At 46.1% G+C, this 50,863-nt stretch overlaps 1 pseudogene; it reads right to left on the bottom strand.

Moving 5' to 3' along the window:
* Nucleotides 1-16,310: 16,310 nt before the first annotated feature.
* On the bottom strand, nt 16,311-43,439 carry LOC149362300 (vitamin D 25-hydroxylase-like; annotated as a pseudogene).
* Nucleotides 43,440-50,863: the final 7,424 nt, after the last annotated feature.

Below are 50,863 nucleotides of genomic sequence, written 5' to 3'. Positions count from 1 at the left end.
CTTGTCGTGCGTTTCGTTTGTCGCGTACCGCACGAGAAAGTACATCTGTCTGCAAAAATTTTTGGGACTGGCAAATTACAAGATATATTTTACTTATTTTAATTTGCTTTATTATCAGAGGAAGCAGTCACAACCTGAATGGTGTGCTTTTCACTCCTCCGCGCATTATGCACAATATACCGCTCAAAAGTCTGCACCGCTTCCAGTCAACAAGTAATACTGACTTTCTTGGTGGTTTCGCCGTTTCAAAAACTGCCATGGACACCTGAAATTTATAATAGGGAGGTACTATTGCGTCCGGACCTGTAAGGGCCGACGAAATACAAAGTAATCCGGGCACTTACCCGACGGCAGGCAATGCATAGCAATGAGTAATTACTCCCTCATTACTTGTCGTCATATAGCACAGGCGAACTATTCTCGCTGTTAATGCGAAAACTTCTCTTGTCTCATGAGTTACGTGTGCAGGACCTGTCAGTGGAGCCTTTCGGCAGTTTGTCATCAGAGCACGTGCGCACGAAAATACAATTCGAAAAAAAAAAAAATTCGCCCACATTGGGGTGCGAGCCCAGGCTCCCCTGTGTGCTAGGCGGGCACGCAACGCATAAGCCCTGAAGGATCGTTGGTTCAAGTGCGTTAGAGGGGAACGAAGTGAACACGTTGTGGCGTACACGACGGTAAAGTGTGTTGGGGATGTGTATTGATGCTAGACAACGATGACTTGCAAAGGAAATCTCCGACTTAATCCATTGGTCACGTGCCAACGATGACTTCACGTCACGTGCCAACGAAAAGTTCCTGATGTTCAAACGCAAATGGTTTGCCAATGCGACTCAGGCTATGAGGGAGGCTGTAGTGAAGGGTTCTGGAAATTTCGACCACCTCGAGCTTGAATTTCGAGCTTTATTGAAGTCGATAACAACACTTGTTGAATCAATTTGGGTTCAAAATTCTCAAGCATTTTGCCTTTAATATTCAGCATGTCATATCCGTGGACTTGTTTTTTTTTTTTTACAGCCGTACTATCAGGGACAGAAGACCCCAGGACATGCGAGCGGCAACCAACGCGAATGGCTTTGTTACCACTCGGTGGTTGCAAGTCACAGTTGTGGAGGCGAAAGTTGCTTTTGAGCTCCCCAATGTGTGCTAGTGAAATCAAAGGAGCATTGGCACACTTCGCACCTATCCGCCAAGATCTGTGGTTGCGTGTCCCGGAGACTTCTTTCCCCAATAGTATAGTTGCTTTAATACAACATCGTGTTTTTCTAAAAAAAAAAACAACTGAGAACTGCACATATACAGGGTGTTTCGCCTAAGGCTTTATACAATTGTTAAAGATAGGTTTTTGGAGTTAGAAGAGAGCTTTTTTCGGCATAGCATTTTCAGTAGTGTAGTGCATCAGAATACAGTTAAGACCCGCAAACTAACCGGCTAGTTAACTAATACTGATTTGTTAACTTTTTAACTATTACTGTTGGGATCCTTCATTATGAAATGCACGTAGCCGACCGTGAGCAATAACTATATCAGCTTTTAGAACTGCACCTTAGTCGTTGTTGCGCAACAAATTTTGGCTATTTCGATAAGTAACGTCCACTAGAGAGGCTGCTTGTCTTGCAAGCTTCCCGAAAGCGCAGGTGTTTTTGCGCGTTGTGGCCGGAATTTGTTGGGCCACAACACCGAGAGTAACTGCGTTTTCGCAATTCTAAATACCGACTGACCGTGTCTGTAATAGTTAAAAAGTTAACTTGAATATTCGTTAAACATCGTGCTAATCAGCACGTCTTATCTGTACTATGATGAACTACACCCCTGACAATGAGTTGTAGGTTGCATATGACAACTGATAGTGAGGTGGCATATGTGGGCGAGTCGCTGACTAATGAAATGAGAGACTGCTTTGATGAGCTGCACTTTCAGGTCATCTGTGCCGCAACCACTACTGTAGTTCAGATTTTGGAGCAGGTCACATATCTCTGTTTCTGTAGTGGGGGCATAAAACTTATGGCTTCTACTTTGCATTATGTGACGTGGCGTCAGAAGCATATATTATAGAAGACGCTGAAGCCTCGACCTTTCAGAATTGTTCATTGAGTTTGTTTGCCAGGGGCTCACCAGAAAAGGGAACGCCCTTGATGGTAAGTTTTTCAATACTCGACTTTACTTGTACTGAAGCAAGCTATGCACCTGTTCGATCTTACTTGAGTTGCCACGTGTTTGTGAGAATTTCCCTTCATAATAAGCACGACGTGCTCTCTTGATAACAGAGCCTAGTTTATTTCTTGTTTTCGTAACTTCGGCTGTCTAGTCTAATTTTTTAGTTTTTATGAATAAGGTGAATAACTTATCAAGCTGTTTTCGTTTTTATTTAGAATATATACGTCTATCCTCGTTTTTTATGTTCCACTAATGGAAACGCATTATCGTAACTTCCTTTCATCATGTCCCCAAATGTTTTATGTGATAACACAGCATAATGGATGAATCAAATGCGGAAGCATTTCGTTTTTAGTTTTAGACTTAAAGCAAATAAAAGTCGGCAAATGATCATTTATTCCGGCCGTGAGCGCGCTTTCATCGGAAGCATTGGTTTCTTGGCTTGCAAAACATAGATCGAGGAAGGTTTCTGGTACATTTGTCACTCGTGTCGGATCTTCGATAACGTTTCGGTAGCCAAACGAAAGGAAGATGTCAAGAAGCTTTAGTTTGGGTTAGTCCATAATAAGTCGATATTAAATCACCAGAAACGATGACCGGTAGCGCAAAATACGAGCAATAATCTTTCAAGAAATTTCAGAAAAGCAGGAGAAATACCAGGAGGTTACGTATACAAAACTAAAAACATTGAATCCACAGACTGTATCACCAAGCAGTCATAGCTGGTGCACAGCAATCAGTATTACGATACGATTCAGATGTCAAGGTGATTTTTAATATAGAACGCCACCTCCTCCTCTCCTGCGTTCTCGCGATACTGAGGCACATTTGTATTCAGTGAAGTCAACACTCGGAGAATCTTCGGAGAACCAGGTTTCAGTGAAGCTTAAGGTGTCGAATTTATGGCCTAGAGATTCAAGAATGATACTCGCAGATTGCTATTTGTTCCTGAGACTGCGTGCATTTAGCTGAAGTTAGGAGAATCGCCTGTATGATTATGCGCCTGAAAAAAACCGAATAGCGGTTGCTGTACAGTGGTGAGCAGCCTTGTCTAGAGCGCTTGAGCTGTGCGCACTTGGTAACAAAAACCGAAATTAGAGAGCAGCCCCTCATTACAGGGCAAAGTTTTCGTGCCTGCTTTGTTTACGAGGCTATCTGGCGCTACTTCCGTGCAAGCGTTGCAGCTGGACCCTAGAGGCTGCTACAAAATCTGGATTTGTTTGCAAGGAAGTGCACCGCCCGAGCGCTCTAGATAAGGCTGCTCACCACTGTACACCTCAAGGCATGATGACATAAATTTGTAATACTTGAAAGCGAAGTGCGAGCAGTTTGATGAGTTTATTGTATTTCCTGTAGGTAGTCTGTCGTGCTTATTTTGATTATTCGGCTACATGGGGTTCGCCGCACGTAGACTTGTCATTCTTGCACCAAGGAAAGTTATATTCCATCTTACGGCGTTCGTCCTTACGTGCCAGAGCAGTTCCTTGTTCTCAGCAGTCAAGTTTTGGTTGAAGTGTATCTTTGACAGCCGCAATGATTTAGTGGTTATGGTGCTCGGCTGCTGACCCGAAAGACGCGGCTTTGATCCCGGCCGTGGCAGTCGCATTTCAATGGAGGTGAAATTCTAGACGCCCGTGTATGTGCGATGTCAGTGCACGTTAAGGAATCCCAGGTAGTCGAAATATCCGGAGCCCTCCACTACGGCGTGCCGCATAGCCCGGGTCACTTTGTGACGTTAAATCCCATGAAACGAATGAAGTGCACCTTTGAATCACATTCCCTCAAGTCGCTTTTTTTTTTTCAAACAATTTGTCTCCAGTTAGGCAGGATATAAAACATACTAAAAGAAGAGCAGACTTATCGGTTGTGTCCGTGTTTTTTCTAGAAGGTAGTTGCTTCAATATCTGATTCAAAAATCTCAGGAAGCTCAAGGTAAGCAGCCAGTTGGTTCAGTTAAGCTAGCAGTTTTTTGGCAGGTCTGTTGGGGCAGTCTATGTATTTCTTGGTTGTGTCGTCTACTGTACTGGCAGAGATCATGAAAATATTGATTGAGCCTACGAATGTTCTTTTTCTTGTGTTTCAGCCCAAGTTTTTCCACCCGCTTCTGGAGGCCAGATATATAAGTGCTTTGCTGCTTCATTCGTGCCAGCCCTTCGTCATACTTCTCCGACATTTCCTTCAAAGATCTTTCGATGCCACCAGAAAGTGGCAACAATACTTAAAAAGGCATCGACTTGAGTCTTTATGTTAGTTCGCGTAGCTCTTGTATTTCTGAAATTTTTTACGCACGAATGTTTTAAGAATTTTGTTTTGTGGTGCTTGGTTTGGTCGCGCTTTCGCAGTTTTTCATGTTGCATATTTCGGGAAGCTTTTAGCGCCCTCAGTTTTCTTTTTGTGTGCACTTTGAGTCACTCCTGAGGATGATCCCACATGCTACTGGTATGTGCACTCTGAGCATTACGGATAAAGTTGATCATCATCAATGGACTCATGACAGGCAAGACGTGCGAACCGCTGTCGGCTCTCAGAAAGAGTGGCAACCGTAGTTTCAACGAAATGTATGAAAGAACCTACATCAACATGCAGTGGTTAAAGGCAGTTTTCAGGAAAGCCAGATTGACGAAATGCAGTGGCGACACCGGAAAGCAAACTTGGAATTGTATGAAATTCGGAAAACAGAAAACGAAGACCTTTTGGCTAAAGAGAGCCCAATCGCAAGAAAAAATTACCACGCCTCAGTGATAAAGGTGTAGATGCAATCCATAGCTGCCAGCAAGACGTGATAAGATTCCTGGCGTAACCTGCCGGTTCGCGAAGAAAAGCGTCACGAAGATGTGAAGGACGATTCTGAAGGAAGTGATCGCTGCTGAAAACGAAGCACATCCTCTCGAAAATTTGACTAAAAGAAAGCAAGAACTTTTGAAAGACGTCAAGGAATGGGCAATGGTGCGTAATCACAAGTATGTGTGGCACGCGAAGGTGAAAATATTGGTGAGGAAGCCAGACTGTATGTCAGCAATTCAAGATCCTAAAACATGACATTCATCAGCTCACTTAGAGCTGTATTTTCACTGCATGACTAGCGCTGAACTTTTGTTTTCTCCCACGTACATCATCCCGGAAGTATCTAAAATTTACATCGGCTCAGCTTTTTTAAAGTGCTTAAAATGGCCTCACTTTAATGCTCAGAGAATCAGAAACATGAAACCACAATTATCTGCATGATCTGCAATTATCTGCATCACGTCAATACAGCAGCGTGTCCTTCTGAGTCGTTGAGATCTCTGAAACGTGGTGGAACAGCGAAACAGACGTTCCTAATTTAGACAGCTACCAAACGTTCTTTTTAAACTGTGTTCTTGGTTGCGGTGGCGGTGTGTGCATTTTGTTCGAAAAGGCATGGCAGTTTGACTTGCTAGTACCGGTGTTCACTACATCTATATAAGTTATGAAATTTTGTCCACTCGTGTCGGCATTGCCATTTTTGTTGTGTGTTATCATCCCCGCAAGGCTGTATTACCAATTTCTTTTTGTTTTTTTAAAATCTGTCTTTCTATGCTAATGTGAACTGTTTGGTGTTTGGTGGTGACAAACATTAATTTGTTAGTCTCAGATACTCATGCTAAAAACATAGACCGTTTTTAGAAAATAAGCGGACTTTATAGTGTAATTCATTCACCAACGTGCATTGCCTCTTTCTGCTCGCCATTACTAGATGTGTTCATGTGAAAGTTCTAACTGACAGTCTTAAAGCGGGCATCATTCTGTCTGGTATCAGTGGCCATTTGCCCATATTCCTCTATCTTAAAAACAGAAGAAATAAAGTTAAGCTTTTAAAAGAAAGTTCTCAGGTTATTAAGAGCGAAAATCGCCTTAAACTTATAAACACCACACAAAAAGTCAATAGGACTAATATGCTCAACGAAACAAACCTGAATAATCCGCTTGTGATTTTGTAGATATCGTTAAACGTATATATAAAGAGAGCTTTCATATAAGGACAGCAAAGCGCAATAGCCGTACGTATAAAGTGAGTATTACACTAGACCTTGTGAGTAAAATTACTGAGAAGCATAAACTGTATAATAAATTTCTCAAAACTAAAGAGATCAGTGGTTTGAGGACTTTGAGAGACATGGGAGAGGCCTTCGACCTTCAGTGGGCTTAGTCAGGCCGATGATGATGGTTATGATTTAAGACACTAAAAAGATACCGGAACCGCCTCAACAAAGAACTTGAGGGAACAAAAAAGGGGTGCTATGCTAGCCAGTTTGCTTTTCCTGAAGGTAGTGCAGAGATAATGTGGAAAAAGTTACTTTTTTCTATTACTAATACTAATACTCGTAAGCTAAGGGTTTTGAGATACGATGACAAGTAGTTAAAAAGTTCAGCGAACTTTTAATTATTCTCTCAAGCTCACCATACGTACATAACGACCTTAGCAATACCCCTGTGAGCAGTGGTACCATATTTCTCGCCCCGTTGAAGAACATAAAGCACTGTGTATGAGTTTAAAAAGCTTAGGAATGCCACAGGTGTAAATAATGACAGAATGCAAGTGCAAAATATTTAGTTTGTCTTTCATATCCTCGTTCAATACGCCACGCATATTTTTAATTTGTGTATGGCCGATGCCATCTTTCCCTATAAAATGCAGATGGCATGTGTATCTGTGATATATAAAAAAGGCGACAAAAATAACCTAGGCAACTATACACCTGCTATTGTGTTCCTGGTAGTTTCTAAACCACTTGAAAAACATGTCTACAAACGCTGTGCAAAGTTTGAGAAGGAATAACATATGTTAACCGGTTCACAGTATGGTTTTAGCAAGCATAGTTCTATAGAACATGCGCTATTTGATCAGAAAGGATATGTAGTAGAACAGCTTGCTAACATAAAATAGTTATCTGAATCTTCATAGATTTTACTAACTTGGGCATCAATTTGTTGCATCATGTACTGATCCAAAAGTTTGATTGTTACAGTTTGTGAAGTCACGCAGGCTATATCGCAGAGTCTTATTTGAGTAATCGCCGACATGCTGTCAGTAATAAAGGGTATATATCAAAAACAGAACCGCTTTGCTTAGTTGTTGTTCAAGGGAGGATACTTGTCGCCTTTCTTTTTAACATTTTCATATCTAGAACCGCCTGAACAAAAGAGGTGCGAGCATAAATAGCAGCCTTGGCTGATTTTTGATCTTGCAAACACGTGAGGTGATCTGGGATGGATGGAGTTGCATGCTAGTAAACCGCGAGGTTCGTGGAAGAGGGATTTTTTCTTGGAGGATTAACGCCTAACCTTGAAGTGAGCCCATGCGAATACGTTCTCGGATCCCTCCAAATTTTTGAGCGAGTCCCCAGCAATTGCACTCAATTACATATGGCTGCAGTTTAGAAGTCATTGTGGCAGTCGTCATGATAAGTGTTCCGCGAGGCTAGCAGCCAGGGCCTGTAGCTGTTGCACGACATAGCGCAGAAGCGATGCCGATTGAGTGGCCAGTTTACAGGCCGACTCATTAGTAGACGGACGCAGTAGCAGACGCCTATTCAGGTGGAGGGCATTTCTGAGTCATTTGCACTGCCTGTGAATGATTTGTTGTGGACGAAGTGCGTGAAACAACTAGGTGGTTGCGGCAAGAAATAAATACGAATAGCTCCACTTCCAGATTGACAATACGGTGATTAATATCTATTTCAATCTGAAGACTCTCCGGGGCCGTTGTTTAAGTCGCACAATGGCGGCTGCGATTAAGATGAGTGTAGTGAGAAAACTGTGACGGGTTCCGCTACCGGTATGCGCCGACACTGCGCTGCGCCTGGAGACCAAGAAGTTGCCCGCTCGCTTGGTGCTGGCTGACGACACCTTTCAAATGCTTCTTGCGAAGAATCCTACCACCGTCAGTGAGGCCATTAAGCTTTGCCAGAGCTACGACGAGCTCCGCAAGCAGCACGCTTCTACGGGGCGCGCCGGTGCCTGCGACGAAGCCCTCTCCACACTGGTCCGGGGCTTTTCTACTCCTGAGGACTCCTCTCTGCTCGACCAAATGAAAGCCTCAGTTCGCGAAGGGATCGCCCGCCACCTGCCCCTCATTTCACATTTCCAAGACACCGCCCGCCATGTTCCTGATTTGGCCGCATCTTTGCCTCCTACCATACTTCGTGTCGTGCAGGACCAAGTAGCTGATCTGCTAACGTCTAACCCAGTGCTCCCGCTTGTGACAGCACCCCTGACGTACGCCCAAGCGGTGGCCAGGCCATGACACCAGGTGGCATCCGATTCCTTCCAGGCCGCCCCTTTTTTCCGTGCTCCGCCGCCGTCTGAGCCCCCGTCTCATGCTCCGTTCCCGAGAGTGCGCCCACATCCTAAGAGCCCTCTGCGTACTGCGGACAACCGGCCGATCGGCTGCACCTGTCGTCTGCCCGGCCATGTCGCGTGGCATTGCTTCCAGCTCCTTCCGTCCTCCCAACCTGATCTGCGCTCTTACCCGTGCGATGCCGAACTATCCTCGCTGAGAAGGCCGTCCGGACCCTCTTTGTGTCACCAGTTTGCCAAATTCACGCTACTCGTCGATCGCCTTCTCCTTGTCGCCGTTCCTCTTCTTCGATGCTGCGACATTCTAATGCTGCCCTTGTGGGAAACTAGCAGTAGCAGTTACGGGGGCAAGGACTGCGTTTGTTTCGAACTCCTCAAGTACTCCTTGTCGTCCCGCTAATGTAATCGTAGGGTTTGTGGAAGGCGCCAAAGTTCCCGCTCTCGTCGACACGGGCGCTGCAGTATCCGTGATCAGTGAAGCTCTCTGCCGTCGACTCCGCAAAGTGACTATCCCGCGTTCTCTCTTTTCGCTTCGACCGCCTCCTCACAGCGCAGTCATCCCTCAGCTGCTTATATGGCCCATGTCCTCATTCAAGACGTTTTGTGCACCATCGAGTTTATTGTACTGTGTCACTGCTCACGCGACATCACCCCGCTATGCGACTTCTTTTCGACTCATCGGGCCGTTATTAAGTGTGTACGAGCGTAAATTGACTTTTCTCCGCTGTGTGACTCCACCTTGTGCGACGTATCTACCCAGTCGGCCAAGCTTCTTGTCGCGACTGATGCCGACATTCCTTCGTTTTCTGCTGTCCTCATGGCACTATCCTGTGTGGGCGTCACACATTCAAATGTTTCCTTCACGCCATCCCAAGCTGCTTCCCGCCACCCCTGCCTCATTTTCCCATTTGCTGCTCTCACGATCAACCATGGACAAAGTGCTATTTACATCTCGAACCCATTTTTGTGCCCGTCAGTCGTGCTACGAGGAGAACGCCTCGGGCGTGTTGAGGAACTTGCATCCTGCCTTCCCTTTCTCGATACCACCGCTTGCTTTGACGACGATGTGCTCAACTCTTTTGATGTTGCGACTGATACGCAACCCCCCCGACTATTTCCAACGGGCATTGACGCTGACCTTTCGCACGCGCTACGTGGTAGACTCGTCGCTCTCCTCCACCGCTTCAGTTATTCCTTCGATCTTCCTCAGTCTGCGTTGGACCGCACGTCTTTCGTTGCGCACACCATCGACACCTGTACACACACCCCTCTGCGCCAGCACCCCTATTGCGTGTCGGCTGCTGAGCGCCGCGTCACTTCTGATCACGTGGAGAACATGCTCCATCGAGGCGTCATACAGCCGTCGCGTAGTCCCTGGGCGTCTCCGGTTGTGTTCGTCAAAAAGAAAGACGGTTCCATTAGGTTCTGTGTTGGTTACCATCGGCTCAACAAAATCACGCGCAAGGAAGTCTGTCCTCGGCCACGCATCGATGACGCCCTGGAATGCTTGCATGGAGCTGAGTATTTCTCCTCGCTGGATTTGCGCTCAGGCTGCTGGCAGTTGCCGATGGTTGACTATAATCAATCGAAAACTGCTTTCATAACACGTGACCGCTCATATGAGTTCAAAGTCATACCGTTTGGCCTTTGCAATGCCCCGGCAGCTTTCGAACGCCTGGTGGACAATATCCTCAAGTAGAAGAGCTCAAGTAGAAGAGGTGGACTCAAGTAGAAGAGCTGCCTTTGCTACCTCGATGGCATCGTCGTCTTTTCTGCGAACTTTCCTCCTCATCTTCTCCGAATGAAGCATGTCTTCACTGGTCTTACTTACGCTGGGCTTCAGATGAATTTGAAGAAGTGCCGGTTAGCTGCCCGACAACACCATTTCAGGACACGCCGTTTATAAAGACGCAGTTCTTCCGGAGCCCGCCAAACTTCGTGCAGTCGCCGATTTTTCGAAGCCAACCTCACTGAAGCAGCTCTCTGGCTTCGTTGGCTTGTGCTCTTACTTTAGCAGCTTAATTTTGAATTTCGCCTCTATCATCGCATCGCCCTTCTGGCTCAGCTACTCACCGGCAGCTCCAACCTCTGCGCTTGAACGCCTGCTTGGAATGCGGCCTTCGACGCTTTGGTGTAGCCTTTTGGTTTCGCCTCCTATCCTGCGCCACTTTGATCCGACTGCGCCAACTGAAATTCAACTGATGCCAGCGGTATTAGACTAGGTGCCGTTCTCACCCAACGCAAAGCTGATTTCCGTGAGTATGTGGTCGTCTACGTCAGTCGCACCTTGAGCAAAGTGGAAGGCAACTATTCTTTTACAGAAAAAAAAATGATTGGACATTATTTTGGCCATTGCAAAATTTCGTCACTATGTCTACGGCCGCCCGGTCTGTATAGTCTCCGAGCACCATGCTCTGTGCTGGCTGGCCGCTCTAAAACACCCGCCAGGCTGCCGAGCTCGCTGGGCTGTGCGATTGCAAGAGTATGATATTCGCGTCCTTTGCCGCACTGGTCACAAGTATAATGACGCTGGCGCTCTTCCCCACTCGCCTCTACCTAGTGCTTCATCGTCTGCATGTGTGTCTGCCTACGACTTGTACACTCTTCCCACTGCCGCAATGTCCACCGAGCAGCGGAAAGACCCTTGGATCGCCCCTCTTTTAGATTTTCTACTCCTCCGTCAAGCCCGTCACCTTTATATCCCGGACTGCCTGCTCGAGATTCGCAATTACCTGTTCGACGGACGCAAATGGCTCCTCGTCATCCCCCGCCGTATGCGCACCGACACTTGCGGTGCTTTCCATGCGGACCCACGGTGTGCACACGGCGGCGTTTTGAAAACCTACACGCGTCTGTGTCTGCGATTTTAGTGGCGTGGCATGGACGGCTATGTTCGCCAATTTGTGCTGTCTTGCTCCTCGTGTCAACGGCGTAAAGCTCCTCCTCACCGCTCGCCTGCTTGAATGCAGCATTTACGCTGTTCTGCCCGCCGGGTTGATCGCGTTGGCATAGATCTCTAGGGCCCCCTCTTTCCCACTCCAACTGGTCACCATTCGATTATCGTGAGCGTAGATAATCTCATCCCTTATACTGAAACGTCTCCATTATCGTCTGCATCCCCCGCGACATTGCTTCCTTTCTTCTACAGAACCTGATTCTTCGCCATTGTGCTCCTCAAGAACTGCCCAGCGACCATGGACGCGTATTCCTGCCTGACGCTCTCTTGAGGCCCTCCTCACTGAATGCCGCATCACTCACCGAACCGCTTCGTCTTACCACACTCACACGAATGGCCTGACAGAGCGTTTCAGCCTAACCTTCACTGACATGCTGGCCATGGACGTCAACGCCAACCACTCAAACTGGGACCAGGTTCTTACCTTTTCCATCTTCGCGTAAATATCGAAACGCAAGCCATCACTGGATTCTGCGTCTCCCTTCATCTGTACGGCTGCAAGCCACCCTGCACGATCGATACTCTTCTTCGCTACCGCCCCGACATGTCCGAGTCTCCGCCACTGAGTTGAGTTGACGCCGCCACGTACGCCGATGAATGCCGTCAGCTTACTCGCTCGTTTACCACTCAGACCCAGTGGCAGCAAAATTATCTGCGGTTTAACTACTGCTGAACCTGGTAGAGAGTGAAAGCTATGGCGTATCGGGCAACTGTATGCGGCTTGGCAGCTGTAACGTTGAGTGCGTTCCGGACACTGGATAGACAGCGCGCCCACCCTGCCACCCTGGCAGGTGGGAGTTAATGGTTGATCGCTAGAGTTTGCTCACTCAGTGAACGGTGTAGCCTATTGCAGCAGTGCCGTGTGTCTGCCACAACGTTAGCGCTAACGAATGCAGCCCACTTCTCTATCTCACCACCCCACGTGCCTCAAACCGCGATTGAGGTGCCCACTGACCCAGGGAGCCAGTTATGCGGACTTCCTTTCCTTAAAATCATCGAAGTCATAACACTTTGTAGCGCCAACGCCAATGAATACAATGAACGTCGACGGCCTATGGAGGAGGAATAAACTTTATTCGGCCTTTTGTCGTCGTTAGCCCACTTTCACCCCAGGTAGCCTCCATGAAGGGGCGACCTCGAGGATCCAATCTGCGATGTTGGATTGTACTTGTTTATCTTCACTGCGTATGATCTCTTCCCAGCTATCAGCGGAGGGATATGGCAGGAGCCATCTGGGGGGTGGATTTCCTTTGCATTCCCGCAGAATATGGTCACCATCTGCGGTAAGGTTTTTGTCACAAATTTGGCAAATAGGATTAACTTCACCTTTAAGGCCAATCGATATGAGCTCATCAGACTTTTTGTCTGAGCTCTTCGAAGAGCCATGACTTTTGCCCTGGTAAGCTCTTGATGTCGGCATGTATAAAGACGTCTGTTTTACCTATATGTGTTTGTAACCTCGCTGTATGTGGTGGGTGGCTTCGCCGGCGGCTCATTCGTGCAGTCGGCTCGGTTGGTTAGCCCTCGGGTATATCCGTCCGCCTTCTCGTTTCCTGAGCAGCCAGAGTGGGACGGCGTCCATACAAAGTTGATGGTGGATGAAGGTGTGTAATTTTTCAGTAGGGACGCGATGAGTTTGCCCACTCTGCCCCTTTGATAGCCGGTGATCGCGTGGTGTTGAGTCACTAATGACTGCTTTCGTGCGGTGAGCCTTAATGGCCAGTGCTATGGCTGCCTCCTCTGCGTCTTTGACGGAGGGGGCAAGAATTCACGCTACGTTGATGATCTTGAAATGAGGCGTAATCACACAGACTGTGTGCCTCTGGCAGGTAGTGATGCAAAACTATCGATAGTACTATCGAAACTATCGACAGTTGAGTCACTATCGAACTATCGATAGTAAAAAAGACTATCGATGGTACTATCGATAGTAGTATCGATAGTACTATCGATGGTACTATCGATAGTTCTATTGATAGTACTGTCGATAGCCATGCCGATACTACTTGTTATATATAATACTATCGATATTACAAAATCAACAACGCGTACCCCCTGCATCCTAAACTTGGTTGCCCGGGTGTGTGGTATGGAGGTGATGGTATAAATAACTGACAGGACTCGCCCGTTTTTGCAGCCTACGCGTCACCGAGCTCGGCAGACGTTCCCTACGTAAAGTTGTTGGATAAAATGTTTGCGCGCGAATAACCTAGTTGCAAATCATGTGTGCGAAAACCATTTCTGCAGCGGTTGCGTCAGCAAACCAGCACAACTTGTATTGTTTGTTCTTTCATCGGCCGCAGTTCCACGTATTTTTCCAAACTGTCCCAGGGCACGCTAAAGAACCCCAGCTAGTCAAAATTTACTTGGAGACCTCCAATAAGGTCTCGTAAATGTTTTGGTTATGTCGCTGGCCAACAAATGCATAATATCAATATTGGTGCTATCAATAGTCTTACCATCGACAGTTTCACTATCGATAGTCTTGTTTTCGATTGCGGTACTATCGGCAGTAGTACTATCGATAGCAACACTATTGATAGTAATACTATCGATTATACTATCGATAGTAGACTATCGATAATACTATCGATACTCTATCGATAGTAGCACTATCGATAGTTTTTTCCACTATCGATAGTTTAAAAAAACTATCGATACTATCAATAGTCAATTTTCCGATAGTTTTGCGTCACTACTGCCAGGGTCTTGCTTGGCCGCGTCCACATACACAGCAGAGAGGTCATTCGCATACTGTTTGTCTATGACCTTCGCCCAGGCAATTCATCTGTCGTCATGTCGCCCCTGTAGCATGTTTTTGGCTAAAGGTTTGGCCTCTAGCTTCAGGCGACTGCCTTCGGGAAGGAGTGTGAGCTCATTTTCCGTGTGAACAGCCCGAAGACCAAGCTCGCCTAGTATGTGCCGCCCTGAGTCTGTAATCGGCAGGCGTTTTCTTTGCGCGGTTTTATGTGCCTCAGTTAGCTCGTCGAGGATATTATGGACCCCAAGTTCTAGTAGCTTGTTAAATCCGAGCTACTCATCATTCGGAACAAACACAGGGAGCCAAGAGTGGGCGAATCGGCCGACACCATAAACTTCACTCTCAACGGCAACAGTATATCGAAGGTCAAGACTATCAGGGTCCTTGGCATGCTGGTTCAAAACAATACGCAGAATACGGAGGCTATTCAGCAGCTGAAAACAGCATCTAAATAGAATGGCGGCCTGATTAAGAGAATCGATATGAGGCACGGGGCATGAAGGAGCCCGACCTCTGTAGGCTCACACAAGCATTTGTCCTAAGCAAGATCGCATACTCATTTCCGTATCATCTTATTCTGCAAAAGGACAGGGAGGCAAATGATAGCGTCATTTGTGGTGCTTACAACGCGGCACTGGGTATACCCAGTTTGGCGGACGGCCTATGGCTTTAGTGCAGCGTTTATACCACAACGTTGTCGATGCCAACGCATGCAGCGCATATCTGTCACTACCGCTACGTAAAGCACGACTGAGGTGTCCACTGTCTTAGGGGGCCAGTTATGCGCCTTTTCTTTGCTTTCACAACTGCCGCGCTCCATCGGTTTCGTAGCTTAAAGCGTGACTATGGTGTCCACTGTCCCAAGGGGCGAGCTATGCACTTTCTTCTCCTTTATTTGAAGTTCGAATGAAGGTGAAAACTGCAAGCGCCGTGAAGAATGCCAGAAGTCCGTAGTGAAGCTTTCACTTCAAAAGATGGCCTCGACCCCGTCGAAGCCTCTACGTCCTATCCTGCGGAATCCCTTAAGCGCCTCCTGGTGCCTCCAACTCCTGGCCTTTTGCGGAAACTGCTTGTTCGATATCATGGTTCCTATCAGGTTCTGAAGCAAACGTCTCCTATTACATCGTTGAGCCCGTTGCACCCTCTGGGGACTTGCGTCGCTGCGGCCGCGAAACCGTGCACGTCAGCCGACTGAAGCCATACTACGACCCCTCTGTTCTTTCTTCCCCATAAGCCACCACGCTGGCTCCTTTTTCACCGGAGGAAACGTGTGCCAAATGTGGCGGGTTCTGCTACCGGCATGCGCCGACACTAAGCTGCGTCTAAAGACGAAGTGGCTCCGCTCTCTTGGTGCTGGCTTCGCCTGCATACGCTGCACGATCCAACACAGCGGCTCGGTGTCTCTGAAGACACATAAATGCACCTCTACGCGAGTAACATCGCTGTAGCTTTGCTCAGGAAGAGCCACCACATTTGATAGTGGCGCCAAGGTTTTACGTTTAAAAAAATGCACCAATTTCAGTTATGCAAACACAAGCGTTGATAACTTTTTGCCAGCGTGGCAGACATTCAGGACAAAACATAGCTGATACAGGATCAATACCGACCCTATTAAATCTAGATAGAAAGGATAAAATGTACGAAAATTGATATCTGGCTGAATGAGATGGTATTTAAATAAGCAACATAAACCTAACTAACAGAATTTCGGTGACACAAATTAGAACTAAAATATGTTGCCGCAGTTCGATACTGAACGGTCCGTACAACTCGGCATATACAAAGAAACAGGCATACGTATTCTAGCAAGTGTCACATCTGCGCTGTTCCTGGCTGCTGTATTCACAATTGAGAACAGAAAGAAAAGAAGGGCAGAAAAAAAGTTCCAGTTTTTTTGAGAGGGCGATAACAGCGAGTGATGTAAAACAACGCTTTTTAAGCATTGCATCTCCAGAAGAACGAAATGGTAAGGAGTTCTATGTCTTTATTCTAGGCAAACCGCCAGTAAAGAATTGTACAATGCTTGTCCCTTTGCACAACGGGAAATGATCGCTGCTTCACGTACGGCTATGCACGAAGGCTCGAGTACAGTAGAAGAAAGAAAGGGAAAAAAACCTGTCAGGCTTCGACCGATGTGCGAGGTAAAAACCGAAACTTGGCTTTGGAGAAGTTCAGAAGTGTAACCTCTGGATCTTGTAAGCTGTGCTCCAGAGGCTGATCCAAAAGCATTCGGTACTTCTGAAGAAGACAAGCGATGAGCAGGAACATCTCCATCGTGGCAAACGCCTCACCGGGACACGATTGTCGGCCTGTAGAGAAAAATACGAAATCTTGCGGGTGCTCTCAATGCCGCGGGAACAATGATACTTATGCAACGAAGGGCATCGAGTCCATAATAAGCAACAACAAAGTCATCAGTATTCTTTGAGTAAAACTGCCAAACTATGGCGGCTTTGTCACGTGTTAGCCTCGTCCGGTGGCCTAGTAAACAGGATATGTGAAAATATGGCTGCAGTTACGGTCACCTGCTTGTGAACGCGGAAAGGTATCGTTTTCACGGATTCTGGCGGCTCAAAAAAAGGCGTTTAGTGCGAGAATCGGCCTAGGTTGGTTGTTTATGATGGTAGCAACGCGCTGAACTTTTTTTCGGGACAAAACGAAAAGCGAAGACACCCCACAGTGAGTGCGTTTAACTGCGATCGCGAGAGGGATTGCGTGTCGCTGAGAAGGCGGAGTCAACATCGTTGGCCGTGAGTGATAAACCCCATCGTTGGAAGCATATCATTAAAATTCAGAAACAAGTCACACAATGTCGGGATTATCTCCAAATTTATCAAGAAGGTTCCTGTAACTAAGGAAAAGTAATTGAGCTGAAAAAAAAACTTGCTAATTTCAGGTTGGGCGGGATTCTGACCCGGCAGCTTCGAATTCCGGGTAGGTCATTTGATTAATAGGCCACGAGGGTATTATTCTCTCGAAACAACAAAAAATAAAAACATAGTTCTTTACAATAATACATCTCTAATAGGAATCTAACAGCTACTGAGATCGATGACGCAGGTCAGTTGCATTATGTCATTCTCAGCGAAAATATTTTTGCGGTGTATTGTTTTTAGCATATGTAAGTAGGTGCCAGCAACGGTACATTTGCTTTTCTACTCAGTTAAGGATAATTGCGTCGATCTTTTTCAGAAGTCATTTTTTCTTGTGCTATCTCAATTACTATCTCTAGCCCACCCCCGTGCTGTAAGGTATCATGACTGTAGGGTACAATTGAAACTAAGAATAAACACATATAAAGTGTAAAGGAAGCGTTGTGGGAGTGACGTCTATGGTATTAAGTCATAAGGCGAGGATGTGGACCCGATAGATAAGTGGTTAAAGGGCAGAAGTTATCACTAATGTTGTGAATTTGTGCCATGTGGCAGTCGTTTCGTAGGAGTGCTTTTCTGCACATCGCATTCGAGCGGGTTATAACAATGCGAAGAAGCGCAAACATATTTACTCGATATAAATTCTCCCTACCGCAGTGTTGTGTCTTTATTATATGCCGAGCCTACAGGAGCTGTGTAACCATCTTACATACCTCTGATTTGGCGACATTCTGATTTGCGTTAGATTTGCATATTTTGAAAGTTTTTCAAGTGGATCACTTGTTTTCATCAAAGATATAAAGAACTCTTCTACGCCAGGTGACAACATTATATGGGGCATGTCGTGCACATTCGGTAGTATATTCGGTGTTCATGTGAAGCCCGCTTGAATTGTTGCACTAAAACACAAGAATCAAAATGTCAAGCGATCTTACCTACTGAGAAGGGAATCAAATGGTGTGGTTTGTTAGGCATTATAGATCCATCGTCGTTGATATATCTATTCGGGTCGAATAGCTGGGGCTCTTTCCAGTATGTGGGATCATTGTGCGCCGCCCAGAGGTTGAAAGCGATTACAGTTCCCTTTGGAATGAAGAAGCTGTCCCCAATCAGGTCCTTACTGGCTCTGTGCAGATAAGGAGAGAAAAGTCGACGAAGTATGAAATTTATTTTATGGATGAAAAAAAAATGTAATGACGCGGAAAGGTTTTTTTCCATGCCCAGTAGTAGCTTGATGGATATCTTATTTGCTTCTCGCAGCTATTGTTCTCTCCTCTGCATTTTTCACAAAATATACTTACGTTATTCCACCTGTGAAATGAGCCAATATCTAATCTGTGCTATCGTTCTGCCCGCGTTTGCAGGGTAGCAAACCGGTTAATTATTTTGGTTAACCTCCCTGCCCTTCATCCTCCTCCTCTGCCCGCGTTTATCACTCCCACAAGTTTCGAATTATTACTTCGAAAGCACTATTCCGACGGGTAAACGAAGATCTTGCGATGTGTGTTGGCTTGCACGAAGTGAAATAAACAATAGAAACAAATCAAATAAATAAGGCCCCTGCGTGGGAGCACTGTGCTACCGCCGCAGCCGAACACGCCTCGTGTTAAACTGCAACACACTCTCACGCTGGGCCCTGCGCGTCTTCTTCCTCAGCAGCTAATACTGCTATCAAAATAATATTGGCGCTTTGAGCCATGCGGTGGCAGTGACAGAGATGTGCTCTGCGTGCGATGGCATTGACAACGTTCAGGCAGAAACAAGGCACTACAGCAATGTGCGCTCGCGTTCACAGCATTGCTACAGACACGCTGCACTGGAGCATAGGCCGCTGGCGTACATTCGGTAAATTGGCATTGACGATGAAAAAGTTGAAGACGCGCATAAGTGGCTGCCTGAGTCACTGGACAGCTTAATCGTGCTTGCAGGTACCTGGAAATGATGTCTATCTGGAGAAAACTGTGCTTTGGCACAATATTTCGTGCTATCTTCAGGCTATTGCGTGCTCAGCAATGATAAACCGGCAAATAAAAATTTTTGTTCTCGTACTGACGGCTATTTCTAAAGGTTTATTCCACGCACATCACAGAACTGGAACCGCCTTCTAGGACTTATCGCCGGCATTGAAGATTATTAACTATTTAAATATTACCTAGCTAACACAGTATAAGTGGGACCCTAAGTCCTTTTTATTTTGGTGCATCTCTTGCTTTTGTTTACTCTCTTGTATAATTAGTCACTATGCCAGTAAGACGAGCTGGCCCTGAGAGTATGAATAAACGAAGTGAAAAGAAAGTTGCATTGACAGTAGAAGATAGTTTCGGGGTTGAGGCCTCTTCACAAGCACAAAAATGATAAGAAAACACTGACAACTTGCTACGATTGCACTCTTCTTTCATGCTACACTGCCGTTCATTGTGTCATAAGAAACGTTATAAGAAACTGAAGAGACTGAGACCTAAGAAACTTAACGAGAACTTTAACGATGTCTTAATAAGGACGTCTACTCACCTCAGAAGACCTGCACTCAACCTTACGTTTTAAAGATGTATGTAATTAACGAAGTTTTTTGGATGAGAAAAGTTGTATGGGTTAGAGCCAATTCTGCGCTTTCAACATAAAGCGGCAATCGCCTGAAATGCAGGTTATAAGATTTCACGCATTGACTTTAGAACGCAAGTAGACATCTGCGTGGGAAAAGATTCAGGCGGAGTAGTTTAACGAGCACATTACTAAGCCTCAAGAGCTATAGGTTTGTCTATTAGACACAGCATGAATGATACCGAGACATCAAATTGCTTCGCGCTGGTTGCAACAGAGATGCCGGAAGGTCATAGCGACATGCTCTCTGAACAGAATATTGCCATCACGCTGACGCAAACATTGCTTCAAATTTTTATGCGGGGTCAGCTGAGCTGCCTAGTTGTATAATTTTAGAAAGCAGGCGTGAACAGATATATTGGAATTGAGTGAATGAGGATGCATTTGCGCACGAAACAAAACCTGTTGGTTGGTTGTGCTTCCTGCACAAAGAAATATCAGTTTGATATCCGTGGAGTGTTAAGAAAATGAAAGCGGATAAAGATTGGTGTCGAGGTAAGGAAAGGCTTAGTAACTGTCGCATTTCTGGGTGTATAGTTCAACCACTACGGGAGGAGAGGAATGAAGAAGAGGCTAAAAGACAGAAAAGGTGAAGAAGTAGCGTGGTGCCTTACTCCGGCTTGTAGAGTTTGAAAGCTTGTAGAATTTGCAAAGCCATCTGAGCTCGACAAATCGTTTAGCCTGCGTTCCAAGAACCTCATTTTGAAAAGCAAATGTTTAGTGTACTGCCCCGTAACTGATCGAGTTCGGCGAAATGAACAGTTGTTTCAACAAACGGCTGCGAAATTTTTCGTGGAACACATCGTCCTGAGGCATGGCACTCCACCACTAATTGTAACGGATAGAAGCCCCCCTTTCACTGCCAAACTCCTGGAATCCCTCATGCGGCTCAGTGGCACTGCTCATAGGAAAACAATCGCCTACCATCCCCAGACAAATGGCCTGACCGAGCGCCTTAACAAAACTCTCGTCGACATCCTGTCCATGTACGTTGACGTTGAGCACCGATCTTGGGACAATATCCTGTCATATATTACTTTCGCGTATAACACGGCTGAACAGGAAACCACGCGGAAGACGCTAAAGCAGTATTATGGCCCCTGCAGAGTTTTCTGTCAGCTAAGCGATGCAACTTATGAAGTTCTTCCAGATGGGGTTTCCCAGACTACTCGCCGTAAGCAGAGACCAGAGATTGTTCATGTCGTGCGAATGAAACCCCTTTTTTTCACGAGACATTCAGTGGCTAAGTGCCGCACATAACTCAGTCGTTAAGTGCCGCGCGTTACTCAGTCGGTCTTTCTTTTTTTCTCCCTATTTTTCTCCTAAAGCATTGGGCCGATGCTCTTTCCGAGAGGGAAGGTAATGCCGCATCCACAATAGCCGCTCGGCTGCTGTTCGGCACGCAGCTTGTGCGCCACGCTGTTCGCTACAGAAGAAGAAGCTGACGTTCCGCCCTGGCCGTCTCGGTGTGCCGAGACTGTCCTTAACTGTTCTTCAGTAGTTCTGCCTTCACCTGATCCTTCGCGTATCACTTCTACCACTTGCATTGTTTTCAAGGCTATCACTACTGCGTCTTTCACTACATTGGTGATGTCGCTTTTCCAGGCGCATTTTGGATAAGCTGCAAAGCTGCAGTGCAAATGGTCATAGAACTGTCGTGATACTTAAACTCTCTTGTCTCAATTGCAAAATGCTCTGACTTCATGCACCTGAATGCACACATTTGAATTCTGCCAGAGGCGAGTCCTTTCCTTGTGGCTTTGAGGCTTGTCTAGGCTTGTGAGGCGCGTTGAGGCTTTCTTTACTGCTTGCTTGGTCCCCTCCATGTTATACCTTTTTATGTCACTTACCTCAAACTTTCTGATCAGCTTTGGTGATTCTGCTCGTTTTATCTCTGGAGTTCAAGTCTTTCATGCTTTGATACTTACTTATAGCAGCCTTTGTGCCATCGGATATATTTCAACCATATTGCCGACTTACACTGCCTCTTGTGTGCAGTAATGTAGCATTGTTAAGAATATACTCGGTCCTGCTTCTATGCAGACGGAACTAAAAATGCGCCCGAGTGCTCTGTGATGTCACTGCGCGTTAAAGGTCCCCAGGTGGTCTTATTTATTCCCGAGTCCTCTACTACGGCACCTCTTTCTCTGTTCCTTCTTTTACTCCCACCTTATTTTCTTCCCTCATTGCGCAGTTGAAGTGTCCACCGAGATGTACACAACAGAGCGGAAAGGTTCAAGGGGCTAGCCTACGTTTCGACCAGAGCACTTGCATTCGTCTGGGCAAAGCATTCATCACTGGCGGGATTTAAATAGGGCCTTCACTTCATGGAGAACCGCTACGTGGGGGGAGGAGGGCGTTAACTGGGAATGGTATTTTTCAGGCTTTTCAGGTCAACCCAGCCATCCATACCATGGCACCTGCCGCAGCTGAACGCACAGCCTTTCAAGCCCTCGTTCGCTATCTCTCCTTGCTCCACACTAACGAATTCCTTTTTCTCAGCTAGCCCATTTCTTTTCACAGCTTCGCAGGTCAACCGGCGAATACTTTTTATCAGCCATCATGCTTGGACAAGATTTACGCTACCCATCCTAACCATCTCCCCACTTCACGCCCTCCTCCCCCTCACAGAGCCTTCTAGGTCGCAGCCCTATTTAAACCTCGCGAATGGGGATCGCTTTGCCCCCAAAAAGACAAGTCCTCTTGTCGAAACGTTGGCAAGCACCCATACGCTTTCCTCTCTCTTGCTCACTTTGCATGTGTCAAGCAACCATGCACCTACCATCTCCCTGCCATGTACACCGAGATGTGCGACAGTCACTGCGACTTTTATTTCCTGGAAAGCGATGCAGCCGAAAAATAACTAAGTCATAACTCGGGAAATATTGGAATGAACATATCTCTGATTTGCTACAGATATCTATATTTTCGTACATGCAAATAAAAAAATACATGAATTTTGAAACTATGTATGTATACCACTGTGACGCCTGCCCAGTACTATGCTACCGCTTAATACCATTAATAGCGAATTATATATCGGTTGAAAACTTTTCTGAAAATTTGGGACCTATCTTTATACTGATACAACTTGAAATACAAGTATCACTCGCTTCCTATGAACTGTAATGCGAATTTTTCAAGGATTCATTTTTTTTGGGCGCCCAAAATTTCATAGCAAAGCGAAATTAATAAACTGGCTAATCGAACGCGGCAGTTCCAAAGGTGCGGTTTGCATTTATATCGCTGCCTACGTCGATCATTCGCCATTATATTAACAAATTGTCGGTTCCGCCTTCTTGTGCATATGCTCTGTAATCTATAAAGTCATCTTGCACAGTCAGCTAAAACTGCGTGGTTGAGAAAACGTACAGAAAAATGAGAAATGCCTTATGAAATTACATTTATGTCTGCGTAAATGAGATTTTGTTCTGTGAACTTGTTCCGAGGTGGTACTCTTGGCCGGGCTTTACAATTCTTTTCTCATTTATCTGAAAATGCAGATGAATTAAGCGTTTATTATGCCTATTGTAATATGCTTTAGGCTGCTATTAAGGTTACACGGCAGCTGGAACCCAGGAAGCCGCTAACAGTTTTTGTCGCGAAAGCAACACTACGCCCACCATTCCACCTCTTCAGCGTGCCCGCACTATCGCCGTGGCGGCGACTCCACGAATATCCTTAAGCCGTCGCCTAGCAACTGCAGCAGCTGCTTCGCCAGACTATGTGGAACAGGGGTCGTTGTAACCGGGGTATATATATCTTCCCAGGCCAGCATCGAAACTGCGCTGGACGTTATGGCTACCGGAGTGCCTAGCCGCTTTGAACGAGAATTGGTAGTCATGACTGGTGACAACAACAAGGATCCAAAGAGAGACTCTGCCTTCACCCAAGTTGTCGAAGACCGTTTTCAACTAGAGCTAAAGCTACAACCAACCACCACCACACATTTTGGAAGCAGTTTGAACTTGGTGGTGCAGAGAACTTTTGGAGAAACAAACTACACCATCAATGCAGTAGAAACCAAGACACACTACTTAACTGACCATCGAAGCGTATTCATTGGTGTAAATAAAGTAACCAATGCTTAACTACGTGTCTTCTTCGTGTATAAACAATAGAGCTTAACCAGGACGCCTAAACGCCTAACCAGAAGCGAATCCTAAGCGTAGCCAGGCAGCCGTTGCTCTCGCAACTCAACCAGGTTTACCCAGAGCTAAACCACTGCTATTTTTTGTTAAGCAGACCATTTTTGCAACAAAATATCATTCTCCCTAAGAAATGAGAACGTCGATTTGGCGCTTCCAGAATTTCTAGTCGCTTTGGATAAAGGTATTCAAGTAGCGAAGGAGTACTGCACCTGTTTATCTATGTTACTACAAGCTTACTGTCGGGCGAGTCCAAACGGAGAGGCTGTCTTCCATCTGTCCATTTCCCAGACGCAGGCCAGCGTGAAAGGCATTCGCTTTCGGTCCTCCCACGTGGGTGTCCTGTGCGGACCGACTGCAGCGTCGATTTCCCGCTGAATTCTGGCCTGCATGGTGTCGGCGTGAGTGGCCAGGTTGAGGAAATGTCACTGCAACCTGGTGGCCGTAGTGAATGAGCCGCCCATGATCAGGTCCTTAGCGATGCCCACAAGGAAGCGGTCTGCAGAACGAACGTGAGTTAACCCGAGGCTGACTCAGCGGGAGTCTCTCCAAGAAAAACGATATTAACACGGGAATAGTTCACTGCTGCAGTCAGTAAGCGAAAACCTCATTTGGTACCCTGTGTTCGTCGTGCCTGTAATCTAAATCGTGCCGTGTCCTTGAAAGGTGGTAGCAGCAATTCGTATGGAAAATACTGAGGACAGAGTAGGGAAACTGCTAGCAACTCACGCTGAAAATGGGGATTTTCATCCTGTTTTCCCTTGTCGATCATGTCGATGTAGGCTTTAATAAAGTAGTTGCCCTGGTCCGTTCTTTGCTTGCAGATCTCGATCTGCTCCCTTGGGAAAAAAACATTTTTAAACTTGACTAGTAGTACCGCGCCACTAGATACCTACATATCTGTACGACAGCTTGCCTTTAGGAATTGAAAGTATTGAATTTCTGTATCGCTGTCAGGCAGATTAGATAGAGAGATATATGACCTTTGTAGAGTTCGTTCACTCGTGTTTGATGACGGGGCCGGAACAGCTATGGAATCTTTACACTAAGCATAAAAAAGGAACGTTCGTTGGCCAAAAATGAAATATAATATTTATCCCTGGTACCTGAATTCTTACACAGATATGCATACCGCTGTCGACGCAAAAGCATTGCCTCAAAGCGCGCTCTTAAGATAGTGAGAAGTCGGTGAATATATATCATGCATCGCGACCAGGCGTCGGACAGCGCTGCAAATGTCATGCTCAGCTTTCAGCGTGCGCTCAACAAATGGCAGCATCACGCCTCTAATGAACAGCTAAGCAGAAACCTTAAAACATTCACTATTCCCCTCTATTCGTACCACAAGAAAAATGCAAAAATGTGTTAACACCAGCCAGAATTTTCTTGCCTGAAACTTTTGAGCACTTGTCCTGGTAATTACGGCCTGTTGCTTTACGAACCAGTGTCGGCGTTATCACATGTAGACACTTGTGATTGTACTTGTTCTTCTCTAGTTCTATTTTTTATTGAACAGAGAACAGTAACGCAGTAATTATGAATAAAGAGTCGTAAGCAATGCATATAATAGTTCTTTGTGTCTCATACTGTAACCTCGCCTCGACCGCACTCGGCAATTGATTCATTTTTAATTTTGAAAGCCTTCCTTGCTAATCCACTAAAGGAATCAAATAAGCAAAAATAGTTTACAAATTTCCAGAAGGAAATTTGGGGCTATTATCGTGAAGAAGAAAAACACTCAAGAGAGATTTGTTTCTCAATGACAATTTCTAAATATATAAAATACAATGTATTCAGAAGTCGCGCTTCTGATTAAGGAATTTATTCTACGGAGCATTGTGAAGTCTTCGGGGTTTGCTTTAGTGGATCTTAAAGGCGGTGAGCATAAAATTTAAATTACACTGAAATTAAACTTTCCTGGGCAGCCAAGCACTTTGCCATGACGGAGTGGACAGCGTTATTCTCTTTAACTATCGGGTGTTTTTGTTCACCTCTGTTCAGTGGTATTGTAGAACTTCCAAAAAGTGTGCTCATTTTAAACCATTAAAATCTGGGATCTTCGTGTCGCGCTGCTCTCCCAAAGGATGAAAAAAACTGCGCCAGACTTCTGGAATCTGCCGAACCTCTCGCTCATTTCTGATTACTATGAAAGTTGGCCTACTGCTGTGAATATTATGATGAACCAAAGAACGCATGTTTTCATTTAAAAAAATGGTGCTGGTAAATGCTAAATTGAGAGTGTAATATTTGATGAGTGGGGAATGATTATTACAAAGTAGGAGAAAAAGAACCACATCACGGCAGTGGGTGCCGAACCTACAATCTCCGAATATCGCGTACGGTGCTCTACCAACTGAGCCATGGCGGCGGATGTCCAGTATTCTACGATAGAGGATATTTTGGTTGCGTGTAGCGTAGCCTTGACAGTTCAACAGCGCCACCCTCGGCCGTATCGGCAAACGTAGTATTGCCTGTATTACAGCGAGTGGCACATGGAGTGTGATCGAATGGTGAGAGCCGAAGCTCTGCGGCGACCCTCTTATTTTAGCATGTCATCAAAACTGCCGGAACAGAGGTCATCGGTAAGCTTCCGAGAAGACAAGGGTAGGGAAACGAGGGGCTCACTAGGACATTGAAAAGGAACGAGGGTGGTAGTAGTGAACATTCTCAAGGTTAGGTTACATTCAACATTATTACCCTAGAATTTAGAAGGCTGCACAGCCACCGCCTTAGCTGAGTTAGTAGAGAATCGGAGTGTTGGGTGCAGATGCAACCGGCAGCATGTGGTTAGCTTTTCTTGTACTTTCTAATCCATTATCTTTCAGTCATAAAATACTTCCCTATAGTTGTCTATTTATCAACGCGACATTAAAAAGAATAGGGATGTTCCACTAAGCTTTCCTCTGTTTAGGTGACTGTTTACTTGGTCCATGGTCGCGTGACGAAACTCCAGCCGCGGAGGGTATTTTTAAGCGGGCGGATGCAAAGGGCTGCAGCGTGTGCACATGTTAAAGGGCCGAGAGCGGATGAAATTCATCTAACTACTGCAACGCGCATTGCAGGTATGCAGCTCTGGCACGTTAAGCAATACATACAACCATCAGGACATACCCTCTATTGTAACCTGTGGCGAACAGTGGAATATGTCTAGTTATGTATGTATGTTGATATCAGGCTACATTTTTTCGCATACACGCTATAATTAGTGCCAGGTAGTGAAAGAAGTCAGTTGACATTAGAACACCACCACCCTAAGGCATATAGGACTGCGTATTATGTGAGTGTTTTCATTACCCGGTCACATTCACACTACTGGCCTCACTGCTACACGACAAATGGTTCCCTCCAGCGCAATTTGAAATATTGACTATTTGACGTTGGAAGCTGTTTTACATAACTGGAAGAGGTGCCGTCTGTTCGACATACTTTCTAAGCTTACCTTACCTCAAAGCTACTCTCTCACTGGTTGCCTTTCAGCCAAAAAATGGCTACGCTACTAATTGCCCATTCATAAACACATACACAGACATAGAAAAGGGCATGATATATATTATTTCCTTTCCTTTCCTTGCTTTCGATGACTGTCTCTTCCTTAATGTCTACTCAAACAGCCAAGAAGCTCGAACCCTTGGTGCCAGCTTCAATAAATCATCATTCCAAAAAGATTCCAGAGTCATTTCATGGAAACGATCTCTTGTCCTTTTAACACACGCAACTCGCCGTTTAAGTTCGGAGCTGTGCCGTTTGTGCTTGTCATTTTGTCTTCTTGAAGACAGTCCTTGCTCAACCCCCCCTAAGAACATCATCTCGCCGTAGCGACAGCCAATCCGTACCTGGCATTACGGAAGCACCTAACCGATGAGTCATTCTATTTTTCCCAATGCTATCACCGTTCCTAGTCGCCTTTTTGGAAACAGAATGACGTGACCTGGCCACTATAAATTTTGTATTAAACTTAGCCGTACCTCGGTACCACATAGACCCATGCGTCGGTACAAAGAATCAGTGTACCAAGACCTGTCGAATCCTTACTGGGGCGTAGTATGATCTGCTCCTTGATTGGAAATATTGAACGCGTGACTTTGTCATTTACTTCTCCTCTACTTTGTACAGTGCTAGCCACCAGCCCATATATGCCTGGCGTTCTACACGTAGAACATAGCTTTTCTGCGCAGTAGATAACTTTAAAGGATCACTGCATAAACGAATGCACCCGCCAGAGTATGTCCAAGAGGCTTCAAACTTTTTCTGTGCAAGCGTTGTGTTGTATCATCTTAGAAAGACCCACCATTCCTGTTTGGAAGCAGTGAGCAGATATTGTCTCAAGCGAAACTGTAATGAAAATCGATGATGATATTTTTTAAATCCAAATAAAGGTGCGATGTCAGTGAACGTTAAGGAACCCCAGGTGCTCGAAATTTCCGGAGCCCTGCACTACGATGTCTCTGATAGCCTGAGTCGCTTTGAGACGTTAAACCCCATAAATGAAAAGAAACGTTTCTTGACGTTTCGGAACTTTCGTAGAATTTGAGGCTATATTGCGAAAACACTTACTGGGCTACAACTGCGAGTTTTGTGTGTGAAAAAGGAAAAAGAACTGAGATGTACTGGGATAAAGATTCAACCCTGAGATCTAAAAATATCGTGCTGGAAGGTCGGGCTGAAAACTGCTTTTTTCGTAGCGCCTGGCATGTAGACCAAAATGCATGATTATTTTAAAACGCCTAGAAATTTGTTAGTTATAATTTTTCAAACAGTACAAGGTGCACACATTTACTGAGGAAAGTCTGAGGTACTACAAAAGTCTATTCCATAAGTAGGAGGGCTCGAAAATTTCGATTTTGTGGAATTGAAAAAGGGACGTTTCTAATCTCGTGTAACATAAGCTTTTTCCATTAATATTACAGCTTTCCTTGGAAAACCAAGGGTCATTCTTCTGTGCTCACATATTTTCCTATCCAATTTAAAAATTGTACTGCAAAAAGAAATGTTGCCGTTCCATCTCGATTGCCGTTCTTCTCTGAAAGCACCCCAGACTCTACTACCGCACTGAGCAGTAATAATTTAGTACTTTATTGCCAGTTATATCTGAAAATTAAGTTGGACCGAATGCATTTGAATGAAATTGGCCTGGAGTAACTCAACGGAGAAACTGTAGGACATAAGAGAGGACCATAAGAAACGGCAGAACGGTGGGTCTAAAAATTAGCACGAATAAAACTAATATGCAACAGCTTTAGATGGGAACAGCAGAATAGATATCAAAGCATGGAAAGTGGCAAATGGATACCACTACGCAGGGCACTATGGAATGCAGTGCTGATACGGACCACGATAGTGAAATAGTTAAATGAACAATAGTAGGGTGAAGTGCATTTGGCATGTACTCTCAGGGCATGGATAGCGGGTTATCACTACAGTTTAAGTACAAAATATATACATTCGCGTCTGGAGCCATCTAGTACGGCGTCTCTCACAGCCTATGTCTCGCTTCGGGATGTTAAACCCCACAGTCCACAACCAATAATAGTTGCATCTTGCAAATTCTCACCTAAACGGTGGAAAAACGAAGACTAACTGAAACGCAACTAATAAATCTAAAAGAGCGCAGGAAGTGGAAGAGCATTTTGGCGAGTTAATGATATGAGTTAATGAGTTTTAACACAAAAAGAAATAATCCTGAAAGCATTTGAGGATAGGAAAATTGCAGCGGGCCTCTACATTGACTTTTCTAAGGCATTCGACAGTCTCAATCACCTAACACTATTAAAGAAATTGGAATTATATGGGATACGGGGGATCTCATTATCATTAATGACATCATATTTGCAAAATCGAAACCAATGTGTAGCAATAGGCAAACATTTATCGACCTATAAAAGAGTTTTGACAGGTGTACCTCAAGGAAGCATCCTAGGACCCTTACTATTTAATTTTTACATTAATGATATCATAAATATCACCTCGGATGCCAAGTTTATCATATATGCAGATGATGCAACCTTGTTGTTTTGTAGTCAAAGTTATGATTGCCTAGAAAGAGACATGAACAGAACTCTCAAGGACTTAAGTTTATGGAGCTCGTTAAATTCATTACAACTAAATGGGAAAAAAACAAAGGCAGTAATTTTCACCCCAAGACAGTCTACATTTACAAAAAGTATCAATTTATCTATTGGTCACACAGCAATAGAACTTGTCGATACTATTAAAACTCTTGGTGTATATTTTCATAAACATATGCTCTGGGATGTGCATGTAAATAACGTCGTTTCTCGAATTTCAAGGACTGTGGGTATACTAGCTAAATTCAAAAATTTCTTACCTCCTGCTGTTAAACTTCATTTGTTTAATGCGTTATTTATGTCTAATGTGAACTACTGTTTTCTTGTTTGGGGTAACACTACATTTACAAACTTAAATCAAATTCAAATTCTACAAAAGAAAGCCGTTCGACTAATCGCAGGTGTGGAGGCAAATACACACACCAGAAGCCTTTTCACGAAATTCAAAATACTTTCCATACATAGCCTTTATTATTTCACCTTGGCCAGAAGATATAAGCAAGATCTTCATAGCGAGGAGGCTCTTATTCCATCCATAGCAAACTTAAAATTAAGAGAAGGCAGGTTGACGTCTCGGTCTCCAGAAATTTGGAAGGTTCCTTTTTTGCGTACAAATTTTAGCCGTCAAATGTTAGAGTATTCCCTTCCATCGTTACTTAACTATCTTCACAGTCATAACATCCATTTAGAAAATATTAGCATGTCAATGTTGAAGACTTTTTTTTCGTCATAATAGAGATGGTACCTTCACTAAGAATTGTATAATGATGATGTATTTTTTTTTCCTACTTTTATATATGTATTGTGCCTATGCTATCTTCCGACATGAAAATGCAATATTCTTATTTTGCTATTTTGCTTCAGTTAGTGCAGTGGCTTTGCACATTCATTTTTTTTTGTGTGTGTTGAGTGTGTTTGGATAATTAATCACTACGTTGCGCAACCGTTGTATGCCTTGTAAAGAGGGGCTTGAACCTCGTCAAGTGAACTATTTTTCACTTTTGTTCAAGCCCCTACCGCTTTGACGGAAATAAATCCTATCATATCATATCCTAGCTGAAGTAAAAAAAAACATGTACATAGGCTTGGCATGTAATGGGAAGGAAATATAACCGATGTTATCTTATACGGTCGAAATGGAGTCGAATTCAAGGAAACCGCAGCAGAGGGCGGCAGAAGGTCAAGGGGGAGGGGAGGAAGTTTAGGAAGTTTGCAGGGGTAAGGAGGGGCAGAGTTAAATAGAGGCCAATGTGGGAGGAGCAGTTTGTTCCGCAGTTGACTGTTTAGGCTGCTGCTGCTAATGGTGATCATAATGACGCCTGAAAAGCCCCAACTATATTGCTTTGAAAATTGAACTGCAGCACAATTCACTCGCCGGATACCACGAGAAATACTGCAGATCCTTGAAGAGTTTTACCATGCACACGTATCGGTGATCATCGCTTGATGGGGGGTGCACCATCCCTGTTTTATGGCTGAAAGAACGTTACTGCGCTACAACAGAGGCAAGAACAGCGTGAGGAACAAAGGACATGCACAGAGTAACAACTAAAATTGTTGGGACAAACAGAAGGAATATATACAGAAAAAATACAACGAAACACAGGAACAAATGCACCTGCGCGAACTGCAAGTCAGTGACACATTAAATTTCACGTGCTTCTAAGATATTAAAATTCAATCCTCCAAGTGAGACAAAAGGCCAGCTGATGTAACTATAACCTCTTTTTTCTGATAAAACAGGCCCCTTCTCGTGTTTATGAACCTGATGGCGGAAAGCTACGTTACTACGTGGAAACAGCGGGTGGCAGCCTTCTTTATCTTTCTTTTTTCCATCTTCGCAATCATGCAATGTACGGCCACGTGCAAATGTGGTTCAATAAGGAAGGCCCCCAAATGTGTGCAGCGTGGCTGGGAGGACTCTGCCGGGTTGGGTAGAACCGTTGCCTCTACGAAACCGGTCATGCTGGACTGCTTTCTTCACCGCGTGCTTTTGTTTTTGTCACGATGATGTCTGAGCCAGGTGACATGGAATTGAAACTGAGCTTTACCAACGTACTGTCCCTGCCATAACTTTGTACTGCAAAGGCATTCTGAAAAATCTGACGGACCACTGTTTCTTCCAGTCTGCACTGGCGCAAGATTCCTTTCTTTTAGGCGCTGGCTACGATTATTCAGGCCAGATTCAACACTGCGAATGTGGCCTTTTATGCAAGTTAGTAAGTGGAGTCGAACTTTTCTTTTGCCATCGAATGAAACTTTTGAAGTCAAGACCGATGTAAAAGATGTTCCACAGTGAATCATACCGCTTCGTGAATTGATTGCGGCCAGAGCATCAGGCTGTTTTGATCAACAGAAAAAGAAACTGTTCATTAAAACAGAAATTACCTTTCCGGGGATAAGCAGTTTAAGGAAGAAGTTTGACAAGTACGTTTGTGATATATGGCAGGCTTAAGAAAGAACTGATGCAATTTTCGTTATGTTAATGGCGAATAAAACAATACTCTCTATTACCTCTGTAATAATGCAGTATTTAGTTCTCAGTACTCCCTATTACCTGCGTAATAATGCAGTAATTAGTTCCTAGCATGCACACAAGAGCAGCTACACGGCTACAAATGGAAGCTAAGCGGTGTCCTCAGAAACTTTATGGGCCAGTAATAATTTTTTCCCATAGAAATTTTCCATAAACTACAGCGTTTTTAAGAAACCAGCATAGCTTTGCGCCGTAATATTATTGCTGCAAATGTTTGGATGGAAGTAAATAATTTGAACAATATTAGGAAGTTGTTCGACTTCAGGCAATTCAACAGAAGTCATAGGCCAAACTACTTCTGTACGAACGGGCAGCAGCAATTACGATGCGACTGGCGGGAATTAAATTGAAACACACGATGCGTGTGTGAGGTAAGGGTTGTCTCCACGTGCTGTGAACTACACGCAGGGTCACTGGGTGGATTTTAGCCTGGGATAGCAAAGCAAGAGCAAAATGAGGGCAGATATGTCGGCACGAGACTCACCTGATGTTTATTCTTAGAAGGTGGTTCACTTATCCTAGACCGCTACGACTAACCATGTATCTAGAAATATGACGCAATTGTTCTGCTCTATTTTCCTTAAGGGCGGACGCGAGGATCGGAGGCAACATTTTTTCTTTTTGATGCACAGGTTTGAAATCTGGCGTAGTTATTAGCAAGTCAATGCTAAAATATAATATTTACTTGCAAGGTATTCAGTGGTTCTGACATTAGAAAATTTTACATGTTACATTGCTTAGTTTAATTTTATACGGTTTAAGGTCCCAAAACGGCCAGGCTGTGGAGGCCTCCGGATGATTTTTACCACCGGAGGCTCCTTAACGGGCACTGACATCGCGCAGTAGACTGGCCTCTAGCAGTAGACTGGCCTCCATCGATATGCAACTGCAGCAGCCGGGATCGAACACGCGCCTTTTGGATTATCAGCCGAGTACCATAACCACAGAGCTACCGCGACGGTTAGCTTAATTGTTATACGGAACTTTGAGAGAGCACGGCATAACAAGAGAACACAGTACGAGGCTGCAGTCAATTTCAACTGTTATCCAAAGGAATCGTTGGTCCTGTGACATAAGGCAAATATTTTTAGCAGTCTGATTTTTTTTGTACACATGTATCCACGCTTGCCTCGTAAACGTCATGTCAAATTAGTGACAGAATAAAAAAATATAAATAGTTCAGAAATATAGCACGGAATTTTATAAAGAGTTTATAAAAAAACGCAATTCAACAAACCGTATAAATATCTCTGAAGGCGTTGCCTTGTTACGCCTTCTGCAAGAAGAGTACGGTGAAAAAAGCACTTTTGAGAAAACTGGCACTTTTTCAGAGATCTCTGCCATGAAAATATTTTTTTTAAAACGAATCCTGCGCTGTTTTGGGGCAAATATCTCGGAATATAAATGAAGAGACCTGGCAAACAACAGTTATGATGTTTTCCAAACTCAATTTTGTTCGAGGTTTTCTGATGTGATCCCCGCGTCTCCCCTTAAACGAGGTCGACACTGGCTGTGAGATCCTTCGTTGCGCGGTCACCTCTGGCTTCGGTGCGCGATCTCCTCAAGGAACATCTATGAGGACACACTGCCTTGACTCGCAAATGACGCAAAATAAGCAAGACAGGGAAACACACGCTAGTGTATAGGTTATTTAGCAGATGAAGTAAAACAGACAATACCAAGGCTGTGACATGCATACAGTCTCAGTTTCCGCCTCTTGGAATGAAACAAAAATGCGATGATATAGCGCATCGTGCATTCATTCAATGCGGCGGCAAACCTGTCGTCTGGCTAAAGAGGCGCCTGTACTATGCGCTGGCTTCTTCTCTGCGGCTTTATGGCATGCTTTTAGCTGCCACTATGACAAAACTCTGGTGATCTTCCTCGAGAAACGAACGGGGAACCTTTCTGATTTATTCACAAATAACGAAAATGGAAGCGAAGCACTGACCACTAAAAAATGCTTTCTACATTATGGCTCGCATGCGAGAGTCTCGATAAAAATGCGACGGTGTGGAGCAGAAACGTCCAAATAATTTCTTCAGTGGGCCGAAAGTCGCCTTCATCTTTATGGTAGTTCGAAAAGAGATAGATTTCAGTCTAAGCCTCGACCTCATTCTTAAGTTTTTCTTTGAAATGGTATGCAGTACAAAATACTCCACCATACCATACCATACCATACCATACCATACCATACCATACCATACCATACCATACCATACCATACCATACCATACCATACCATACCATACCATACCATACCATACCATACCATACCATTCCATACGAGCCGCCGCGGTGGCTCAGTAGCTATGGTGCTCGGCTGCTGACCCAAAAGACGCGGGTTCGATCCCGGCCGCGGCGGCTAGAATTTCTTTGGAGGAGAAATTCTAGAGGCCCGTGTACTGTGCGATGTCAGTGCACGTTAAAGAACCCCAGGGGGTCAAAATTTCCGGAGCCCTTCACTACGGCGTCTCTCATAGCCTTAGTCGCTTTGGGACGTTAAACCCCATAAACCAACCATACCATATACCATACCATACGAGCCGCCGCGGTGGCTCAGTGGCTAATGTGCTCGGCTGCTGACCCAAAAGACGCGGGATCGATCCCGGCCGCGGCGGCTAGAATTTCTTTGGAGGAGAAATTCTAGAGGCCCGTGTACTGTGCGATGTCAGTGCACGTTAATCAACCCCAGGTGGTCGAAATTTCCGGAGCCCTCCACTACGGCGTCTCTCATAGCCTTGGTCGCTTTGGGACGTTAAACCCCATAAACCAACCATACCATACCATACCATACCATACCATACCATACCATACCATACCATACCATACCATACCATACCATACCATACCATACCATACCATACCATACCATACCGTTAAATGCAACCATAGTCCCTAGCGGGTTTTCAAAGGGGCTGGTGCAAACGGAGCAGCTGCAATGCCCACACCTTAGACTCCATGGCCATCGCCGTAACCTCCTGTGCGCTACGCGATAAGTTCCTTAAAGGTACTTTGAAAGGGCTCAAGTAAAGTTCCGGTATGCCTGAGAAGATACAGGACGCCGCTTCATGAATATCGCCTAGCAAGAATTTTTCTGATGCGTTTTGCAGGAGCTGAGCTATGTAGTCAAAACATGAATTTCAGAATTTTCGCGCTTTTCTCTCTCTCGTCAAATTTTGCGCGCTGAAAGGCCGGCGCTTCTCCGCCGGCGTCACCGCCGGGGGCGAAGCTTCCTGGCCCGCCAGATCTGCGGCGCTTTTGTTGGCCGCGGCCATCGTAGCTGCCTGATGTCTGAAATTAACCAATAGCCGTCTCTGAATTGGTATACGCAGGAGCGGGGCGAAGCAGGAAGGTGCGAGCATGAAAAATTCGACACAAAGGGCTCGCTAACTTTCGCGTGTGATTCTGGCTTCTGTGGTGCTTGTTGAAGTGCATTATTTGGCTCAGCTCTTCACGAGGTACCCAAAGCACTGATGGAGCGAGTTGATGGGGTCTTTTTGGAAGGTGTTTCTGAGTCCCTTTAATCACCTGCGCTATGATCTCTTAATTCCAAGCCTTAATTTTTGCCATGCTCCTAAATGTTTGGAGCCAGTGTTACTGGTGCCGTAAACCACAACAAATACTAGGCATGGAAAAGAGAGGAATGAAAATGAGTTTCCGCGGAAAGCGGCTTCAGCACCAGCAGCTGCGGTCAGAGACCTCAAATATGTTTTCATCTGGCACAATGCAATTTTTGCTATGAAAGCCACCAGGGTGGCCACTCGTGCTGCTCAGCTCGAAGGTCGCATGCGGGTCTAGGAGGCGGCACGTCCAATAGCAAAAAGGCCTTGCCGATGTCCACTGAAGGAATCTTAACGCTACAATCATTCGGCTGCCGTGGAATGGCCTACGCTTTTCTTGCAACGCTTTGCGAGCTTATAACTGACGTCCATGGAAAGAGGATATGCAATTTTCTTTAGTTATCTTACCAACATGAGCTCGTCTGTTGACGAGTTCGGAGATTTGACGTGACGCAGTGTGTTCAAACAAAAGTTTCTGTTTGCCTTCCAGACGTCTCCGTCAAGTGTACCTATACCTGTACAAAGCAAAGAGCTGTTTTCATCACACTGTGGTAGAAAGTTACAAAGTAAAGATTTAATAATCTCATATAGGGAATGATGATCGGTCATTGTTGTAAAAGGACGCCCTAAAGCTAAGAGCGGGGCTTGTTGACAAAAAATACAACTGCCAAACATTCCAGTTTAGTTAGAGTGTAGCTGCCCTTGGACTTCGTTAATGTGCGACTGTCATACGCAATAACGTGCTCGGCGCCAGTGGGAATCTGGACTGGCATTAGTGTGGATGTCTGTGGCAGCTGCACGATCAAAAGTGGCGCAAAAGAAGTGCCGAGGTCAGAGAAAATTTCTTCTGGTTGAAAGCGGAATACCATTAAGGGCTCCACGCCAACTGCGAGTTCTTTTCCAGAAGTGAAGTGAGCGGTTGGCAAAACCGGGAATAAATGACGGAAATAGGATGACAGTGCTAAAAAGCTCCGAGGCTTTGTGCTTTTCAAAATTCCAAACTGTTGTAAAACTTCTGCGGCGGATCGGGCCTGATTCCTTCCTTATTCACGAGAAATCCCAGTACGCGAGTCTGCCGCTCTCCAATGTGGCACTTTTTAGAATTTCAGATGAGTCCAGCCTTGCTGATGCAGTAGAGAACGACAAGCGCTCGAACGTCGCAGGCGCATTACGCAAGCCGAAATGCATTACATTCAATTCAAAGAGGCCGTAAGGAGTCACGAAGGCGGTTTTCTTTCGGTCTGATGGACGCATCTATATTTGCCAACACCCAGAGCGGAGATCAAAGGACGAGATGTACGACGCCGAGTTAAGACAGTCAGCAGCGTCATCATTGCGCGGTATTAGGTACACATCCTTTGTGACCACATTCAAGGGTTGATAATCGATGAAAAATTGCCACGAATTGCCTACCTTCCTCATCAGCATTACGGGTGCGACCAAGGGCTAGAAGGCTGCCGAAGGGCTCTTTTCTGCTCGGCCGCAGAGACTCGATGCGGTTTGTGGAGAATGGGATTGGCATTCCCCGTAATAATTTTATGTTCCATGCGAGAGACTGGCAAGATGAAGTAGATCAATTCGGAGTTATGTCGAACACGTGGGCATGAAGAGCGAGATCGTCCTGCAAGCACGCCGCTCGCTAGAGGGGAGCCACTTGTTGATCATCTGCGGCAAGTGAGCAGGATAGTCCGACATCTCGCATGCGGTTCGGGGGCAATCAAAAACCGCCCAGACAGTGTCGGTAACGTAGTAGTCAAATCTCGCAAGTTTAAAGCCAGGCGATAGGCGCACTGGTTGTGCAGAAAGGTTCCGGTCCCACACGTGCCTGCAACTGTCTGCTGCGTCTATGACGGCATGTGCGACCAATACGCTTTTCTTAAACACAATAGGGACGTCCGGTTCAATTATGATCTGGCAAGGTCTCAGTCGGATTCCGGAAGATTTCACAGCGACGAACACTTTTGTCTGAGGTGGCAAGACCACGTCTTCCATGGGGAAAACGAAGCCGACGTGAATCTGGGTAGAATCTCCGGCTAACTTAGGCAGCATGTGTCGCCGCACATAAAATTCGCCGGCTCTAATGTGTAGTGGAGCTCCCACTCGCGCAAAAAGTTAATTCCAGGATTACGTCATGCGTAGCACGTTCTGAATTTTATCCTGAAACTTTCTCCATCTAGTGCTACAGAGGCAGAGCAAAGACCTACAGGGACTAAAGTTTAACCCTCAACCCCGTAAAAAGTGGTGGCTTGGCCAGACGCAAGCATAACTTTCCGCATAAAACGACGCCTAAGCGAAGGTGTCAGCACAGGCACAGCAGCATCAGTGTCTACCGAAGCAACAATTTTACCATTGTTTGCACGCACAGTCACTTTGTTCTTCAGCCTGAGAATGAGAAGAGGTGTAGGTGAAGTTGACTGTCCGTCAACCTGACCTCCATCGGTCGCACCAGCTAGTTTCCCTGTGGCGGTGGACTGGAAAGGCGACGCGGTGAAGGGAAACGGCCGGGTCGCAGTGGAGTCAGAGTGATTCTGCGCTCGAAGACCGGATGCTCACCACGGGCGGGACGGGGAGGTAGGCGGCTGGCGAAGAGAAACAGGTGGCTGCCACGGTGCGTCGTCTCGGAATAAATGACATCACACGGAAGGACGCTGTGTTAGACGGCGCGGACAATAGCGGGAGACCGGCGCCTCCCTGTTGTCGTAGGAGTAAACAGGAGGCCGCGTCGACCGAGAATATCCTGCAGGTGCGAGCTGAGGTGTTTCCAGTGGCGCGACTCGGGTAGATCACCGGGTAGGCATTGGCCAGGTTGTTGTCAGGGTTCGGAAAGGAAAGTACCTCCTGCGACGTAACTGTTGCCCGGCTCGTCATAGGTGAGACGAAGCCAGGTAATGGGCTGCTCTATATGTGGGCGAGGCAGGGAGCACGGGTGGCACCCGTGATCGTAAGTGACGCCTTGCAGCTGAGAGGTCAACTCCTCACGCACAATCCGCTGAACCACTGAGGCGACATCCACATAGCCCGGAAGGTCGTGTCGATGCTTGACGATGATTGGCGCTCTGTGGTGTGTTTTCTACGTTTTGTCCTTGTCAGCCGCTCCGAAGCATTGCTTGAGACACTAGTGGCGTTGGATATCCGACAAAATTTGGGGAAAATCCGCCGCGACTTGAGTGCCTGAAGTGCACGGCAATGCTCCATAACCTCCGCAGTAGAGGCCAAGTTTTTTGGGGGAATGGGAAAGCTCTAAACATCTTCGGCAATCTCTTTTAGAAGGTGGCCCACCTTGTCCTCGTCAGTCATATTCCAGTCGACAAGCCTGCAGAGGTGGAGCACTTCCTCAATATATTTCGTGAGCGTCGCATCCAGGACGGGAGCTCTGCATGGAAGTGTCTGCTGTGCTCGTTTCTTCTTGGCCGTAGCAGTGCCGAAGCACTGGGTAATTTCGTCCACAAACCAGGTCCAAGTGGTCAACGTGTCCACATTGTTCTCAAACCACAGCAGGGTGGTCCCGGCGAAGAATTAGACATTACTCAGCTGAACAATTGGGTCCCAGCGGTTGTACTTGCTCACTCGTTGGTAATGAGTCGCCAGTCTGCAAGGTCGTCTTTAGACTAGGTGGTGAACGTGCGGGGCTCACGCTGCGGCGGACAAACAGTGAGTGGTCCAGGAGATTGGGTCTGAACCTCCTGAGTGGGCATGACGCTGACTTCCGGCAGGAGTGGTGGCAATGCAGCAAAGTGCCTGCTGCGACGACGGCCCAGTGGATCCACGATAGCATACCAAGCGACCTCGGGTTTGGGAGGCACAGGGATCGTATCCCACACCTTCACCAATTACTGTTGGAGATGGAATGGGTTTATTTACAGATGAATGCTCGTCGGACTAAGCGAAATGGAGCAGGCAGCCAAGTGAACGTCCTTCGCACGTTTTCAGCCTCATCCCCTTGTACCTCTGTTCCTCTTCTACTAGGTTTGCTGTGTGGCACTTGAAAATATGTATCTCAAATTAACCGATATCGGTGGGTGGGGTTTTTAGCGCCATCGGGCTAAAACTGCTGTTAATATTTTTAATATTTCATACACTCCGTTTTTGTTTTGCTAGAGCAATCAGAACTAGTCGATGTGGGCGCACCGAGCATATTATGTCTTATTTTGTAGTCCATAGGAAGAGTAAAACATCAGTATCAACATCTCCCCTCACTATCTCACTCCACACTGTAGTTTTCTCTTAATTGGAAATGATAATATTTCCTTTCATTTAGGCGGTGTTCCCTATTGTTTACCGACTGATGGCGTTTATTGGGTATGTAAACTAACGCTGCACGTTTCTGCGCTCTGCCTGTCTAAATATTGCGGCGCACACCTGTCCAAAGCAGTCCTGCAGTTTTTGGCAGTACAATTTTAAATCATCTGGCTGTTCTCAGTTTCTGTAGTCTGCGTGCATTGTACATTCACGGATGTGCTTTGAATGATAGCGCAGTGCCGTTAACTTCGAGTACAACGCCGAGCCACGTTCATTACTGAAAGTACTTGGGCACCACCTTTAAAGTGGCTATAACCACGGTCATTTATTGCACCATACGCTGTAAGCATAAAAGTAGTAATGTGAAATATATATGGTGTTGTAGATTTCCTAACACAACAATTATTGCGAGACTCAGAAAACTGCTGATGCTGCGTGTTAGAGCAAACGCTCACGTACGCCGCTCTACCCTTCACCAACATCCGCAACTCACTTCCACGCTGCAGACGCGCCAACCACCATTCCCTATCATCACCCTCTAAAGGCAACAAGAACAAAGGGGGGGGGGGGGGGGGGAGAGTGAATAGCAAGGTAGGCAAGTACTTGGCGGCCGGTCCTTAAGTGAGTTACGCTAACGCAGCCGGACGCGCTCGGCTTGCTGAGGGACTGCGGTTTAGGCGGCAACGGAAGCGACAGCCTGGAGATCCGGCATTTCAAAGTTACCAACTGGCTAACGATGCGGCGATAAAGTCTAGGAGCCTAAAGGAAGCTAAATTTAAGAAGCGTAAGTGCCAAAGGAAACAGCTTGCGCCTGCCAAATAAAGCGCCTATAAGAACAAGAAGAAATCCATGATCACTGCATAAAATTCACGCAGAGGTGGGACAAAGCTAAAAGTCACTTGTCGCAAACACGCTGTGAGGCCAAAAACCAAGAATAGAAAAAAATCTGATATAGAGCGACAGGCTGCCTTGTGAAGTGCACTCAGTCTTCAATTGAGGTGTTTCCAACTTTTCGAAACAAGGAACAGAAAGGAAACATTGCACAAGTGCATGCAGCGCGAGCGTACATTAAACCTGATAATTGAAGCCAAATGAGAAAAAGGCTTAATTTTTTCACCTTCCAGCCCCGCACCCCATGTTCACAGCTGGAATGCAAAGGTAATGGTTCCTTTTGATATGACAATCATGACACTTAATGGGGCCTTCAGGTTCCATTTCTAGTGTCCATGACTGCAGTACTCACCCGCGTAATAGTCACTGCCCGTGCGAGCACCATCACAGCGATCCAGTACTTCATTTCTGGCGCCGAACTTTCTAATGCTGTCTATAGAGTTAAGCACCACCACATCGGTGAAGTCCACCTTCAGTCTGCAAGTTCATGTTGTTGTAAGAATTAAGATGAGAATTAAGAGTTGGTAGCGAGAAAAGAGACGCGTTGGTCCAGTGTGCGCAGTTGTACGAACGGTTGCCTGATCTGATAGTACTTAGAGGTCTTCTCAACATATAAATATAGGTGCTGAATGAAACGTTAGCGTAACATAATGTTAGCTTGCAAAACTTCATTGTGCAAGAAAGCAATTCACTCAACCCCTCTAGATGATCCATACCAGTACGCTAATGGGCAGAGGCAATGGTATTTTGCTAGCATTTTGCGCACACATATATTGTCACATAGTGTCCACAAATCTAGGAGAAAAGTGCAAACAATACCTGATGCCAATTAGTAGACCTGGCGAGAATTGGGAGATAAAGCAAGAACAGTCTCAGTATAATATCGCAGTTAAGGGTGAATGGAACTGAAGAGTTTATAATTACACACGTTGGGTTTTTACTTAGACGAACTAACATTTAATTTTCCTTCTTTCATAGAATCCCGCACCTTCTTATCAGGAGGCCATCAATCGAAATTCATTACAAGGCTCACTCTCACTAACGTTTGCAGCAGTTCAGTATAATTATACGAAGTGTTCCGGGTGCAATATAGGAAACTAATCAACAGGATCAAAAATATGAACTAAAAGGAACTGAAAAAATGTCCGTATGAGTACAGAAACATCGGCTGCGTATGTGTGTTGGTTGTTGCGCATCAAACTAAGAACCATGAAGAACATGCGCGCACGTATAGTTACAGAGGACGCAACACACAAGTAGAAATGGAGAACCTCCAGTTGCTTGAAAGAAAACAGCTTTTCCACTGAAAACGTCGTCTTTGGATAGCCTAGACGCATGAGCAGCTGACTTCCAAGGCCTAGTTTTGACTTTGACATGCGAAGCTGGCGCTGTGTTTACGGTGTCCAAATTTCATTTCGTTGTTCTTCGCGTAAAAAATAGAGATTCAGATTCATGGAAGGCGTCAAGGTTTTGTAAGACTATGCTCCTGGAAGTCTTGTCTGTGCGGAATTATGCCTCTCTGCGTCACTTCCGAAAGTCGCTTTTTTCAGAGTCCACAGCTTCACTACTCTTTCACTACACGAGTTGAACCGTCACCGTTTAGATTTTTCTCTTGTGCGTTGTGCACACAACTATGTTTTCCTTCTGGGTTTCTTGGCGCTAACGATTGAAGCGCTATGTAATTGTTATTCAAAAAAATAAAATTATTACCACTCCAGGTTAAGGTTAGCGGGCAGTGCACCCACCTCAAAGTTATTCAAATGAAAACGCTTTTAGAAGAAAAATTCCCTGCAAGTAAAGACCCCTGCCACAATGGCATGCAGCATTGCTCTCAAGGCTCCGGCATGTGCCTAGGTACAGAGGCGGACTCATAATGACATACGTGTAGTCTTTCTTTGCCGATCAGAATCTATGCACTATAGCATTTCACCCCAATGCCAAGCAATTTTCGCCTCCTGTAAGGCGCACGATTTAACAGGCCGGTTTCACGCATGTGAAAAACACGCGCAAGCTCTTTGGTGCCAAAATGAAACTAACTCGAAAATGGACATGGAAGAACGCCAGCGCTTTGTCTGCGCAAAGAAATAGCATTGCTTGTGACATATGCTTAAGGAAGTACCTGAAAACGGGACCGTAGAGTTGGCTCCACTCTATAGCCTTCTTCCGGTGGAAGTCTCTTCGATAAAGCTCTACGTGGCCCCGGATAGAATGAGATGGTGGCATGGGTGGAAGCCTCGTTCCGGGCGGTGGGCGTGGATCTCGCATCCAGCCTCGTAGTACGAGCCAGAGTTGAGCGGCGGCGGCGCGCACAGAGGACAGCATGACCCACATCATGGCGTGCATTTTTTCTCCTCCTTGGTAACCGGGTGCTGAGGAGTCAGAGTGAAACAATTTAAAATTTTAACTTGTAAATGCCATGCAATGAATACGCCGGTTAGAAATCAAACACTTTCAGTATTCCGTCGCTTGCGGTCGTTAAATTACAGAAATGTAAAAAAGCAAAGTCGTGTCCACTGAGATGTCAGACAATTAGAGCGCCATTTTCTTTCCTCAAAAACCAATTTTAAAAGTTTCCAATTTTTCGCTTATTTGTCAAAAATATAATTACTGCATCAATTAAATGACGGAATGAGACAAATTTGCGATATGAGAGGATTAAAACGGCGAACATATGCCCACACGTATACCAGCTGCTGCGGTGTCTCACTGATTATGAAACTCAGCTGATAACCCGAAAGATGCGGGTTCGATCCCTGCCCCTACGGTCGACGAGGGCGAAATGCTGGAGGCCCGTGTACTGTGCGATGTCAGAGCACGGTAAATAACCCCAGGTGGTCGAAATTATCAGGAGCCCTCCAATACGGCGTCACTTAGAGCATAAGCCTCATTGCTTATAGCCTAAGCCTCATAAATTAAAATCATAACATTGTTCTGTTTCACTATCTTCAAAGAGTTCCGTGAAACATTAAATTTTATCGCATAAAGCGGAACATAAGTAGAGATTCTTTCTTGAAAAAAAGCAAGCTAAAGTCGCTCCTAGTCTTATATAACGGTCGTTAGCAGCATGTGGCGTGCCTGCTCGAAAACAGCCTAAGCCATATCGATATCCATACGTTCGACGAAGGTAAAATTCTAGAAAATTCTGCGACGTTAGTGCACGTTAAAGAACCCCAGGTGGTCGAAATTTCCGGAGCCCTTCACTGCGGCGTCCATTATAGCCTGAGTCGCATTGGAACGTTAAACCCCCATAAGCCATAAGCCATGCATGATTGCCTGCGTTTTTGTATCGAAAGCTACATTGGCCACGAACTTGCGATTTCGCTGTGGCGGTACTCCGAGGAGGCACAGAGACCGACCTTGAGCCATTGGCTAGCAACCGCCGCAGCTGGCGGGCGCCGCGAGCTCGCCTCGCCATCTGGCATGACGTAACGCCACGCGCCTCGTCGTGGAGCCACCGTCGCCATTTGGTATGACGTCACATCGCTTTCCTTGTCGTTGTGCTGGCCTCCGCTCGCTTCGCCAGCTGTGTCGCGTCGCTGATAACATGTCGGAAGGATTGAAAAGCAGAGCTCGCGTGCGCCGCAACCACAGTTGAGGCGGCCGTATGGACAGCGAGAAGTCTGCTAAGCCGAAGGAGGCCTGGCTAAACGACTGGCTAAACGCCGTGAATATGCCGCCGCGAGACGGGCACCTTTAACGTCCGATGTCTCGAGAGCTAGCAGCAGCGACAGCAGCCGGAGGAGAGGCCTGAGTCCTGCTTTCCCTACTTATACCCTGACATTGCCGAGCTAAGCCACTGCCAATTTTTTGAAGCGAAAGCTCCCTGCGGGACCTAGCGCATCAATCGCGGACCGTGCAAATTTGGCCTTCAGGTGAGTTAGAAGAGAAACCATCAAAAAGAGAAAAATAAATTGAATCAATATTTTCAGCGATTCAAAAGCCAGCATACGCAACTTTGCGAGGGGCCGCGTATCCCCCGTCTCCCTCTACATTATCAGAAGCACACCCGCCCATGGGAGATCGAGCTGTTATGGGCTCCAGCTACCTTGGGCAGCCCGGGGAACGGGGAAGCCCACAATTACGCCCGAGGTTTCGTCGGCCGGTCAGTGAGCTCCTCCGACCCGAGTTTCTCGAGGGATGGCCTGAACTCGTTTCCCGACATAACAGACCACTTTCGCCTCGAAAGACGCACCTTTCCTCCACCGCAGTAATCACTCTGAAAAACCCACAAGACCCCCTGGCGTCGCTGGCAAACCCATTCCCACCCTAACTAGACGGCACTTTCGCTCATGTACCCCGGGCGATACTGCCCCCCAATGTAACAAGAGCGGGCACAGCAATATATTGGTGAGAAGGCGGAGAAGAAGCCGCTCATCCGCCTTCTTGAGGCCTTTACATAGGCGAAGGGTAAAGGCGATGACTGTCTTGATAGTTTCCTGTAATATCTCTGAAGGTATACACCGGACTAAAATCGGGTTCATGATAAGGTGGGGATGAGAAAGCAGCCCGCGGAGAAACCGCGCGGGTGGCGGCGTCTGCTACCTCGTTTTCTGCTAATCCCTGATGAGCGGGGGCCCATATAAGGTAACGGTGTGCGTTGTTTGTATCCCGAATGCAATTTGGATAGATTCGATAGGCTAGGTAGGGAGTCCAGACTTGTTCAACGTTTCTCACATGCCCCTCGCAAGTCGGTAATTATGTTTTTTGAATCGGATCGTGAGGCCGCTGAACAGGGCGCCCGAGCGCTTACCAAACGGGCAGCTTACCCCAGCTCTTCTGGCTCAAATCATGTTAGACAACCGCTTCTGCGCTTCCTCGAAATCCTTAAAGGGCAACTGAAGCGGTTTTAGAATTCCATGATTTTAAGGTTGCCGAATGTCCGAAATGTGCAGGTAAAGCCTGCGAAATTGTTTTGCTCTAGCATATGAAATGGTGGCGTAACAGCCGATTAAAGTCGTCGTCGGCGTTCAGGCTTCTCTGAAGTGCACAGCGACAGGCAGAGGCCCCGATAATGACGTCATGTATGACGCCACTACGTTTCCAGCGAAGAAAGGGTTATTTCATGGAAGAAAACCGACGCCATGGAAGGTGAACCTCACAATGCGTTGTTTGGCGCCATCTGACGACGCACAGCAGCATGCAGGTGTAAGCAGCGGACATCTGAAGTTTCGGCGATAATGACGTCACTGCCGAGTTTCCTCGCACTCCTTCAGCGTAGTGAGGAGAAGCCTGAACATCGTCGCGGTTTTAATTGACGATTATGTCACCATTTTAAATCCTAGTGCAAAAATACATTGCATGGTCTATCTAGAAGCCTGATAGATTTGAATTCTTGAATAACCTCGAATTCTCAAAAAACTGCTTCAGCTTCCCTTTAACGACTACTACGAGCGCTACCGCTTGCTTCCGGATCCCGCAAAGGGGCTGAGTAAGGCTGAGGAGTGTATACTGAGGAGATTGCATATGATTACCCTAGTGTGTCCCGCAACCGCCAAACACTTTGATCCTCAAATCGACGGGTGGTGTCCACACTGTGGTTGCGTTTGCGGCAACTTTCACATGGTGGAGGCGTGTCAGAGGAATCCGTCCGTCCCGCCTTCCCTTTCCTCAAATAGAAACACCTGGGTCTCAGTGCTATCAAACTACTGGGGGCTGGAGCCTCAAAGGGCAATAGTCCAACGGGCACGGCTGGCGGCATCGTCCTGTGGCGTCCCGGGCTAGGAATGGCTCCCATGCAAAATGCCATTTTCGGCTTGGAAACTTTTAAAATTGAATAAAAGTTTTTCACCACCGCAGTCACAACCTGCAAAAAAACTGTGCTATCGCACAATATTTCTTGCTGAGCAATGCTAAACCGCAAACCATTTTTTTTTTCAGTTGCTGAAGAGTTCGTCTTCGCGTGCGCTGTTTGTTTCGATCTCTGCGTAATTCCTCGTCAGCAGTGAAAAGTGGCATGCGGAGGTAGTTTACAGCGGCTCTTTAGCAGAAAGTCCGTGAGCTCGATGAAAAGAACGGCAACATGGCCGCTCAAAGCCAGTTTGGCGTCTCAGAAAGGGCCTGCGATATTGGCGAGCAGAAAAAAAAAATGTAATTGAAAAATGCAATGTTCTTTCGTCGGCGTCGTGCGCTACACCGTAAACTTGAGGACGCAAATGCGGACTTAGTGCGGCAGATTCGTGCGCGCTCGCTACCCGTGACTTCAAAGTTTTGTAGGTTGTGCGTGAAGCAGGAGTGCATCTTGGAGAGTTAGCGCACCGAAGTCGGGTGCGCTGTTTCATGAGGCGCAAGCGATTTTCCCTCTGCTGGCACACATTGATATGCAAGAAGCCGCCGGAGGAGTTCGCTGATAAGCTCGTCAGTTTCCAGCGGTTTGTACTTCACATTTGAGAAGAGCACGACAGCATCATCATCATCAGCCTCTCTACGCCCACTGCAGTACAAAGGGCTTCCCCATACCTATTCAATTAACGCTGACCTGTGCCAGCTGCAGATACCCTATCCCCCCAAACTTCTTAATCTCATCCGCCCACCTAGCCTTCCCTCCCCCCCCCCCCCCTCTACGATGTCTTCTGTTGAAATCCAGTCGGCTATCCCTCACAAACCATCGATTACCTTTCCTTCGCATTACATGCCGTGCCCAAGCACATTTCTTCGGGATTTCTACTACTACGTCATTAACCCTCATTTGTTCTGTGGGAGAAATCGCAAAGCCCGAAGAAACCCCTGCGTGGTTCGGCATGCCTTTGTCTTCCACCGTCATTGAACGTGGCTCCAAACAGGTGAAACTTCATTTTACAGCAACTGAACCCTCGCTCTTGGCTGTCATGCATGCATGTGCAGCTGAGAGCTGTCGCCATTTGTGATTTTCACAACGAAGCTCATGCCAAAGGAAGCTTTCCTGCCCGGTTTTGTTGAGAACGTTATTGGAGGGCGGTACAAGGATGAGCCCATAATGATTCGATGTCGTATTAAACAAGCCCTTTACGAACAGAGGGCTTCAGGAGTACATTGAACCGGTTGCAGCTGAAGACGCCGACATACGGACCGCCTGCAAAGGCTTCCGCTTGCGACCGTTTGTAGCTGGGAATCGTCGCCTTGGCGTTATTTCCCAGATGACGTGGTCCACGGCACATTAAAGAAGAGCTGCGTAAGCAACAACTTAGGACGACGCACTGTGGGAGCGAGTGAGCGACAAAGAGTCGTCTTACGACGACGGTGCTGAACGTACGAAGTGAGATCAGACCTAGGTTTGTTGATGCAAGAACGCAGCCGCACTTGCAAATAAACGCTAAGCTGCCATTTTAGGTTGATTTCTTCTTTAATTTCCTTGTGATTGCTGTGTAAGGGGTAGGCCTATATACCCAATCGACGTTTCATGAAGGTCTTCGCATCTATTCACAGCAAGACGAAACTACAGATGGTGGCACCGCCGCTACACTAGTGCGGATCGGCAGCCGGCGGCGCATGCTGAAACTTACGCGCGGTAGACCGCTTCCAGGCTAATTAATGATTTTCGGCCGAAGAAAACGTGTCCTCTGCAACGCATGAGTGAAAAACTTCTCAAAATGTTCTGATTTTGCACAAAAAAACGTAGAATCGAGAAACGCTACGGTGAAGAAGCGCGATTTGTAGGAATACACGGGACTGGCACGCAACCATTAAAGCCCTGTTTTGTGATTGTGTCAGATTTTGCCGTGCATTTTCCTTGTACCGGGCTCGCAGGCGTGATATATTTACTGCGTCACACGTGCCAAACAGCAGTTTTTTTTCCACCTATTCGCCAATGTGCGGACCACTGCTCGTGCCAAACAAGTGACATATAGTTACATGTGTCTCAAGACAGGAACATTTAGTGTGACTTGCAGCGGGCGCATTTCTCCTCATTAGGTGTCACTGGCGATAAGGTGCGCCTCTTAGAAGAGAAGGGCCATTTGAAACGAACTTCTTCCAGCATGCGCTTTCCCTTCCCTATTTTTCTAAGGCGAAGACGCCGTTCTTGCCTTCCACGACAGGAGCTTATTGGGCAGAGACAGGGCGAACTTAGGGACGGTACATTAGTTGCTGAGCGAGCATTTTCTAAGCCCACGCAGAGGCACATGTACTTTCACCCCTGAGCTGCCTCAAGAAATACACTGTCTCGTTCACTACCGTTCTTCAGTCGAAGATAAAATTGGATTAAATGCAGCGCTGGCAGCGGACTGACCGGCAAGTGTGTCCACAGATGGTGAGCGCACAGATCTGGTCTGGTTAGACGACGCCGGCACTTCTCCGAACCGCTCCCCCAGTGTAAATCACGCCGACATCGTACAAGAATATTCGCCTTACAGTTGAGCTGACTGGTCACGTGTACCTTGTGAAAAGCGTTTCATGTGAATGGAATAAGCTTGCCGAACTTGCTGCGAGGCTATGGTTTTTTCAGCCAATTTTAGGGCAGTTAATCGTGTGATTCTCCGCGAATGACTTTGAACGCGAGTGTCACTGTTAGATAATGACAGTTTAGCCGTATGACAGGAATATTGCAGTCACCAAAATTTAGGAGCTTCAGCATTTAATTCTTAATACGTTGAAGTGCAAGCTACCAATTAGTCGCTGCGAACATATTGCAGATCACTGCGCCTGAGTACGCTTACTCGTGTGCAAGTAGTTTTGAGGGAATGAAGATTTCTTTAGCACTGCAATTATTTGCAGCGCTAGCCGAGTGCAAAACATAAATGGGGGATGTTTAGAAAACAAGTACAGGAAGTTCATTCCAAGTTGATTCGCTATTCCGAAAGAAATTAGTTGTCTTCTTATTCGTACCCGCCGCGGTGGCTCAGTGGTTACGGCACTCGGCTGCTGGCCCGGAAGGCGCATGTTTGATCCTGGCCGCGGCGGCCGAATTTCGACGGAGGCGAAATTCTAGAGGGCCGTGAACTGCGCGATGTCAGTGCACGTTAAAGAACCACAGGTGGTCGAAATTTCCGGAACCCTTCACTACGGCGTCCCTCATAGCTTGAGTAGCTATGGGACGTAAAAGCCAAGTAAACCTAAAAAAATCTTCTTATTCGTGGGACCTTTACGATCTATTACTGCTTGTCAAGTAAACACCGCATCGTATGAAGGGAAATATGCTTAAGTGCGCATGATATTCAGTGCTATTGCATTTGTGTCCTGTACCTTTACCACTATTCATCATCGCTTGCTTTTTTCAGGGGGGTACCACGGTGCCACGGACTGCTCAAGATGAATGTTGCAATCCCTGACGCTTTGCTGAATTCAAAGCATAATAATTTTCAGGCATTGTTTTTGAGGAACAGTGCATAGAACGACATTTCTAGAAATAAAGTTTTTGGAAGCAATCTTGGTTGAATCTTGTTTCTTGTCGCAAAGAGGCAAATGGAACGTTTACAAGCTGTTACTGAGCAACATATTAGCATGCTTCACTACGCGGTGATGTAGCGTTGCTCTAAGTTACATGCAAACCATATCATAAGACAATTTGGATAGGACTAAGAGTTATACCGATAAGAAACTTTCGGCTTTTTCACGTCAGGATTAGGTGCTTTTTCATTAAAAACATAATATATTGGAGAACGGGACATGAAATATCAAAGTTTAGTAAGAAATTTCAACTTACTGACCCGGCTGAGGCTAATGCTTACTTCTGGATGCCGTGAAGCTGAGAATCAATTCCACGCCCGTTTCATATGTGCTGCTTTGGCTGGCCTCTTTCTGCATATAACAGACATAAACGATGTCCTAGATAATTTCGCTGA

This window comes from Amblyomma mixtum, chromosome 2 (genome assembly GCF_055824585.1).
Source record: "Amblyomma mixtum isolate Tamu chromosome 2, ASM5582458v1, whole genome shotgun sequence".
Lineage (NCBI taxonomy): Eukaryota > Metazoa > Arthropoda > Arachnida > Ixodida > Ixodidae > Amblyomma > Amblyomma mixtum.
The sequence above is the reverse complement of the archived record's forward strand: the minus strand, read 5'-3'. Positions and strand labels throughout refer to the sequence as shown.